We start from the raw sequence: 68933 nt of genomic DNA on the forward strand, positions 1-68933 counted from the left end.
GCCTGACTCACCTGCAAAGAGATGCTGGCAGACTCTGATCACAAAAGTGGAAGGTCTCATCTTCCTCTTAATTCTTTGTGCACATGTGTCTCTGTGTGTGTTGGGTGGGACAGTGGCATTGGCAGGTGGCTTCACAGCTGGGTGTGTCTTTTGGACAAGCTGCTTAACTTCTCTGGGCCTCATTGTCCTCATCAGAGGAGAATAAATTAGATGGCTACCAAGTTCCTTCCAGCTCTAAAACTTCATGATGCCACTGGACACTTGTCCCCACCCCACCCCTGACTTTCCCTATCCCCCAAAGACCTTAAGACTTCAGGGACTGAGAAAATTCTCCATTCATCTCAGCGAAGCACAAATCAGAGGACAGAGACCCACAGGGGGACTGAAGAAAATACTCTCCCATTACCAGCATAGACATCTTGTGGACACCAACACCATTGTTGTCTTTCATTCAAACACCCTGAGAAGAAGTTGTTTTTCTGCAAAGTATTTACTCCCCTAAAACAGCCTCCCAGACATTCTGACCCATGACAAAGGACATCAGGGTATCGATCTGTGCTGGCCCCGGTGAGCAGGGTAAATAGAGAGGCAGGCATCACATCCCTGCGCCAATCTGAGCGCAGGGAGCATGGTTCCAAGCTGCCCCTGCCCCGAGATGCCTCATGGCCAGAAATGCCTTTTCCTGGCAGGCAGCAGTGTGCTTGCAGGCACTACTGCACACCAAGGGCCTTGCTGTGTGACCTGGGTCAGCGTCACAGTAGCCAGGCCAATCTTGAGGAAACTCCCGCACCCAGGGAGCCCCAGAAAGCAAGAGGCAGCTGAAGCCGTACATACAGTACTCACCGAGCGTATGAGAGGTTCTTCTCCCAGTGACTGAGGGCTGCTGTGTCTTTGGCATAAGTACCAGAGCAATATAAAACCCCAGAGGCGGATCTTCTTTAAACAGAGTCCCTAAAAAGGCCAGCTGACGGTGTGTTAGCAGTATTACCATATAAGGTGGTTTTTTCAATAAATCGGCCTTGGGGGGTGGGGAAAGGGGGGTGGGCAGAGTGAATTATCATTTGAAAAATGTATGCAAAAGGACTCGAGTGGCAACAACCCCAGTGCTAGTGGATTTGTTCCTTTTAAGCTTCACTTGCATAAACAGAACTCACACCAGGCCTTATAAGCTGCCCAGAGTGAGGCCAGATGCGGCTCTGCTCCTGGAGAGAGAACCATACCAAGAATGGCAGTGGGCCTTCTCTGTCCACACCTCCCTTCTCAGGCCCTGCTGCCTGCTGCCCCTGGGTCTGCCTGGGACACCCATGCAGTGTCCCCAAAGTGGGTGCAATTATGCCTTATCTGGCACAACCTTGGGACAGCTAAAAGCCGAAGGGAAATGCCATCTTTAGCTGGGAAAAAAAAGTCCCCTCTGACCTACTCATCTGCTGCCCCTCTGCATGAGCTCGTAACCCCTGGGCCGAGTCACCTGGGGGTCCCAGGACACCTTAAGCTTCCTCTGGAACTTGGCTCTTTCCTGTCTCCTTTCCTTAGTGGATTCCCTCTACCACTCCCTAAATATTGAGAACTACAGACTAAGTAAGGGACCTGCTTCAGGGCTGAGACACACCTAACAAGACTCACAAGCCTACAGAATTTTCCCCAGTCCTGGGTTCTCGCTCTTTTTGTAATTTGTGTACCCCCTTAGGGTGGCTGTGTCCTTGCCCACAGTGTCAGCTACCAGTTGTGTGGTAATCACTTTCAGCTCCACATTCCCACAGTCCCAATACCTCACGCCCAAGCCAGACTAAAATGATCAATTGCCTATTGGAAGCCTACAGAATTTTCCCCAGTCCTGGGTTCTCGCTCTTTTTGTAATTTGTGTACCCCCTTAGGGTGGCTGTGTCCTTGCCCACAGTGTCAGCTACCAGTTGTGTGGTAATCACTTTCAGCTCCACATTCCCACAGTCCCAATACCTCACGCCCAAGCCAGACTAAAATGATCAATTGCCTATTGGACATCCCCATTCAGATGACTCTCTGGCTCTTCAAACTCAAGCTGTCCGAAATTGAACCCTTCTCCTCTACCCTCAAATCTGCTGCGCCTCCTGTGTTCCCTACCACTGAGTTCTTCCCCTCAGTCCCTCTAGAACTTTCTAATCAGTCTAGAACCCTTTCTCTCCCTCATTCTCCCACAGCCACCTGGGCACCCTGCCTGTGTTCCAGCCCTTGGAAATGTGTCTCAGCTCTGTGTCCGCCCTTCCATCCCTGCAGCCCTTTCCTGCTTCAGGCACCGGTCCTGTCTGGTCTGGAGTGGGGCACAGCTTCCTGACTGGCCTTTCTGACTATGCTCCGTCTTCAGACACGGCATTCCCAAAATGTGGAGGAAATGCAGCATCAGCATGACATGAGAATATGTTTGAAATACAGATTCTGAGTCTTCACCCAGCCCTGTTGAATCAGAAACTCTGGGGTGGGGCTCAACCATCAGTGTTTTACAGACCTCCCCCAACCCAGGTGCCCAGGATACCCACCCTTCCACAGAAGAAGCATGTATTAAATACCTGCTGTGTGCAGGGAGCTCTAGATGGTTTGGGCGGCCTGGTGCGATGGCTTGATGCAGGTCTGGCTTCCCCACTGAGAATCGAGGCAGGGAGGTGTGAATAAGGAGTGTCTTCTGCAGAGGAAAGATTAGTGAAGGCTTTACATGATAGTCTGTGGTGAACCCCTGTGGAGACACTGTTGCCATCATGAGGTACCACTGGCCTGAGTACTTAGTGCCTTAAGTCTAAATTCCAGGCCCTATGGAAAGCTTTCCTGAGTCTTTCAAGTTCCTAGGAAAGCCCTCACTCGGAATCTTGGAGGGAAGAGGGCTCCCTTTCTGGAGCCATGTTGCATAGAAGGCAGTGGGTGAGGTGTGAGCTGTCCCTGCAGGGACAGAGTGCTCAACAATAAGTGCCAGGGTCATGTGCTCCCCTCTAAGTTTCCCTGGGTGGGAATAAGGACAGGGTGCCAGTCTCCCTTGCCCTGATCAGGGATCTAGAGGGGGCATCATTTCCCTTTGCAGTGCAAGGCCTGGCTCAGCTTCCTTCTACCTATCTGGCACTGTGGCCAGCGTACAGATGGGGACACCCTGCCCTGTGGACGTTCACACCTTAGTTGCCACAGTCAGCTGATAAACAATAAAGAGCCTATAATAAAAGGGAATTGGTTGTCATCCAGAGTCCAAAGGCCAGAGGCCAGAAAGTGGGGCTGGCTGAATAAACTGAAGCTCTTAGGAAATGCTTGGGGAGGCTGAAGTCTGCCTAGACATCGATAGAGAGGAGGTGGGTACAACACCTCTGAGGAGGCTACAACAGGTGCCAGAGGTGCTCGATTTTTTTTACAGTATGAAGAATCCTGCCCTTTACATTTCCTTCTTTTATGTTTCTGGTTTCAAAAATTCAATGCAAACAACTCAAAGAACACAAAAACGTGTATTTTAGGAAACAAATGTCCCCTATATTTCCATACAGACCTGAGTCAGAGATGGCCACAGTTAACAATAGGATGTGTATTCTCTCAAAAAAATTTTCCAGATTTTTCCTAACACTTTTATATTATTTTACAAAAATGGGATTATATGTATGTTTATACATACGTTATACGTATTTTTGTACAACTGTTCTGAAACTTGCCATGTTTTCTTAATAATACTCTCGGATGTCTTTCCAAATCAGTTCATATAATTCTTTTAAAATCTAGCACAGTTTTCCATAGTAGTGATAAGTCATAAATTATTTAATCAATATCCTACTGATGGGCTCTTGAGTCACTTTCAAGTTTTTACTTATGCAAACATTGCTGCAATTAATAAAACTTCATATGTATGCCTTTGTGCACGTGTGTGAATATTTTTATATGATAAATGTCTTTAAGTGAAATTGTTTGATCAAGCAAGAATATGTGAAATATTGATGGAAACTGCCAAAAAGATTACCCCAGTTCACACACATGCCACTGTGTATGAGCCCACCTGCTGCTTCACATTCTTTTGGACACTTGGTATCAATGTTATTTTTTTCTCAATTATGTTTATTATATTCAGACACATGTTGACTTCCAGTCAAAACAGTGGAGGAGACAGTCCCCAGTGGCATTCCCTCCTACAAATCAACCAATCTACAACTATAAAAAAGCAACGACAGCCAGGCTGGGGCCACTAGAGCTCAAGGGAAGAGGAGGAGAGACCTATGGAGTGCATGAAGATGGGAGAAGCCACAATGAGAGAAAGAAAGAATTGTTCTGACTGTTTCAAATCCTGGCTGTTTCCAGGCTAGAGCTGCTGAGCACATGGAGCAGAAGCTGGCGAAAAGCCACAGCTTTTTGATGACTTTTGGATGAAGTTGCTTGGAGGTGGCAGGGGAGAAGAGGGCCTTGGTGGCCCCCAGGCCAGCAATATCACTAATAGGGTTCCCATGGACCCACATAGGACCAAGGGCCACAACAACTGAAAAAAAGGAGCCACTCAGAGGCCAATGAGTCATTGCAAGGGACCAGAGCATGGCTCGTCCCATGGGAAGTGTTTGGAGCATGCGCGGTGGGGGAGATGGGCCCCCTGGGAGAACACTGGGGCACAGCAAGGACAGCTGATCTGCCCCCCAATCAGCACAGGACCACTCAGAGGAGACTGGTCAGGGATATAGAATTGCATGGGGTGCAGTTTGATGAAAAAACTCGGGCCCAGACCAGAATTTCACTAGAACCTGAAGTACCTATAAAGTCAGCAATTAAAACCTGAGCTGCACAAAAAGGCTTCCCCAGGGAATCAGCAGAAAAGCAGCAATTTAGCTCAACCACAGAGCTCAAGTACTGGACCCCACAGGAAGTTCCCCCACTTTAGAAGTAAGCAAAGGACAGCAAATTAGTTCCAGTGCAGAGTTTAAGTGGTGGTAACAGCAAATAATCCAATACAGAACTGAAAGAAAAAAAGTACCCACAACCAGAGACAAAGTTTGATATTAACTAGTAAAGGTCTCATTTCACCAAAGAACACCTATAACACCTAGAAGGACTGGAAGTCCCCTAGGATACTGTAGTGGATTGAGTTATGTCCCCCCAAAACTCAGTGAAGCTTGAATTGTGTCCCCCAAGTTTTATGTATTAGAAACTTAGCCCCCACTGTGACTGTTAACAGGGCGGGAAATCCTATTATGGTAATTGTAAGGTGCAGCCTTGAGGAGGTGATTGGATTGTAGGACTGTGCAGTAGTGAATGGATTGAAAATGGTGGTCAGGGGTGTGGTTCTGAGGGCTTTAAAAGAAGAGGAGAGTCTGTCTTTCTCGATCTGTGCTCTCTGCTCTCTCTGCTTCCACCATCTTGCAATCTTAGACCCCTGGGTCACTGTTGCCACCACCAGATGGACTTTGAACTTCCCTCAGAAGCCTTAGAAACTGTAAGCAATAAATTTCGTTTTTCTTTATAAATCACCCCGTCTCAGGTATTCTGTTATAGCAACACAAAAAGGACAAATACAGATACCAAAACAAAAAGGGGGAGGGCCGGGGGGGCCTCAGTCATGCCCCTGACATGCGCAACCAGTTCTGAGGGTGGGGGCCAAGGGCCTTGGCAACATCCCCCTGACAAGCACAACCACCCCAGCAATGACGACTGAGCTGCTGCAGGAAGCGCCCAGTCCTCTCCCAAGCCAGGGCGGTGGGGGGCCTTGTGCCTTGTCACACCCCCAACATGAGCAACCAGCCCAGTGATGACCACCGAGCTGCCCTGGGTTCTCCTGTCCTGGGGCAGTGGGGGGCTGAAGGCCTCAGCCACGCCCCCCCCCTCTCCATTCTTTCCTCCCCCTATTCCCTGGCAATCACTCTTTTACTTTGTCTCCATAAATCTGACAACTCTGGGTTCCTCATACAAGTATAAATGGAATCAATACAGTATTTGTCTTTTTGTGACTGGCTTATTTCATGTAGCATAATGTCCTCAAGGTTTATCCATGTTGTACCTTGAGTCAGAGTTTCCTTCCTCTTTAAGGCTGAATAATATTTCATTGTATGTATATACCACATTCTGTTTATCCATTCATCTGCTGAGGGACACTTGGGTTACTTCTACCTCTTGGCTACTGTGAATAATGCTGCTGTGAACATGGGTGTACAAACAGCTCTTTGAGACTCTGCTTGCACTTCTTTTGGGTATATGCCCAGATGTGAAATTGCTGGGTCATATGGTAATTCTATTTTTGATTTTGTGAAGAACCGCCATACTGTTTACCATAGAGGTTGAACCATTTTATGTTTCTACCAACAGTGCACAAGGGTTCTAATTTCTCCACATCTTTGCCAACACTTGTTATCTTTTTTTTTCATAGTAGTCATCCTAATGGGTGTGAGGTGGTATCTCATTGTGTATGCATGTGATTTAATTAAAGAGACTTTATTTTTTAGAGTAGTTTTAGGTTCACAGAAACATTAAGCAGAAAGTATAGAGAGTTTCCATATACCTCTAACCCCCACACATAATCAGCTTCCCCCACTGTAAACATCCTACACCAGACAGGTATATTTGTTACAATCAATGAACCCACACTGATTTTAATTAAAGAGACTTTATTTTTTAGAGTAGTTTTAGGTTCACAGAAACATTAAACAGAAAGTATAGAGAGTTTCCATATACCTCTAACCCCCACACATAATCAGCTTTCCCCACTGTAAACATCCTACACCAGACAGGTATATTTGTTACAATCAATGAACCCACACTGACACATCATCATCACCCAAAACACATACGGTTCCTTCTTTTGGTGTTGTATAATCTATGGATTTTTGACAAATTCATAATTACACTCATCCATCCTTATAGTTTCATACAGGATAGTTTCACTGCCCTAGAACTCCTCTGGGCTCTGCCTGTTCATCCCCTTTCCTCTCCCCGCCCTGGCAACCACTGATCTTTTTGCTATCTCCGTAGTTTTGCCTTTTCCAGAATGTCATATAATTGGAATTGTACAGTATGTAGACTTTTCAGGTTGGCTTCTTTTACTCAGTCATAGGCATTTAAGTTTCCTCCATGTCTTTTTATGGGTTTGATAGCTCATTTCTTTTTAGTGCTGTATAATATCCCATTGTCTGGATGTACTACATTTTAGATATCCATTCACCCACTGAAGGACATCTTAGTTGCTTCCAAGTTTTGGCAATTATGAATAAAGCTGTTCTAAACCTCCTTATGCAGATCTCTGTGTAAACATAAGTTCACAGCTCATTTGGGTAAATACTAAGGAGTGCAATTGTTGGATCTATTAATTGAGGGATAACATACATACTGTAAATTTTAACTTCTCGATGAGTCTTTTTTAAAAAATAAATTTTATTGTGTACATTTGAAGTTTACAATGATGTTATGGGAAACATATAGACAGTAAAATGATTACTATAGTGAAGCAGATTAACATATATATCTTCTTACATAGTTACTTTTTTCCTATGAAAAGAGCAACTAAAATGTGCTTACTTAGCAAAAATCCCTAATATGATACAATTTTATTAACTATAGACCTCATGTTGTACATTACATTTCTAGGCTTGGTCATCCTACATATTTGCTACTTTGTATCTTTTGACCTATACCTCCCGATCCCCTCACCCACTCTTTCAACTACTACCTAAATCAGGTTTCCATGTAACATCTCCCAGTCAAAAATCTGCCCAAGGTAAGTCCTACTCTGATAAAGTTTTAACTTTTGACATAACAATATCTGTCTTATTTTTCATGATATCTATCTTTGGACCTTGTTTAGGGAAACATTTTCCAACTCATAAATATTCATTCACTACATTTTATTCTATCACTTTCATTATTTATCATATTGAAATCTTTAAACCAGGTAAAATTTATTTTAATGTAAACTATGAGATAGGGATCAAATTCCCGTGTCTCATCTGTTCCCCCAAGGGCTACTTTCCAACATCATTTATTAATTATCCAACACCATTTATTAAGTAGTCAACACCATTTGCTTGCATTTATTGACTAGTCAACACTATCTCCATGATTTGAAATATTCCCTCTTTCTTTTATTTTTAAGTTTATTTATTTATTTATTTTATTTTTTTACATTCTATGATGTTGTGGAGCAGTTGGGGGGGAGGGGTAGAAGGGAAGGGGGAAGGAAGTAGGGTGGGAGAAGGAGGAAGGGGGGGTGGGGTTGAGGCCTTGGCACCCCCCTCATTCCTGCAGGGGAGGCCAGAAGGCTTCCTGCAGTGGTTTGGTCATAGCTGGGCTCGGTGCAGATGTCAGGGGCGTGTGGCTGAAGCCCTTGCCCCCCACCACCCCAGCTCGGGAGCCCAGGGCACTTCCTGCTGCTGCTCAGTGGTCACCACTGGGCTGGTTGTGGGTGTCAGGGGATGAGGCTGAGGCCCTCAGCCCCCTAACCATCCTGGCTCAGGAGAGCCCAGGGCACTTCCTGCTGTGGCTTGGTGGTTGTCACTGGGCTGGTTGTGGGTGTTGGGGGGCTGTGGTTGAGGCCTGAGGCCCCACAGTGCCCCAGCTAGGGAGAGCCCAGGGAGCTACCTGTGGCAGCTTGGTGGTCATCATGGGCTGGTTGCAAGTGTCAGGGGGCATGGTTGGGGCTCCCAGGCCTCCCCACTCCCTGACTTGGGAGCCCAGGAGATTTCTGGTACTTCTAAGTTTTATATCTGTTCTTTGGTGATGTGAGACCTTTATTAGTCAGTATCAAATTTTGTCTCTGGTCTGTGGTTATTTAGTTTTTTCTTTCAGTTCTGTGTTAGATTGTTCACTGTTCCCAGCACTTAAAATCTGCACTGGAACTAATTTGTTTCCCTTTGCTTGCTTCTAAAATGGAGGAACTTCCTGTAGAGACCAACACTTGAGCTCTGTGGTTGAGTTAAATTGTCATTTTGCTGCTGATTTCCTGGGGAAGGCTTTTTGTGCAGCTCAGATTTTAATTGTTGACCTTGTATGTACTTCCAGCTCTCATGAGGTCCAGTACACCTGGGTTGTGTGGAAACACTGGTCTGGGCCTGAGTCTTTTCAGTGAACCCCCAGCAGTTCTGTATTCCTGACCAGTCTGCACTGAGTGGTCCTGTGCTGATTGGGGGCAGATTGGCTGTCCTTGCTGTGCCCCAGTGTTCACTCAGTGAGCCTGTCTCCCCCACTGCCTGCACTCCAAACACTTCCCAAGGGGTGGGCCATGGACAGGTCCCTTGCAATGACTCACCAGCCTCTAAGTGGCTACTCTTTTCAGTCATTGTGGCTTCTTGCTCCTATGTGGGTCCACAGGAACCCTGTAAGTAGTCTTTCTGGTCTGGGGGCCACCAAGGCCCTCTTCTCCCCTGCCACCTCCATGCAACTTTATCTAAAGGGCACAGCTGCAGCTTTTGCCAGCTCCTGCTCTGTGTGCTCAGCAGCTCCAGCCTTGAAGTGGCTGGGGCTCGAAACAGTCAGAGAGGTTCTTTCTTTCTCTCATCATGGCTTCTCCCATCTTCATGCACTCCGTAGGTCTCTCCTCCTCTTCTGCTGAGCTCTAGTGGCCCCAGCTTGGCTGTCATTGCTTTTTTATAGTTGTAAATTGGTTGATTTGTGGGACAGAGTGATGCTAGGGACCATCTATTCCACTATCCTGACTGGGAGCTCCTATGCTCTCTATCTGTACTTGGCTCTTTCCCTTTATTTTTCTGTTTATTTTTGCACCCTTATCTCATCATTTTAAATATCACTTAAGGTTTTAATATTTGATGAAGCAAATTGTGCAACTTCACTCTCTTTCGATCATTTCTTGGTTCTTATTACTCATTTGTTCTTGCAGAAAAACTTGAAAATCAATTTGTAAAATTCTCTTTTTTCCATCCCCTGAAAAAGTTCAGATTCTAATTGGAATTACATTGAATTTATATATTCACTTAGAAAATGTTGGGCTGAGCCCGTGGCGCACTCGGGAGAGTGCAGTGCTGGGAGCGCAGCAGCGCTCCCGCCGTGGGTTTGGATCTTATATAGGGATGGCTGGTGCGCTCACTGGCTGAGCGCAGTGCGGCTGGTCTCAAAAAGGACAAAAAAAGAAAAAGAAAATGTTGAAATCTGAGGCTGGGGCTTCCAGTTATAAGAGATACACCTTAGGGCCGATCCCATGGCTCACTCCGGAGAGTGCGGTGCTGGGAACGCCGAGGCCACGGGTTTGGATCCTATATAGGGATGGCCAGTGCGCTCACTGGCTGAGCGCGATGAGGGCAACACCAAGCCAAGGGTTGTGATCCCCTTACCGGTCATAAAAAAGGACAAAAAAAAAAAAAAAAAAAAAAAAGAGACACACCTTAAATGGAAGGATAAAGTAAAAATTGAAAGTAAGAAGTACTAATCACAAGAAAGTTATATCAACATCAGAAAAAGTAGATTTTAAGGCAAGAAGCAGTCCTAAAGACAAAGAGAGACATAACATAAAAGGGTCAGTCCACCAGAGGATATAACAATTCCACATTTGTATGCACCTAATAACATAGCTTATATATATGCTATATATACAAGCATCCTTCAAAAAAGTTCATGGAAAAATGGAATTAGAAGATCAAATAAATCATTCCATGAACTTTTTGAAGTACCTTCGTGTGTATATATACATGTGTGTATATGTGTATATGTATACAGAGAGAGCATGCACAAAAATTGACTAAACAGAAAAGAGAAACAGATAAATTTGCAATCATATCAGGATATCTTAACACAACTTTCTCAGTAAAGTTCCTTGATAGAACAAGAGAGAAAAAAATCAGGAAGGGTGTAGAAGATTTGAACAGGATTAAATCTTATCTATGTAACAAGATGTTGAGTCAACAATCTTTTGTTTCCCTGAAATTGTCACTAGGGCCCCCAACTGCAAACCACAGGCTCAAAGAGATGGCTGGCAATGGAGCCTAACCCCTCCCCCCAGGACTTACCAAGAGGCAGCTTAACTGGCCTTAGGAGGAGCAGCAGCCTGCCCGCCCTTTACCTCTCAGTCTATGGAGAACTCTGGAGAGAGGAGAGAGATTGAGTTTGCCAAGTCAGAGTCCTCAGCCTTGTGGGGAGAACAGTGTTCTGGTAAGAGGGATTCTCTCCTTTCTCTGCAGGGAGGAGAGGGCTGCACTCCCAGCCAAGTAAGGGGGGAGTCCAAGAGGACAATTGGGAAGGTCCACTGTGCCCACACTGCTTCTCATTCTCTGTGCATCTGCTTAGGCAGTAGCTGTCCTGATCTGCCCTAAGTCCACCTGAGGGGGTGGGCGGAGAAGGGAGAATGAGAGCATCTGAACTAGACCAGATTCCCCATATCAGGGAACTGTACGACTAGGGGGTGGGGGTGGGCGTGGTTTGCACAAGACCCTCAGAAAACCCCACACGTGACCACTATTAGAAAGCCAATATTTGGACCGTCAGTGCTAAATGGAGAAGTGACAACCAAAAGTTCAAAGTGTCAACTTTGAACCCTGCCAGTCAGCAAAGTAAAAAGACACATGTCTTTTTCCCACCATCCCTCTGGGATGACCCCAAGCCTGGAGGAACTAGAAACAGACTACAACCCACTCCAGTTACAGGTGTCCCAAGGCTTGGGCTGGCCTGGGAGGTGCCCCAAGATCCGGGCTCCTGTAACCCTGCTCCTTCCCTTATTATCAAGCAGTTCCCTCACCCCGACTCCCATACTCATTCTTCTTGACAGGCAAGCATTTGGGGGCATTTCCCCACATTCCTATCCTCATCCCTCCTCATCAGGAGAAGCTGGGGGTGGGGTGATGGGGGAAGGGAGAGTGGAGGGCTTTAACAGTACGGATACTAGTCTCCCCTCTGGATGGTTCTTTTAAAGTCAAGCTCTTTACCTGACATCCAGGCCTGCCTAACCAAAAAGGTAGCTTTTAAATGAAATCAGGACCCTTCCCATCATTTTGTGATTAGGGACTGTGGTTTTCCTGGGAAAGGTTTCAACCCACAGGGACTCAGCCGAACCTGTGCTTTTAGGACCCTTTGCCCACCTCTTTAGGCAAGACAGGGATGTTCTCCTGGAAGACTAGATTCTCCAAAGGAAGATTTGTAGCAAACTGCTGGACTTAGGCCTTATTGTTACTATTATTGTTATTATCAATAGCTGCCATTTATTAAGTCATGTCTACGTACTACAAATCATCCTAAGCCCTGTGTATGCATTGTCTCATTTAATCCTGGTATTGTTTATATTTTAAAAAGTGAGGACTTTGAGGCCAAGGAGGTTGAATAACTTATTGAAGTCACACATCCAGTAAGTGAAGAAGCCAGGAATCCATCCCAGGCCAGCCTAGTTCCAGAGCCTGTCCTTGTGACCTCAGCATTAGGCTTCCCCTAGTGCTGAGGGGAAAAATAAAACTTACAACTTGGTGTTAGCTGAGAACGGTTGGAGTCATTACTTTCAGTGTTCCGACAGTGAGGTTCTCACACAAAAACATAGTGCAAATAATTTAGAATCAGTTTTAATTTCAAAACGTTCCCACAAATGCAGGTTCTACTTTTCTTACATTTGATTAAAGAAGAGTTCTTGGGTAGCCAAAATAACCTTTCACAAGTCAAATGAAGGAGCTGTGAAAAACCAAAATAGGAAGGGGCCACTCAGGACCTCATAAAAGTTGAAGTTTATAACACATTTTTCACTGTCTTAAAAATACTTTACTTCAGTAACACCTTGTGGTGAGAACTGAATCTGGCTGATCGATCTGGCAACAAGGGTAGAATCCCGAAGAGTTTTTTGAGTTACCCTGGAAAAAGAGTTGGTGTGGGGCCAAACTCTGAATAACACCTAGGAAGTTCACATCCTCCGGCTCTCACGAAGCAAGGCCAACTGCCCCAAGTTTCACAAATATGAGGCCAGTCTCTGACTAGAGGCCAGTTATGGCCCTTTACTACCCAGGAAATTTTAAAACGTGAGCCAAGTCAAGTACCTGCAAAGGACCTTTTGCCTCTGGAATTGTTTTTGCTCCTCCTGAATTGTGGGCTCTACTCTTCAGTTTTATTTGTTGTGCTTATTATTTATTTTTTTACTCTATGGACTTAGCTCTGTTTGGCTAGACACAGAGTCCAGTTTATCTTGCCTTCAGGGCCACCTGTGCCTCCCCTGACTCAAATGAAAGGTCTATTTGTGTATTGGTTTTTCTACCCAAATTCTATGCCAGTTCCTTGACAGATTGTGAAAATGGGGATTCTCAGATCAGCATTTGACATAGGAACAGATGGGCTTTAAACAACAATTTTACCACAGGTCACTGCCATAATTTTTGCTTATGGTGGCAAGAATAGTATCAAATCATTTGCAACTTTTATTGACCTTTTCCCCTCAGTTCTGGGTCATGGGAAAATTGATTGGGCACTGCTGTCCTGCTTCATGGGTCAGAATGGTGGGAACAGCTTTCCTGAGGGCTGATCCAGGCTGAGTTTTGACACCACGTACTTTTCCACTCATTAAAATAAATATCTGACATTGTCTTTGGATGAGCTGGTTGCATAGCCCCTTCCTATTAAAAAAAAAAAAAGGAAAAGGAGATATTCTTTTTGCTCTAATGATATGGCTTTATTTTCTTGGACAAGGAATGGTCCATATATACAGCAGAGCATACTATCTAATTATGAACAGAAAGAAGAGCTAAACCTCTAATGTTAAAGTTATTACTGAGGTAGGTATTCATTCTCAAGCTATTCCCAAGCACATAAACAAGGAGATAACCACATTGTCCAAAGTTTGATTCCCTGGATTTGCTTATACAGAAACTCTTTGTGGTTACTGCAAGTTCCTTTTCTGCTGTAAAGTGGGAATCAGTGTGGTAAGTGGGCCATCGGCTCTATTACTGCATCTTGGTGAGCTGTGTGAAAACAAAAATGAGTTGAAATTTGAGAGCCAATAAAGAATGGCAGCTGTACCCCAGGCACTGGCCAAAGATTACAATTTCAAGTTTGCTGTCACGAAATATTTATTAAAGTGTCACCAAAGGGAAACTTGGAATTATTTAAAATCCATGCAGTCCATCTCAGTCCCAGATATGACCAAATGCATCCCTAGGTTAAACCAAATTAGCAGATAACTAGGTGCCTCAGCTGGGCGACACTGTCCCTGCTCCACCTCCACCCCGCACCTGCTGAAGTTCCAATAGAATTACTTTTACTGTATATTGTGCTTTAGTGAGATGCCATCATTTATGTGGAAAACAGAACCCCTCTACTTTATGTTTGAGTTTATTGTGCAAATTATTTATGATGTCATACATAATATAGCCCATCAATGATGGAAATGTAAGTTGTCATGGTTTACATTTCTTGCTTTGTTACTGAATCTACTTTGTTGCATACTTGATTTCTATATTCCTTTTCCATCACATTCAATTTATTTTCTCTTTGTAATATTTTACATATCTTAGGACTCTGAAATCCTTTCTACAAGGTAACTAGAGCCTACCTATATCAAGTCCTATGGAAGTTGGCACTTAGTAGGCATATAGTAAATACTGGTTGAATGAATTAAAAGTGAAGTGTAAATAAATAAAAATGAAAACATCCACTTCTCCCTCACTTGGGTTTCCTCAACACTTATGGGCAAAGTTTGTGCCTATCATCCTGTGTGCACTCATCAGTCCTGAAGAAATTGCTCTTGTGCTGCATCGTGAGAGTGTGGCTGCTTTATCTTACTCTATTATCCGCTCCTTGAGGACAGAGAGCATAGCATCTACTTCTTGTGTACTTTGAACAGTGCTCTGCACACAGTAGGTGCTCAATAAGTGCAAATTAAATGAATGACCCATGGCCTGGATATGTGTGACCCATCTTTTTGGGAGTGAGAGGGTCACCACCACTCCATAGTCCAGCTTATGTTATCTAAAGACAATAGCATTTGGTGTTCCCATTTATTTTACTAGTTCACTCACTTTGGGTCATAGTTCCCCCAGTGGTGATGTTGGCCCTAGATTTTTGTCCCACGCACCTGTCATGACATCTGTTGCCTTCGCCTGCCCAACATCTATTTCCTTTCTACTACTAATCTTGGGTCATAGTTCCCCCAGTGGTGATGTTGGCCCTAGATTTTTGTCCCATGCACCTGTCATGACATCTGTTGCCTTCGCCTGCCCAACATCTATTTCCTTTCTACTACTAATGCCACTGTGATTTTTCTCTGGAAATGAATGCTCCGTCACTTTCAATGCATATGACTCACATGGGGTGTAAGCACATGGTCCAGGCTTGGCCAGTCAGAGCATTTCATCCCCCTGACCACAGTGATTGGTCCGAGGATGAAGTCATGCTCAAACCCATGACCTAACAACTCAATTCCTGGACTTGTGTTGGAACTTTTGGACCTAGAAGTTCTTTTCCTGCTGAATTTGCTGAGGAAATAGGCTATAAAACTATAGCTGTCAAAGACACCCTATTGGAAAAACCTGATTATATAAACAATCATTAAGCATATAAGAGGCAAGAGATGAATACAAAATGAGTCTTGATCACAATGGATACTGGGATCAGCTGTGTCTGAACACCAGTTTGAATTGAATTTTCTGTCAGTGCAATTAAAAGAATTTGAACTAACACATGATTCTGTTATTATGTGGTCTCTTCCTGGGCCAGCTGAAGTCTCAAGGGTCATAATCAGAGGTCTTGTGGTTACAGAGCAACACTGGGACTGGGAACAAAAATATCTGCATGAACCGATCTTGAGTCTACCATATTTCAATTAAGAATTTAAAACTCCTAAGTCATGGGAAAGGTGTAGAATACTAGGCTGGGCGAGAGAAGTTCTGGACACAGGTGTTTAAGTCTGGTGAGCAGGAGTTAAGAGCTGTGCAAGGCAGCAAAGATGGCATGGGCCCTACTTTGATGGAACTTTGCTTTGGTACAATGCCATGAACTTTTTTGAGGTAAAGTGAGGTGAAGAGAGGAGACAGCTGGGGGTAGGGAAGCTAACCACAGGGAATGATAGAGGAATATCTAAGAATAGGCTTACTTCCTCTAGTCTAGGTGATGTTTCCACTTCTGTCACCCACCAATAACCCATTATGACTTGTCAAACACAAGTAACATCCTACATTCTCATTTGGGCCAGAAAAAAGACAGAAAATAACCCTGGGCTATTGTGGGAGTTCTTTTTGGAGGAGAGTGAGGTTGGGGAAAGTACTCCTTCCCAAGGAACCAATCACAGAAGTGATCTGCTAAGCCCAGATGGCTACCCAGGACTTCTTCAGGCCAGAAGACCAGCAATTCTCTCTTCTTTCAGTCAGTTCTTGCTTGGCTGTCCACCAACTAGGTTTTGTCCAAAGAGCTCTGCTAGCTCTTGCAGGCAGGGTTTATGTTGATCGGGTTCCAGCGGTGAGGTCACCCTCATGGAAGGTTTCCATATATGACAAGCCTCTGCTGCTGTGCCCAAGAGCTTTCCCAAGGCCCTTTTGCTGATGCTGTCCAAGAACACAGTCTTGGCTAGATTCCCACATTGATGGGAAAATGGAGTTTTGGTTTCTGAAAATAGGAGGTATTGTCCTTTTTGTCCAATTAGAAAAGCAATACATGTTCTCTGTGGTACATTTAGAAAATTCACAGGCTAGAGGGGGAAAAAAACAGTCATCTACAGATGATGAATATGAATATTTTGATATATTTCTTTGTCATAATTTCTCTGAATACATGTATCTATGTATATTTTAGGAAGGCAGTATTTACTGCAGCATGGTTAAGAGTGTGGGTTTGAAATTCTGACACAACTCATTTGGAGTTCTGTGGCCTTGGGCAACTTCAACTCTTTGTCTTTTTTCAACAACAAAGTTTGCTAATTCTTAATCTAGTCTTCATCTGGTACCACATTATCCTAACAGGTTTATAATAAGAGTTATCTGGTAACAAAATTTACCCCAACGTTCTTCTTCTTTAAATTTTTTAAATGGTTATTTCACATATTCGAGATTGATTTTAGAATAATCTTTTCAAGTTAAAAAAATGAGATTTTAAAAGTAGACTCACATTAAATTTATGGATTAAAGAAGATTAATATCTTTAATGCATTAAGTCTTTCCCTCATGGAATATAGTGTGTCTGTCTTTCCATTTTTTTCTTCATGTCCCTCTGCAAATATTATTAGTTTTCTTCATATAAAGCTTGCACATTTCCTGTTAACTTTGTTCCAAGGTATTTTACATTTTTAGTTGCTAGGGTGAATGAGATTTTTTTCCCCAATCACAACTGACTATTACCTGTACTAGACAGCTATTTTCAATGTTTTTTAGATATATCTTTTAGTGGAGAATGTTACAGCTATCTCTTATTAGGTCTAATAGTTTTTCAAAACTGATTATCTTCAGATTTCTAGGTAGTTAGGCAATTTGCAGCCAAAACTTGTGTCTCCTTTCCAATAGTACACTCTTTATCCTGCTTCACTGCATTGGCTAGATTATCTTTTCAGGACATCGTTCAATAATAGTAGTTAGAATGGGTCTATCTTGTCCCTGACGTTATTTGCTTATTAAAAATGATGCTGGGTATTGTATCAGAAGATATATTTTATCATATTAATGAAGCTTCTTTCTTTCCTAATTTATTAGGGGAGTTTTAAAAATGTTGATTTTCATCTCAGCGTACTTTTTTATGAGAAACTCTTGTTTCTGTTTGTTTCCTTTGACCTACTTCTGTGATGTACTGTATGAGATTAGTGGACTTCTTTTAATGAGGTCATCATTACCTTCTAGAGTCTAAATCACCAAATGTACCTTGGGCTCTGGTGTCACATGGACTTCAGCTGCTACCCTGGCCCATCACTTACTAGCTGGGGAATCATGGCAAGTTCTAAATGAGGATGCACAATAAATGCTGACAGTTATGACACATTATTCCTTTACTATATTGATGAATCTATTAGTGCTTTATTTAGGATTTTTGCATCTATATTAATGAGATTGGTGTGAAATATGTGTGTGTACATGTTTAGGTTGTATTCACAAAAATGAATTACGTTGATTTTCTTATTTTCCTATGCTCTACAAAAGTTAAAACAGCATGAGATATTTTCATACCTATGTTCATAGTAGCATTACTCACAATAGCCAAGAGTTGGAGTAACCCAAGTGTCCACTGATGGATGAATGAATAAACAAAATGTGGTGTATACATACAATGGAATATTATTCAGCCTTACAAAGGAAGGAAATCCTGTCACATGTTACAATACAGGTGAAACCTGAGGGCATTACACTAAGTGAAATAAGCTTGTCACAAAAAGACAAATATTTGTATATGATTCCACTTTTATGATATATCTAAAGAAGTCAAATATATAGAGACACAAAGTAGAATGGTGGTTACCAGAAGCTGGGAGGACGAGGAAATGGGAGTTGCTGTTCAACATATGTAGAATTTCAGTTTTAGATAAAAATTCTAGAGATGTGTTTCACAACAATGTGAATATAGTTAACACTACTGAACTGTACACTTAAAAATGGTTATGTTGATAAAGTTTGTTATGTATTTTTTACCACAATAAAAAAATGGCATGAGAATTATATCTTTTCCTTAAAAATTTGAAAGAACTCATTCATAAAAGCATGCAGAGATAATACTTACACATTTTTTTCCATTTCTCCATTGATTATTCGTCTTTGAAGTCCTCCACTGCTTAAGATAATTTTGGTTTCATTCACAATTTTTTTTTTAACCAGAAAGTCATCTATTTAATTAAGTAGCAACTTTATTAGCCTAGTTATTCATAGGACTTTCTTATATCATGCATTTGTTGTATCCCCTTACTCATTTCTAATTTTGTATTCATTTTTCTTTTTCCTCTTTGGCTACTTTATTGCTTTTCCAAAGAATGACATTATGAATTTATCTACCTATACTTCTATTTTTAAATTCATTACTTTCTTTCTTTCTTTTTTTTTTTTTTTGTCTTTTGTCTTTTTTCCGTGTCCGGCAACGGATCGCAACCCTCAGTGTTGCCCCCGTACCGGACCGGGGACCGGCAACGGGATTGCAACCCTCGGTGTTGCCCCCGCGCCTCGCTCAGCCAGTGAGCAGGAAACGGTCCGCATGTGGGATCCGAACCCTCGGGCGGGAGCGCCGCCGCGCTTCCCAAGCGGCGCACTATCCAGTGCACCACCGGGCCGGCCCTAAATTCATTACTTTCTGCTTTAACATTTATTTCTTTCCTTCTGGCTTTCCTAGTGTATTTTGTTATTCTTTTTTCTTATTTGAGTCCAATGCTTAATTCCTATCTTTTGATTTTTTTTTCTTATTAAGTAATTGAAGCATTTCAAGTTCATTACTTTCTGCTTTAACATTTATTTCTTTCCTTCTGGCTTTCCTAGTGTATTTTGTTATTCTTTTTTCTTATTTGAATCCAATGCTTAATTCCTATCTTTTGATTTTTTTTTCTTATTAAGTAATTGAAGCATTTCAAGTTCTAAATTTCCTTCTCTGTACAAATTGTAAAAATTCCAGAAGATTTAATTAGTAATGTTGAATTATCACTCATCTCTACATAAAAGAGGAATGGCAATATCTACGGTTTTTATTTTCTCACTTGATTTCCTTCTTTCACCTTCTTTGATTAGCTTGTTAATTTTTAAATCGCACAATTTTAAAAACCATTATTCAAAATGTCACATTTATTGCTCTGTTCCCCCTAAAAGCAAAGCCTTACCATTTGTTAGCTGGATGACTTTGAACAAGTCTGTGCATTTATTCATATTTACTACATATGAATAAATACCTTACTACAGGCACAATTCTGGGAGCTGAGAATGCAAAGGTGAACAAGACAAAGTTGCTGTTCTCAAGGAGTATACCTTAGACACATAAGCTAGAAATAAACAAAAGCATGATTTTAGCTGGTGACATTGCTACACAGACAGTAAAGAAGGCTTTAGATAGGGTTGACAGGAAAGACCTCTGCTAACTGCCAGATCCCATGGACTCCTTTTGGGATTTAGCCCAGAAAACCTCTTCTGAGCCATCTGGCACCACTAACCTCCCTTTCTTGAAACTATTGCCTTCCTTGGTTTCTGTGACAAGATAGTGGTGTCATTATCTTATGGTTTCCTCCTACCTCTTTCCCTTCTTTGCAGGCACTTCTTCCTTTGACCACCTATTAAATGAGCCTGATGGGCAGAACAACCATCTGTCCTGGCAGCTAGAAGAGAGCTCAACTGCAGCACAGGCCCAAGATAGGATGTTGAGTCAAGGAGTCAAGATGGTTTTCTACAAGGTGGGGGTAGAGCTTCTCCAGGCTGGGGCACAGGTCCACCTGGCTTCCTAACACGATTCAATACCAAGGACACTATTTCAAGGAACAGATAAGCAATAAGGAAGTGCTATACTGACTGTAAAGCACTTAACACATTACATAAAGCAAACATTGTCCCTACCCCAATAGAATTTACATGATAGTTCAGAGGCATGACTCACATAAAAAGACAAGAACACACTGTAAAGCAGCAAAAAACCACACACCAAATTGTGGGGAACAGGCTATCATTGTCATTGGAGTTCAAGGAAGAAAGCCCTCAGAGTGAATTTATCAGTGAGAAGACACTTGAGGAGGTGGAACTTGAACCAAGTCCTAAGAGTAACCTGTTTGATCACCAAAGGAGGACACAAGAGCCCATGGTTATAGAGGGCCACAGGCCTGGATCCCAGATTTAACAGGCTCAGTGAATGATGCTAGACACACCCTCTAAGTTTAAAGCCCTGCTCTAACTTCAAGTAAACTAAGTTTAACTAAAAATTTAATCCTGGATTAAGGAGTGAAGACTTCAGTGAAGAGGGTCAAAGTTCTCTTCCTCTTCTTTTATCTCAAGAGGTAGTTGGAACAACAGAAGGGGGAGGTTCAAACAAGAGTGGGTGGAGCCAAGGGAAAAAAGCCAGGATGTAGTTTCTTTAGGCCCTGGCTCTGCTCTAGGTCTTAGGGAAAAATGAGTAGAAATTTGGAATGGTTCTTATGGTTCTTGAGGTCCTCAGTTTTCCAGCTCAGAACATCAGGACAGACCAGAGAGAGATTTGGAGCTGAAGCCCAGCTAGTGAGAAAGAATGTGAATCTGACTGAAGAGTCTTCTAGCTGGAAGTTGGATGGGGCAGAGGTCTAATAGGTGGAAGCAACGGCACCTCAACTTTAACAATTTGAGAGATACAAATAAAAAATCCCTTAAATCTTTCTAGCATCTTTCAACTTTTATAAGCCTCATTGGCATGTGGATGTTATTCTGTCTTCATCTGAGGTAGAGCCTAGAAGCAAAGTCTAAAATGTTCAATATGGCACTTCCTCTAGAGAAGATAATGTTCTAGTGGTCCTGATCCAAACGAGCCTTCTCAGTGCCCCGAGCAAAGCTCCCTATCAAAAGAAATGAGCCTTGACTTAGAAGTTCCACTCTGGCCTCATATGCTTGAAAGATCCTTGGGCAACTGGTTTCCAATCCAAAGTGGGATTAAAACACTGAGATATGAGGGGGTGGGAGGCACAATGCCAACAGATGACTTAAACTATTTTCTAGGGAGCAACATGTGGTCTGGCCTAAAATCATGTCCTCAAAATCCATTTCAAACAGACCAAAGTTGCAGGATTCACTGGACTTTGCTCATTAGAGTTTGCTACCAGAAGTTTCCATTCCTCTCAACCCCCAAATGAAAAATTTCTCCTTCCACTGGAATAACTGAGACCCAGAAGAGGCAATCAACAGTCAAAGGGAATAGGCACTTAGGATTTTAAATTCTGTGTTCCCCAAATGAAAGCTGAAACTCTTGCTTAAACAAGAAATATGCACCATGACACTGACCCCACTAGGGAATGTTTCTCCCATGCCGCCTTTTAAGGTATCTGGTACCCAGGAAAACATTATAAAGGCTTAAGGGTTTCTTCTTCCTCTTTGGCCCATTTAACAAGTATGTAAAAGTGATCAATTTGCAAAAACCCAACCCTGTCCTGACCCCAGGCAAAGCAGCTCCTCCAGAGTCTCTCTGCACCTAGCCTGTGGTACTTTGGAGGGTCTGTCCTTCTGAGGACAACTGGGATGCAACCAGACATTACCTCCCCTTCAGCCCAGACCACTAAGCATGGTACTCATGTGGCTTGGGGGAGCAGAAAAGCCTCCTGGCCTTTGAGGCTCAGGAGCCCAGGAGTCAGTCTCTTTTGCCGAGTAGTTGTTACCTTTTCAATATAAGCTTCTTTCCTCAGTTTTCATGGTCTGAATCCCTTTTATTCACAATATTCTTTTCCTCCTTTCCCTATAATGCTGGTTCCTCTTCTCTCCCACCAGCCTACCGAGTCTTCCTGTTTTCTTGTAGGCTGGCTTGATACTGCCTATCCCATGGAGGAAGGGTGGAGAGACACAGCCCTGTGCAGGGTGTCTCTGAGGTGGCTAGGCTGTAGCAGGTGCAAGCAGGGTGTCTATAGACTGATTTCCTGCAGCCACCTACCCACTAAGATAACTTGTGCACAGGGGCAGAGGCAAGAAATGGTGATCAGTCACTGATCAATGTGGTTGCAATGTATGATATATTCAGTTCACTTTGGTTCAACAAACATTTGCTGAATGCTATGATGTACAGAGACTGATGAGAGCTCATAATTATTAGATATAAAATGGCTGGTGCAGTGGTTTTCAACTCTGGCTGAGAGAATTTTCTGGCTGAAAACTTGAGAATCCTACCAGCTTAAAAGACAAAATCAAAAACAAAACAAAACAAGGGCCGGCCCGTAGCTCACTCGGGAGAGTGCGGTGCTGATAACACCAAGGCCCCCAGTTCGGATCCCACATAGGGATGGCCGGTTTGCTCACTGGCTGAGCGTGGTGCTGACAACACCAAGTCAAGGGTTAAGATCCCCTTACCGGTCATCTTTTAAAAAAACAAAACAAAACAAAACAAAACAAAAGCAATGTCTGGAGCCCCACCCCAGAGATCCAGATTTAATTGGTGTAGGGTGGGGCCTGGGTATTAGTATTTTTTTAAAACCTCCCTGGGTATTTGAATGTGTAGCCACGGGTGAGAACTTTACGTGTCCATAGGTGGAAAGTTCTGAATAAAGGCTGTATTAGTCAGGGTTCTCAAAAGAGACAGAATCAATAGGATATGTTATAAATATATGAGAGGGGATTTATTAAGGGAATTAGTTCACATAATTGTGAAGAGAAGTCCCACAATAGGCCATCTGCAAACTGGATGCTGGTAGCATGGCTCAGTCCAAGTCCAAAGGCCTCAAAACCAGGGATGTAGATGGTGTCCTTGGTGTAAGTCCTGGAACCCAAAAGCTGAAGAGTCTTGAGCTCTGATGTCCACGGACAGGAGAGAAGAGTATATCCCAGATCCAGTAGTTAGAGATAGAGATTCACCTTTTTTCTGTTTTTTGTTCTCTCTGGGCCCCCAATGGATTGGATGGTTCTCACCCATATTGAGGGCGGATCTTTCCCACCCAGTCCACTCAGACTCTCATACTAATCTCTGCTGGAAACACCGTCATGGGCACACCTAAAAAGATAGCTTTGCCAGGTCTCTTGGCATTCCTTAATCTAATCAAGTTGACGCTTAGAATGAACATTCGCAAAAGCTAAATCTAGATTTTAGGTGATGGAAAGCTATTGCAGGTTTCTGAGCAAGAGAAGAAACATGAGGATGGCTGTAAGGTGGGAAGTATCTCCTCAGAGTAGTGTGCAGAATGGAGTGAAGAAACAGTGAAAACAAAGAGACCTGGTAAAAACCTATTGCAATAGTCCAGGTAAAAGGTAATAAAGACCTAAACTAAGTGGTAGCCTGGAGAATGGAAAGGAGACACATTTCTGGGAAAAGTAAAGAACTGGGCAATTTTACAACTGTTTAGGGAAAGGTGGAAAAGCCAGGCTGCCTCTGGGCCACAGTGAAGAAAGGAGGAAGTGACTGGGCCATAGCAGGGAAAGGAGGCACCCTTCCCCTTGCCAACCACTTGGCCTCCTATTCTGATCTATACCAAAAACTGCAAGAAGAAATAATTTCTGCTATATAGGAAGTTTGAAAACCCAAGAGAAGAAAAAGAATATAGAAGCTTGGCTCTTTCAGGGGTAAGGTTCAAGGACCACTAACCTAAGCATTAAAGACTGAACATATTCAGGACGCAATATTTTAAAATGAAGCAAAACTTTATACATTCACAGATTTTTCCCCCACAGAATTTTGATATAGAAAGAAATCATTCTTCTCCTATCCAAGGTATTTATTCTTACCCTAAACTGAGGTGTCACCAATAAAACCATTATTTCTAGGCTATCTTAGAATAATACTAGGCTAAGTTCATACAAAGAAAAATGCAGTATCAACTGCAGCTTCAAACACCTTCCTAGGTATTGCCTATGTCAGAAAAGAATAGCCAACACAATGAAATTGGTAGGGAGGGGTGGCTAGGGAATGTAATCATTTATTTGGAGTGTAACATGGTACTCCAAACAAAGGCTCGATTATCCTCAGCTGAAAGCTTGTAGGACAAAGTGAGGAAGTGAACAGGATGACCCACTTGAGACAGTGCCAAAAGAACAGAGGTGACTTCACACCCCTGAAAACAGCAACAGGTAGAGAAAAAACATTGGATAATTAAAAGTGAACTGGGACACACCTTCAGTGTCGGAACATCTCAAATTCCATTTCCCCCTCACCTTTCCCAAAACAACCAGACCTTTCACTTAACCTGTTTTTACAATGCTTCATCAAACGAATCACTCTAGAGCACAAAAAATAAGTCAACTGTTATTTTATTGCAGAGGAAAAATATCCTGAAATATTTGTTAAATAACAATAATTCCTGACAAAATTATTCTTCAGGTCATGTAAGTCTCACCATATGGTCAGATGCAGTGAACTGTCCCTCACCCTTGAAATAAGCTCCATTAATATTGCCATAACCACAGGAAAACCCGAAAGATTTTCTAAATGGCTTCCAAATTTCTACATAGATGCCCTTATTTAGTCCAAAGGTAAATAATAAACAAGTTGGCAGGAAATTAGAATAGTTGAGAGGAAAAAATGTTAACAATTGGTGAATCTAGAATGAAGGGTATATGGGAGTTCATTATACCATTCTTTCAACTTAATTTTTGAGTTACAGTTGCTTTAGTGTGATCATGCTCTTTTCCAGCTTGCCTAAAAAATGTATTCAATTATTTCTTTTCAAACCAGACACAGAGTATCAGCTCTTCTCCAGATGATGCCCCTTTTCTATTCTGTTTAAGAAACCTTCCAAAGCTTTCTGGGAAGCTTAAATTAAGGGGCTACAGTACACTGATATAGTTTTATAGTTCTTGCAAGGTGTTCAAATCAAATTTTCATCGAAGGTCTGTGATGGTCACTGCTCTGTCCACAACAGTCACATGGCTGCAGCTCTGCAATAGGGAAAAAGAAAGAAAGGTAAAATCCTAGAAAATTCTCAAGTCATTTTTTAAAATCCCTTTTTATTTTTATTTTATTTTATTTATTTATTTATTTTTCCTTTTTGTCTTTTTCCGTGTCCGGCAACGGATCGCAACCCTCAGTGTCGCCCCCGTACCGGACCGGGACCGGCAACGGGATCGCAGCCCTCGGTGCTGCTCCCGCGCCTCGCCCAGCCAGTGAGCGGGAACAGGTCTGCATGTGGGATCCGAACCATCGGCGGGAGCGCTGCCGCGCTTCCCAAGCGGCGCACTATAGCAGTGCACCACCGGGCTGGCCCAAGGAATTTTATTTTTTAAAAGATGACCGGTAAAGGGATCTTAACCCTTGACTTGGTGTTGTCAACACCACGCTCACCCAGTGAGCTAACTGGCCATCTGTATATTGGATCTGAACCCGTGGCCTTGGTGTTATCAGCACCATACTCTCCTGAGTGAGCCACGGGCCAGCCCCTGAAGCCCCTTTTTTAAAAATATTCATTCTAGGCCAGTGGTTCTCATTCTGGAAGCCACACTGCTACTTAAGTGGCAGTTATGGGGTCTGGGAATCATTACTTCCACCTATCCCTACTTGAAGACTGAATCAATGTCTGCCCATATATTTTCATTTATTTTTCAAATGTATGTATATTCTAGAATCATTCTTTTGTTTGTTTGGTTTTGGTTTTTGGTGCCAAAATCCAGGAATGAATAGAGTCATTCTTAAAATATACATTTATTTAAAAGAATTACTGAATTCATTGCAATTTCTTGGGTCATGATGCCAACCTGATAATAAATTATACCCACTATCACATGCAGGAATGCTCACTTTTGGCACACAAAAGAGGTCTTTATAACTGGGAGTCTGGGCATTGGTGTCCCAGACTTTTTTTCTGATTGTGTAGTTTCTGTTTCACATCTTGGTACGTAAATATTTATTAGAATCCAAGGCAGACCACTTTATATTTGAACAGATCTGCCTGAAAGTTCTTCCTCATACTCAGCTGAATACTGTCATTCCATGAGGTCTTAGTTGTAATGCTGGCAGTGATATGAAATATACCCAGCACCTTTTTTATACATCACTTCTTTAACACTTAAAGTCAGTTCTCAGATCCGTCCTGGGGTTTCTCTTCTAAACATCCCCAGTTCCTTTTATGTGACAAGGTTCTGAGTCCCTTTCCCATATTGATCACTTTTCTCTGAACCCAAAAAGAAATAATAATACTCCACTACCAGCATGGAATAGAGACTATCTACGTTAGATTTGAGGAGTGAATTAAAACATACTGATCTTATTATCAACTAATAATTCATAGATCATAACTCAGGAAAAAAACAACTTCCTAGGAAGTTCATAAAATCCCCATTAACTATGCAAAATTCCAGAATCAAATATACAAGGGTACTTCGAAAAGTTCATGGAAAAATGGAATTAAAAGATAACATGAATCTTCCCATGAATTTTTTGAAGTACCCTTGTATTTAATTTACCTATCTTAAGTGGACTTTTTCCTTTGCATTCAAACCTCTTATTGAAGTACAGGCTTAGCAACTGACACTGATGCAGAAAAAACTAACATTTAATAAGCCAGCAACTACATTAGGTACTTTCTGCACATCACTACATTTAATCATCTCCATAATCCTATAAAGTAGGTGTTATTATGATTATTCTCATTTTACACATGTGAAAGTTGAGGCCCAGGAAGGGTAAATCATCTAATCAAAGACATACCATCATTAAGTGGCAGAGCTAACATTCAAATCTGTTCCCATCCCACACTGCTTCCCATGTATGTTCTCATTATGGAGATCTGGAAAGATAAGTGACAAGGCCGGTCCTCTATATGAGTCAGAAAGGATGAGGCACCTCATCAGCTTTGATTGTCCTCCCTGCTTGAAGCACAATTCCTTCTACATAAACACATACACAGAACAGAGGTGGGTCCTTGCTGTGTGGATGAAATCCTTTCTGGCGACAGGAAGAAATCTCTTCTAGTCCATGGTCAGTTAGTTTAAAGAATCCAGTTCTGAAGTAAGAAAAGGCAGACTCAGAGTCAAGCAAAGGTGTCCCCCTATCCCTACACATGCACACACAAGCATGCACCCTCACACAGCTGGGCAGAGGGCATTTTGAGACAGCTTCCGTAGGATGCTGGCTCATAGGTCTCTTCTCCGGTGAATGAATCATAGTTAGAGAATGATTCATCATTGCCACCACACTGGTTTTGCTGGGAGAATTTGTAGTAAATAACAGGATTTGGAATGAAAAAGAAGTAACGCTTTGAGACAATCTGTTTGATTTTGAAATTCTCTAATCTAACAGCGTACTCTTGAAATTCCTATTGCTTTGAGTCAGACACTTCAAATCCCTTGCAGATGTTCTTAGAAAAGCAACTAAGTCCTTGCTCAAACATCTTTTTAAACAAGCATAGTAGGTTTATCAGGATACAGGGCTTAAAAGAATGCCTTTTATAATAGCCAATTAATACTACAATCTAAAATAGTACAATTATATTTTAAAAAGAGCAAGTTCTCAAGAATAGAGAACTTTTCCTCTGAGGCCTTCTTCCCTACTACCTTCTTGTAACACCCAGAACCATGTTCTGTGTACTCACTCCTGGAACTTGGGGGAGCAAACAATGGCTACTGATTCTGGCAACATCATTTGGTAGGAGCAGTGAGTGTGCAGGTCAACACTGGAGAGAAAGGCGGTCTGCGTGGGATGAGTCTGAAAAGAGGGGAAAAAAAGAGAACTCTCAGTGAGGATGTACAGCCACGCCCGGTCCGTGAAGGAAGGTAGAGCCAAATAATTCTCAAAAACTGGCCACAATTTCCTTTTCAAGCACAAAGCCATGTAACCATGAGAGGTACACCTGAAGTTCATATTAAGTAAGGATGTTCCTCTCCAGCATTGTAAACAAGTACAGTTTAACATAAATATGTGAAGAGACTCAATATTTCAAGTTCAAGAGATTTATTGTACAACATGGTGACTACAGTTCATAACAATATTTATATACTTGAAAATTGCTGAGAGTAGATTTTAAGTGTTCTCATCAACAAAGAATAAGTATGTGAAGTAATGCATATATTAGTTTGATTTAGCCATTCCACAATGTGTACATATTTTAAGACATCGTGTTACGCAACATACATATACGATTTTTATTTGTCAAAAAAAGAGAAAAAAATGTATGTATCTATTATAAAGTCCTAGAAAACAACGAATAAAATGAATAAAAGACTTCAAGGAAATAGGGGGAATAAGCAATTTTTGGAACTTGAAAGAGTTGTCCGTGGTGAGGAATACAAAGAGAGAGGGGAAGGGGATGAAAGTGATTAAGAAAATAAAATAATTTAGATGGATTCAGCCCCAGTAGAACAAAAGCTAAATAGTTAGGGATTTTGTTTTACACACTGTGGGGAAATGTCACAGTGGATGGGAGATTCACACTTCAGTTTCTGGGTAGCTGAATGTATGAGATGCCCTAACACACACTGTGCAGAACCATGATTCTGGGATTCCGTAGAGGGTCTGACTGACTGGGTGATTTCCATCTAACAGAAAGCAATGCAGTGTTAAGCCCAGGCAACTGCATACCATCCTACCTCACAGTTATAGACTACATGCAAAATAACCCACCATATTTCATTTAATTCACTCATATGACTTCTCAGAGAGAGAGGGCCAGGTGGCAAGGCTGTATTGAGTAAGAGTAAACTGAGGACAATGAGGCTTGAAACTTCCTGACTTCCCATGTCTGAAAACAGTGGAAGAGGTTAGGCAGCCTGGGAGGGTATGCAGACAAAAAGAGGGGAGCAAATGGAAGGGGGAAAACCTTTCTCTCTGGCCCTCATAAGGGGAACTCTGATACTGCTGGTTCCCGAGGGTAGGCCTGATGTGTTCTGGAATTCCTGGTCGGATGGAAAGCTGTAGGCTGCAGAGCTTTGAGGGTAGAGGGGTATCAAGGCAGTGGGCAAATGGGAAACCATTAACTAGCGGGGTGTGGAGAGGGCCTGAAGACAGAACTCAAACCTTCCATCTGGGGCATCATGGGGGAAAGATACTGATCTCAGTGCTGAAACTCAAAGACCTCTGCAGAGGGGGCCATGGGCTGCATTCCAAGGTCAGAATAGACAAGAGAGAAGAATTTGACATTGTGTCATATTCCAATTAAACTAGTTGTGACCTCTAGAAGGAAAATCAAGCTCTAGGTTCCAGGTGTCCAGAAAAGGTTTCCCTGGGGTTGATGTGTGCAGGCCAGGAGAACAGCGTGGTGGGCCTTGAGAGGTGGGGGGACGGGCATGGTCATCAGCATCGGGGACAATGTTGCATGGAAACTGGCTAAGACACCTAGGTCAGAACCGCACTGGGGGCTTAGGCATGGAACTGAAGACTAGACTTTCATTCAGGGCATGCAGGAGTCAGGGCTGTGGAGACATATGAGGACCCTGGTGTCATCCAGGGTGTGGAAACTGACGTCAGGGGCACCTAAATGTGCAAGACCTGCCTTGGAGGCCCAGCAGGCAAGGAGATGGGTGAGGAGCTGTACCTCAGACTCTGGGGGTACAGAGACAGGACAGGAGCCCTCTCTTGTGGCAACTGCTGGCAAGAAGACTGATGTTGCAGGAGTTGGGGGTGTGGAGACAGGGAGAGCACACCAGTGTCTCAGCCTGTGCAATGGAGACACCTGCGTCCCAGGTGTCCCAGGTGAGAAGATAAGTGAGCGTACCTGCCTCTCTTGGGCAGGCCTGGAGACAAGAGGGGAGACCAGTGCCGTGGGCACTGGGGGAATGGCGATGGTTGAGGCTACCTGCCATGCAGAGATCACAGGCATAGTGGGAACAGAGGCAGGCAGAGACATCTGCATCTCAGGCTTGGAGACAGGAGAGGAGATTGTTTGCTGATGTTTACTGCTCTGGCTCTCCTGCTCTTGAACCAAATTGGAAGAATTTAAGGACTTTGAGGTTGGGTCCACCCTAGGATCCATAGAATCAAAGGTGTTAGTGGGGTGATCATGACGGGCATCTATGGACGAGGTAGGTGGGTGTCCTCAACAATTGTGGCATTACAGTGGCCCTAGGAACTTCCTCTGGAAATTTTTCCTTTTTATCTTCTCTAAGAAGTGTGAGTATCTCTGGATGATTCAGGCTTTGGTTGTTCAAGAGACTCATAATTTCTAGTTGACTGTCAAGACTTATCTGACTCTCTGTACATCATGGAGAGTCACCCATTCTGGAACAGATGATACATGCTGCCCAATACTGCAACATGGTAGAAGCCAAGGACTTAATAAACCACAATGAGATGAATGATTCTTCTTCTCAACAGAGGTGTTAAAAGGTCAAGTATAAGTCTGGGGCTCTACACGCAAATGCTGTCCTGTGGTTACAGCATCATCTAAGGAAGATATGGGAGGCAGGGGGCTACTCCAATTTTAGTGGATGGTTACATCATACAAAAGAGCCTTTCTTGTTTAGAAGTAGAAGATGATGTTGAAATTTGACAGTAATCAGTTAAAACACTATCTAAATGTGCATTCAGTTTATTTCATTTGTTTCCAATTACTTTACATATTATTAAGCACATTTTTTTGCATACAAAACAGACAACTATATAATGACTTATGTTCATCTTAGAGGTGGTGTGATCTTAGGCCACAAAAATGGAAAAAGAAAGATCCGATATGACTCAAAAGACCTCCCACCAATCTCACTGACAGAAAAGCACAGAAAAGAAACAAATGCAATTAACTAGTGTTTTCAAACCTGCTATGCAAAAAACATGTCTCCTGAGGAGCTTGTCAAAAGAACAGACTCTTGTGCCCCACCCTTGGAATTATTCATCCTCAGAGGGAACTTTTTTTTAAAGCTCACTAAATGATTCTTACATGCAACCTCATCTGAGAAGCACCATTCCACTGAATGCCGTGACAAGCTCACTATGGAAGAGGTCTTCAGGGCAGGAACATGTTAGCTGAGTGCTGGCAGCAAATCCACACCCAGATCCTCATTGGGCATGTGACAACTTTAATGACCACAAGGAAAAATCAGTTTCTTTTTTTTTTTTTAAAGATGACCAGTAAGGGGATCTTAACCCTTGACTTGGTGTTGTCAGCACAACGCTCAACCAGCCATCCCTATATAGGGATCCCTTTTTTTTTTCCTGTGACTGGTAAGGGGAGCGTAACTCTTGGCATGGTGTCGCCCGCACCACGCTCAGCCAGTGAGTGCACCAGCCATCCCTGTATAGGATCCGAACCCGTGGCCTCAGTGCTCCTAGCGCCGCACTCTCCCGAGTGAGCCATGGGCCGGCCCTAGGAAAAAATCAGTTTCTACATGATGACAACATAATCCTTTAGACTATTAGAGAGCAATGGCCTGTGCCAGCACCTTTCATCCCATAGTTAGAGCCTAGGATTCTAACTGACAGCCAACTAGGCCTGCAATCTAAAGTTGGGTGGCTAGAAAAATAAAAAGACACACAGCAGGGGCTCAGTTAAATAATTGTTAAATGGAACCAAAAAGCTTTGCCTTGATTCCCTGCTCCCGTATAAACTACTGTGTCTTCTCTCCCTCCTTCCTTTCACAGTCAAGTTTCTTGAATGAATAGTTTTGCTCACTATGTCCACTCTTCTGGGGATAGAAGAAGGCACTTTCATGAAGAGAAAACAATATGCCAAAGGAGCAGAACTGAGTGAGGAGAATGAATGCTGAGGGCAGCCTGGGTGCCCAGATGGGAGCAGGAGGGCCACCTGAGAGAGCAATGAGGGCTAGGACAAGGCTGAGACGAGGTGAGTTCCTGGAACACTGGGTTGGGGGTTTGACAGTAGTTGGTGATCAATACATGACCACGCAAAGTTTTTGAATAGAGACGCTCATTTAGGTGCAGAAGGAAGAACTGACCTTTTGCATTCTCCTCTCAGATTTTTTGCTCAGATTTTAACATCTGAGCAAACCTTATGGTCTGCTTTTTGTTTGTTATTAATCCAAAATTAGGAAGGAATGGTGCAGAAATATCATGAGAGGAAAGAAAGCTGAACTATTATCAATTCAGGCTGTAAATATGATCCTAGATGGGCCTTCATTGATATTTAGGAATCCCTTTATTCTTTTGTGGCTAAGTTCTACCTGAAGTCTAAACAGTAACTATTCCAAACTTTCCCCATCTCTTCCAGTTTCTAAATCCACCTTTTTCTCCCTCCTGCTTGACAGCAGACCTATACTCCAATCTTACTGAAATCAAGATTGTCTAAAATGAGTTCTCCCAACCCCTCTAAACATCATTTTAAAAATCTGTCTGTATCTTCCATCTCTCTTTCTTTGATCCTGTCTTGGAGGAATGGGCGTTTTTCCGCCCCCATGAAGATAAGCCTGCTTTTGCACTTTTGATTTACTACTTTCCTACAGCCACATTATCTTATTTCTCTTGCCCTTTTACATCTCCTCCACTGGCTAATTGTGCATAAAAACACATTCAGACAACAATACGCACAATGTGGATAAACTTTCAAAATGTTAAGCAAAAGAAGCTAGATACAAAAGATACATATTGTATAATTCCATTTACAAAAATGGTGAAAACCAGGCAAAACTAAATTATAACATTTAGGAATACACATTTAGGTTGATAAATCTGTAAGGACAGCAAGGAAAGGATGACCAGAAAAGTCAGGAGAGGGGTTACCTTTACCAGGGAGGAAGTACGACTGGGGTGGGATTGTGCTTCTGGCAGTATTTGATTTCCTGATCTAGCTAGTGTGTGCACATAGATGTTTTGCTTAATGATTCATTAAAGTGTTCATTTCATTAATGTATGAGAGGTCTTCAAAAAGTTCATGGAAAGATGTGCATTATCTTTTAATTCCATTTTTCCACGAATTTTTTGGAGTACCCTTTTACTTATATATGGGTTATATTTCAAAATATAAAGCTTTTGAAAAAACAAAATCAAAACAAAACACACGTTCAAGTCTTCTCACATCAAGTAAACATCTTTCAACACAGCTACTCCTCAAGCCACCATCCTGTCTCTCTCCTTTCTTCCACAGTGAAGCTTCTTGGAATGGTAGCATACTCTTAACTATCGTCACCACGTCAATCCCCATGACTTCCTAAACCCTTACAATCTACTCCCACCACTGCCTAAAACCCACTAAATTGAGGTCCTCAATGACCTCACCAAATCCAACAGGCTAATCCAAGTCTTCTCCATTCTGGGGCTCTCTGCAGCATGTGACATGGTTAATACCCTGCAATTCCTTTTTAAAACATTCCTCCTTCTGTGGCTTCTGTGCTGTAACACTACCCTTGCCTTTCTCATTTGTCTCTTTGCTTCCTTACTGCCTACTTTCTGTGCTCCCCTAGGTCACCTGTCCCTCAAGTTGCCAGTGAATCTCTTCTTGCTCTTGACACTCCCCCCAACTTCCAAGGCTTCCAAGGTCAGCTCTATGCAGAGAACTCCTAGATCTCTCTCTCCTGCTTTGACCTTGCTCCCAAGTTCTAGCCTCACATTTCTAACTGCCTGATAACTACCTCCAACATTTGATGTCTCATCAGTACCTTAAATTCAACATGCTCAGAACTGAATCCCACCTACAAAGCAAGTCCTCCTCCTGGATCCTGTCTCTGCTTATGAGATGATCACTGCCACCTCCCTGAGCCAGGCTTGAAATCTCTGAGTCAGCATGGACTCTTACTCATCATCCTTTGTTACTCATTCCCTAAATCCTTTGAAATCCTATATTTATCCACTCCCTCCCCAAAACACTACCATCACCCCAGCCCTCATTATTATCAGATTTTGGTAAGTTCTTCACTTACTAAAAAGCAGAACTATTCTGCCTGTCCGCTCAAGACCCTGCAGAACATGGCTCCAACGTATCATGTTTACAACATATCTTCCACCATTTCCTGGTATGAATCATAAATCCCAGCACTCTGGACCCTCAATGCTCCAGGAACACAGACTGCTTATTCCTGAAGCTGTCCCCTCCATAAGGAACTCTCCCTTGGCCCATCTTATCAAAATTCTGTAAATCATACCAGGTATGATCCCTCCTTCCTCTGAATTTCACAGTGCCCTGTTGGTACCTCTTGAGGCCCTTAGCATATCCTGCCTCACATGAAGAGTTATTAAATGTCTATTTGTTTAATCTCCACTATGAGACTAAAATTATACCTTACTCAAATTTGTATACTTTGGCAAACAGGGAACAAGTTTTCTATTCCCCATCTACTGCAATGGGAGAATACACAGTAGCAAGCAAATCAGTCAATATTTATGTAACTGAACCAAAGAAAGGACAGAAGGCACATGGGACTGCCTCCCAGGCCAGTATTTCCCAAATTCTGACATAAAAGTATGTGTCATCTTCCCAAATCCAGTAATACACCGACTTATTTGTACCTCTGTCACACAACATGAAAAGCAGCTTGGTCTGTGAGAGTGAGAGGTTGAAAAGAAATAAAAAAATTAAGAAATAATCTTTAGGGAAGGAATTATATATTACCTGAACATTACCAGAAGACTACACAAGATATGTAGACACTTAAAAACCAGGTATATTGGTGGCCCTTCTTTATTGGTACATAAAGTTACATGCTGATTTAAGAAAGACCGAATGCAAGCATCTGAATTAACTTCCTTGGCTCACTTAAAAAATTTTGATTTATGTACCTTTTAGGAACAACATTTGTATAAAGCAGACACAGTCTCTATGGTCAATATCCACATATATTCCAGCATACCATAACCATTCACACTCACAGGGAAACTGGAACTTTAGGGAAACTTTAGTCTATTTTTACTAAAAAAAAAAAAAAAAAAGTTAAAAAATTAAAAAGTCCTAAGTAGTTCTCAGAAATCAATACTGGAGGGGCCGGCCCGTGGCTCCCTCGGCAGAGTGCGGTGCTGATAACACCAAGGCCCCGGGTTCGGATCCCATATAGGGATGGCCGGTTCGCTCACTGGCTGAGCGTGGCGCCGACAACACCAAGTCAAGGGTTAAGATCCCCTTGCCGGTCATCTTTTAAAAAAAAAAAAAAAAAAAAAGTTAAAAAATTAAAAAGTCCTAAGTAGTTCTCAGAAATCAATACTGGAGGGGCCGGCCCGTGGCTCCCTCGGCAGAGTGCGGTGCTGATAACACCAAGGCCCCGGGTTCGGATCCCATATAGGGATGGCCGGTTCGCTCACTGGCTGAGCGTGGCGCCGACAACACCAAGTCAAGGGTTAAGATCCCCTTGCCGGTCATCTTTTAAAAAAAAAAAAAAAAAAAAAAAAAAGAAATCAATACTGGAGTACAAGCAGTCAAGTATGCTAAGGACTATATCCAAAGGAGGGAAAAGCAATAGATAATTTGGATATAATTTACTTCGTTCAAAGAATGAAATAAGCAGTGTATTTATAACACCATGAGAGAAGAGGCTAATCCTCGGAGGGCTCAGAATTGCTTACATGGATCCAGCCCAGTGTGATGAGACCCTGCTGATCCTGTATGAGGAAAAGTTCTTCTTCGTTCTCTGTGTTGCAATAATCAGACCCAGCGCTTTGCTTGGGGATGAGAACATGGGTAACGGTAAATTCATTCCTCATCTGCCAAAGGAGAAAACAGCTTGTCACAATTCCCTGGCACTCATGCAGCCCCACTCTGTCATAACAGTGGAAAGTCGTTTAACATCTACACAGGGGAAGGCCCTTTCCACCCCAGCATGAGTCTCTCTCGAGCTCCCCAAGTCCCTTACGGCAGTGGTTCACCACCTTAGCTGCTCATGCACATTGCATGAGTGCCTGTAACACAACAGATGCTGCAACCAACCTCAGAACTTTGTGTTCAGCCTCAGCAATTACCAGCACCCTGTGGGAATTTCCTGCTGCTGCCAAATGGTTCTACTCAGGGTTCTTGAGAAGCTCTGGGTAGGGTACCATTTCTCTTCCTCTACTCATGTCTAGTTTCCCTTTCACTGTTCCATTAAGTCCTTCTCATTCTGTAAGGCTTAGGTTAACTCTATTCTACTTCATTCATTTATTCATTCAGCAGTTAGCAATGGGTTCTTTAAGTACCTCCATTTGGTGATCTTTCTTTCCTCAAAATTCCTAGTGCTCATATTGTACATTCTATTCCACATGCTATTTTTCTTTTGGTGTATGTCTCCCATATCTCCAAAGTGATTGGGCACTTTTTTTTTAAGGTAATATTTGCCTTATATATTATATGCTGAGGTCCTACCATAACATAGGTGTTCAAAAAATGATATATAGGTGATGACTGGATCTTCCTACCAAGTATAGATTAGGTATTTCTTACTACTAGCATTAAAATAATCAGTTCAATTCAGGGGACTCTGAAAATCAATCAAATAATTCCGTTGGGTCACCAAATTCAAAGTGACACTACACGCTATATTATGCAGTCCATTGTTCCTTCAGTGGTGCAGAGTAACTGATATCTTTTCTGAGAGTCACAGGAGGCCAAGGGGTAAGAAACAGTCTCAGCTCAGGAAAGAGTTTTTTTTTTTTTTACCAGTTTTCCACAGAGAATTCCACAGGTCTCTACTCCCCGGGCAGTGTTGGCACTGGCTAACTGGAGAAACTGTGGGCACAGCCTCCCAGGCACTACCACATGGCGCAATCCATCGATTGTAGGAACTGTAGTAGAGAAAGGGAAGAAGTCTGAGATCATGGGGCTGAGCCTTCCCCAAGCAGACCTCACAGCTGGTAGACCTGAGAGAGCAATGCTAAATCAATGGGATCCCCCCACGTTCAGGCAGAGTGGGGATCTCATCCTAATGGCACCAAAAAAGGGTTGTAAAGTATCTTCTCCAATTTCTGGCCACAGATATCGGGAGCAAATTACATCGAGAAAAGAGTAAGATTTAAATTTTTACTTACGAAAAAATTCCTGAGATATTTGGGAATTCTTTGTTAGAATCTAATACAAAGGATTAAAAAATTACAATAACCTAATAATAATAACCTCCCTGCTATGGTTTGAATGTGTTCTTTTTGAAGTTTTTCCAAATACCCCTTCAATCAGATTGATTCTGTTCTCCTTAAAACTCCCAGAGCTCTTTTTTTTTTTTTTAATATCAAGTTTGTGTTTACCTTCAAGTTCATGTGTGAAAACTTAATCCCCAGTGAAACAGTGTTGAGAATTGGAACTTTTAAGAGGTGAAGCCCTCACGAATGGATTGATGCTGTTATCACAGGAATGGGTTAGTTATCATGGGAGTAGGTTCCTGATAAAAGGATGAGTCCCCCCCTCCTCCCATGTTTTTTTTGCCCTTCTGCAATGGGTCATACAAGCAAGAAGGGTATCGTCAGATGCAGCCCCTCAATCATGAATTTCCCAGCTTTTAGAAATGTGAGCCAAATAAATTTCTGTTCACTATAAATTACCCAGTCTCAGGTATTCTGTTATAGCAATGCAAAATAGGCTAAAATACTCCCCATTCAACTGAACTTTTATTTTTATCTCAAATCTCTCTTTTACTTCAGATAAGAATATCAGAGAGTATGACTTTTAAAGAAATATACAGGATATATTCTTGATAATGGAAAATAATTTGGGTATTTACTTCTGAATTTAGTATTTCAGAAGAAAGTTAAAATACCAAAACAACAAAATAACAAAAATCATAGTCTGGCTTCCCCAAAAAGGCATAAACAAAGTGGCTCATAAAACCTGCTTCAGGAGCCAAGAATGGACCCCGTTCTGGAACATCACGGAGGAACCCTGAGACAGTCAGCAATAAGGTTAGGAAGCACCTTTCACAGCCATATTTTCAGATTGGGGGTAAAAAACGTGAAGAAAGGTGTTCTGCTTCTGCATATTCAACAGCAAGATCTGGACTGCTGGAGAGGTAACAAAGTCAGACCAGGAGACACACAGTCACCCAAAGTCTGACGACAGCACCTTATGAATTAAGGTTTGGCACAGTCCTTTCCTTTCAATTCAATAATCACTTACCAAGTACATACCAAAGAGAACTGTGCTCAGCTCACAGGGAACACAAATATGAATGAGACTCAAGCCCTAACCTGCAAGATGTTAAAATCTAGTTATTGACAAAAGACTACACTATCAGGTGAGTGATTTAAATTGCATTAGAGATAACAAAAAACTCTGGGAGTTTTAAGGAGAACGGGAATCAATCTGATTGAAGGGGTATTTGGAAAAACTTCAAGAAAAGCAGGGAAGGCAGAAATAGAGAAAAGAGATTCCAGGTAGAAGGCAAATGTTAACAAACCTCTTTGGGTAAGATAGTCCAGGGAATGTTCTGGGAACATGATAGTCCAATTTCACCAGAGCAAAGGATATGTGCGAAGGAACAGGAGTGGGAGATAAGCCTGCCAAGTAAATGCGGAAAAGCTCTAAAGGCCAGGTTCAGAGTCCAGCCCTCCTTATCCATTCTTACATTGTACTTTTAAATAGATCTTCTGCAAAGCTGACTTCTTTAAATGACTACTTAAAAGTCGATTCCTACCCCCCAAAATTTATTCTAATGATCAAGGTATACTCATCATTTTGCCTCTATTGTTATTTTCTCAGATTGCCAATTGTTGTTTAGAGGAGGAAAGATTCTCTGTAGTTTTTATGGCTAGACTGAGTCATGACCGACTATACAATGTTTATCTTGATTAAGCTCCTTAAATATTACGAATGCTTTCAGGGCAAGCACAATTTAGTAGCCTTTTTTTATTTTTTAAAAGTCAGTTGTTGAATTGCTCAGTGGTACAATAAACTTCAAACTTATGTTTACGAAAGGCAAACTGTGGTCTCTAACTCACTGAGCATTTCTAATCTCTGTATAACCCTTAAAATTTGAGGGTCTGACTTTGAAGGATAGTATTAGCTCTCCAGAAAACCAACTTGGCCCCAGATAAATTATGCTTTAAGCAAAGGCCACTTTTATCACATAGATGGTGTGATAGGACACAGTATGGCAATACTTATCAGATGGGTTGCTGTAACCACAACCTAGTAAGTAGGATTGTAGAGGTGCTCTCAGGCTGAACCCCCAGAAGACTACTCTGTTTTGGCTACGCTGGAGATAGGAGAGGACAAATGGACTCACTACTTTCTGAGTTGCTCAGTGCTCCAGGTTTCAAGGACCTGTCCACCACAGGTGGCTTAGCTGGCCTTACTGTTGTGTTACAGTCTGAAGGCTGTGTGGACGAGACAGGTGAGGTGGGGAACACATCTAAGGAGGGCTTCTCCAAGTCAGGCACCAGCGGGCCACTTAGGCCAGGATCCACCTTCCCAAACTCCTGTACAATTTTCAGTCGCTCTTTTTCGAGCTCCTGATTCCGGATCATCTCCTCAAAGGCATGGAACTGTTCCTGTTCCAATTGCTGCTGCTTCTGTTGTACTACCCTCTGTCTTTCCTTTTCCAGCTCTTGCTGGATGGCCATGTTCCGGGCAAACTCCTCAGCTTCCTTCTTCTACAAAGAAAGAAAAGGATTTAGGCTAGCACTTCACACCTCAGGTGACTTCACACCTCAGGAGCACAAGGCTCCTCAGTAGGAAGATTTCCAAAATGTACTTCTGCTTTGGCCTGATTTCCCAACACAGAATTCAGGCTTCCCTTGGTACCTCTATATCCATGGAATATAGCCACCACTGATTTCTATCTAGCCACTTTATACCTATCTTCAGGAACAGCTTGAGTCCCAATCATTTTGGCACCCTCCCCCAATGACTTTACCTTATGCGTTTTCTTCTTTATTGAAATCTTTTTTTTTGGTGGCTGGCTGGTATGGAGATCTGAACCCTTGACCTTGGTATTATAACACCACTCTCTAATAAACTGAACTAACCTTAGGCCAGCCTTAAGATCTTGAGGTAATTTACTGTCTGTATATTCTGTATCCCAAGTAAGGTTATAAAATAGAACCAAATCCAAACTTGTACCTGCTATGTTGGGGATCTCTACTGAATTTTAACCCAAAATGAAGCCTCCATAATTTCTCTGATGATCAGTTCAAGACAGAGTGATATTTTAAACTAATAAGAAGTATCAAGTAATTACTAAACTCTTTCATTAAAGCATTAATATGCCTTATAGATGTTCCCACTTCTGCTGATTTGCAACAACAACAGAGTCCAGAATAGAGCCCAGCAGATAGCTGCACAATAAAATGTAAGGGCTTGCAGTAAGCATTCACATCTGACACAAGACCACCTGCAGTGCCCTAGGAGTTTCTCTACATGCTTTAATGGACTCTTTCTAATGGGAATCATTTGAAAATAGCTGGAAAAATCAATTATTATAAATAGTTTCAGGTATAACAAAATATGAATCAACCCCCCAAATTCTCTGATCTAAAAACCCGTGTTTAGGTGAGAATTTTCATTGTTCTTGATACAGAGCAATGAATTTTCTCACTCTAGGTACAGCAGACAGGAATAGATTTTCTCTCAAGTCACAATCTTGGACAAGTAGGCTAAATCTGTGTTAGAATAGTCAGGCTAACCACTGGTGTTCTACTGTTTGGAGTTTCTGGCCTTCACCCCCAAAAAGTGAAATATCACATTAAAATCGCAGGATCTGTTGAAATATCATATTATAATCCCAGGGCATGGCCTAAGAAACCAAAATAATTTCCTTTCTTTTTCCTTGCTGTTATATACTGACCTTTTCTTCATTATATTCTCTATATTCTTTGGTATATCGTTTTAACAGCTCTGCCTTCAGCTCTTCTGCTTTGGGAAATGCAATCTCCTTTAATTTCTGAGATACAAAACAGAAAACTAAGAATTAGAATGACACCAGCTAATTAAGTAGAGGAGTAAAAAGAAGACTTAAGTCAAGTTGGCAATGGCAACAATGTTTCCAAAAATGATTTTAAATGCCCCTTACGGTACTCTACCTGCCACTCATAACTATTCTGGTGAAATGGCCTTATCTCCTATTGCAGGACTTGATGCTCAGATGCAAAAACTACTATTTTATCTTGAAGTAATTCTGTGCTGCTTTGAAACGTTTAGATGGGCAAAAATGAAAGTGAAGACCCACCTTTACTGTGTCTTTCTTTTCAGGAATGACAGCTGATTTGTAATCTCGATGCTTTGGTAGTTTCTCAATAAAAAGCCTAAGGGAACAGATCAGAATGATTATGATGCAAAGAAAATGTCCAAATATCCATAAGACCCTGAAGCAATACAACTCCCTTCTTTTGCAGCCACTGCATGAAGAGTTCCCAGAGGTGCGAGAGAGGGAGAACAGGCACACCCAGACAGGCCATGTTCCCTACCCACCTTATCACTGTACAGAACCACAGAGTTTTCCCCCTTTCTCCCAAACCAGGCATGTGGCAGCAAGGCACCAGACTCCTACAACAAAAAGGATGGCCAAAACAGAGCCTATCTTTTTTTTTTTTTTTCCTTTTTTGTCTTTTTTCGTGACCGGCAACGGATCGCAACCCTCAGTGTCGCGCCCATACCGGACCGGGACCGGCAACGGGATCGCAACCCTCGGTGTTGCCCCCGCACCTTGCTCAGCCAGCGAGCGGCAGGTCTGTATGTGGGATCCAAACCCTCGGCAGGAGCGCCACCGCACTTCCCAAGCGGTGCACTGTAGCAGTGCGCCACCGGGCCGGCCCTAAAACAGAGCCTATCTTGTGGCCAAAAATGTACATCCAAGGAAAGAAAGCCTTTTCTTGTTGCAACATGACAGGCTTTCGAAGGAAAGGTCTCTGTCACAAAACGTTCTTCAGAGAACAGTCTGGCACCCATGGGCAGGAGGCTAAGAGAAAACCGTGTTCCATTACTACTCCTAGCCCTTATGTGATCTTTAACTTAGGCTTTTTTTCTTTGAGATTCATGTCCCTTCAAAGAAGAATGTTCCCTTGCATCATACAAAGCATGGAACTCAGTGAATGGGTTATACACATGTAATATATTACATTTATAGTTTGCATTATAATCTTTGATGAAAAGTGCTTAGACAAAAATAACATGCTAGATTTTCTCTTTCAATTCTTACCCTTGGCTATATATCTCAGTAGAGAAAATAAACTGAATTAATTCACAGACCTCTAACATTTATAGCATCTACTTAGGGACAGTGAAAACAAATAGAAGTTCAGTAATTTGTCACAGCAAGAAAGTGGCAGACTCAGAATTTTAACACTAGCAGGCTGGCTCCAGAGTCCACTCTTTTAACTACTACACCACACTGCTTCTACATGGCTCCTGGAATGTCTGGAACTGCTGGAGGGGTTCTGAATAAAATGCCTTTTTACAGAATTAAGTTGTAATACATTGAAACTGAGATCCAAAACAAATAAATTGAGAGTATCTTGCCCATAGCCCTAAAATACTGTAGTTGGGATAAATTACTCTTTTCTACTTTCTGCACATGGCTAGAAGAAAACGGAGGAGGAAGCCTCGATAAGGGAAAAAGATCTCCACCAATACAACCCCTCTAAAAATAAGCCCTCCTCCTTCAGTTCTATATTAGCCACATGAAAATTTCATTTCAATCCAACTTGACACGGCTCCTCAGGCCAGGATGAATTCTAACATCAAAGTGGTTCTAAAAATCTTCCCTTTTACTTCATGAAAAAGATATAAAATAGTTCCTTGAAATCTATATTTAATACAAGTACAGATTCATTTGTTCAAACCATAAAGTCCTGTCAAGATAAATGACATAGTTTTTGTATTCTAGAAACTTATAATTCAGTAGATCTCTCACCTTGGCCTCAAAGACCAAGGTACATATTTACTACTTCCAGCAGGCTGAAGGTGCTTTGTATTGAGGCCAGAATCAGCCAAGAAAGCACTATGTCACATAAACACCATGCTTTATGTTCACTTATGCTCTCATTACAGAACTAGACTGCAAACTTCCTGAAGCCAGAGATTTCTGTGTTGCATGCTTCTTTGAATACTCCTCTAAAGCCAACAAGGTGCCCTGGATAAAGAGGCACTCAATAAATAACTGATGAATGAAATGGTCTTATAACTTTTGGATGAGTTGAGTGAAAAAAATAAAGTGTAAAAACATGTATATAGTATGCTACTTTATGTGTAAGAAATGGAACATTATATACGTATATATGTATATGCATTTATATTTATTTATTTATTTATTTTGTTTGTGAGTATATAAAGAAACACAAAAAGGATACACACAAACTAATAAAAGTAGAAGGCAGGGGAAATAGAGTGGATGAGGTAAGAGAAGGAATGAAACTTTTTACCGTATACATTTTTATACCATTTTGACTTTGAACTATGTAATGGAATCCAGTTTATAAGTAAAGATAAAATTCCCAGACTTGTACATGAATACTTTCCCTTGTTTCAGCAACTGTAGTCAATTTTCTGAATGGGGACATAAGGGCAGAAAGGTGTCTTGAAAACAGACAATGGGCAACATAATCCATGACTCGTAGTGGAGGTAACAGAGCTTAGCGGTTAGGGCAGGCCCTGGAGCTACTCTGCCTGGGCTGATAATCCTGGCTTTGCTGCTTACTAGCTGTGTGCCTTGGGCAAGTCACTTAATCTCACCATCCCTCAGTTTCTTTATACAGTTGACCCCTGAATAATGTGGGGGTTATAATAATCCAAATTTATACGTAGATTTTTCAACTGCTCTCCCCTCTACCCCAGCACAGTCGAAAATCCATGTATAAATTTGACTCCCCAAAAACTTAACTAATAGCCTACTATTGACCAGAAGCCTTCCTGATAACATAAACAGTTGATTAACACATATTTTGTACGTTATTATGTATGTATTTATACTGTATTCTTTCAATAAAGTAAGCCAGAGAAAAGAAAATGTTAAAAAAAAAAAACCATAAGGAAGAGAAAATACATTTACAGTATTTATTAGAAAAAAAAATCAGCAATAAGTGGACCTATGCAGTTCAAACCTGTGTTGTTCAAAGGTCAAATGTATATAAACATTATATAGATGGGGACAAACTAGTACTTCCGGATAGGGTTGCTGTGACACTTAAAGAGATGATAAAAATAAAGTGATAAGCACAGTGCCTAGCATATAGCCAACATCTGCTATGTGCTTATATGATTGTTTTTACTAATTAACAAGCAAACAAAAAATGTGAGGAAGAATAAGACATGAATATGCTCACATCAACGCTAGAAACTTTTCAGGCATAGAATAGCAGTGGCCCAGATGTATATTGTTCGCTGGGGTTATATCTGGTTGCAGCCTAAGGAGAGGAAATGTACCAAAGCAAACAAAGATGCACTGGCAAAAACACAAGCAAAACAACCTAACAGAACAATGGGAAAAAAAGAGATAGCAGAAAAGTAAACACAAAAGGTGAATAAATATATGAAATAGTGCTCAACTTCACTCATAATGAAAGAAATTCAAATTAAGATGAGATACCATTTTCACCCAGCAGACTGGCAAAGCTTAAAGGTTGATTATACCTGATTTAGGCAAAGGTATAGGGAGACGGCCGTCCTCATACCCTGTTAGTAGGGTTGTAAATTGACATAACCTTTTTTCTAAGGGGAGGGAAAAGATGATAGACAATTATTCAAAATTTAAAATGTATATATCCTTTAAACTCACAATTCCACCTCTAGGATAAATTATAAGATATAAAATAATACAAAGACATACATATAATCGGTTAGAGCATGGTGTTATAACACTAAGGTCAAGGATTTGGATCCTCTTACCAGATAGCTGTCTCCCCTGCCCAAAAGAGGATACACATATAAGACTTTTCAATATAGCATTGCTTATAAAAGTAGGAAAAACTGAAAAAAAAAAACAAAACCCTAAATGTTCATCAGTAGATTATTTAATAAATTATGGTGTACTCAAATGTGAAAACAAGCTAATCATTCATTCATTCATTCAACAAGTATTTATTGAGCATCTACTATGGTGTCAGGCATTATTATGAAGGTTGGGGACATAGCAGTGAACAAGACAGTCAAAAATTCCTCTCCACTATACAGTGTACATCAATCACAGTGGGGGAACAGATAACAAAACAGAAAGTATGTTAGATTATCAGTGCTAGGAAAGACATTAACAGGGAAGGGAGAAAGAAAGTGATAGGGAAGGGGTAGAAATTTTAGATAGAACAGCTAAGGAAGTCATCACTTAAAAAGGTGGCATTTGAGTAAGGACTGAAAGAAAGAAAGTGAGTCCTGAAGAGGTCCAGGCAGAAGGAATAATCCTGAGGCAGAATATGGTTCAGTATGTCTTGATATGGAAAGATATCACTGTTAAGAAAGCAAGTTGCAGAACAGAATACATCACATGATCCCATTCATGCTTTAAGGAAAAAGAATACACAACTGAGTCCCTGTGTGCTTGCTTGCATGTGTGAAAACATTGTACACACACAAAACATAACGGTGGTTGCCTCCGGTAGATGGGACTTTTCTTTTCATATTTCCCTTGTAGCTTTTGAAAAAAAAAATTTTAATCATGAACAAGTGTTAATTTTGTATGAAAACAACTAATTCAAAAAGTCAATATTGACAAAATAAAATTAAATTTTAAAAAAAAGTCAAGCAGAAATTCTTTAACATAGATGTATTAAATCCCCTCATCTCATTTCTTCCAATCTTAAAATTTAATCAGCAAAGTAAGCATGATCACAGATGAAGCCTTCTTCAGTCTACAAACCCCAACACCAGGAAACACTTTTGATGCAGGTGACAGTTCATTTTCAGAAAGAGGGTTTGTGTTATGGGAGGCTCACATAGCACACAGGAATTGCCTGAATACTCTGTAACTGTTCTGTGCAGTCTCGTCGATGACCATAAAAAGCTGTGAAAGAATCCACTGCCTGGTTTATTGTCTGTGCTCATCATGAAAATATGTACTGATTTAATATGCTGAAGATCTTTCTTCTATACTGGGGTCTGCAAAAGGCAAAGCATTCCTACAGTAGGGAAACCACTGAGGGGAGAAATATGCTTGAGATCATTAAGATGCTTGAACTGCTCCAGGAGAAAGAACAAACATGCCTTTTAAAATCCTGAATTAAAGTATCCACAAAAGGTCTAGAACAATGATACTCATAAAGGGGGAGGTAGATGCCTACCCTGCTTTCCTCTTTCCTCAGTTGTAGTAACTGGCAAAGTGAGCTGCTATTATTGATAGGAATATATCAAGTAAAATACAGTAGAAAAACAGACAGAATCACTGAGCTAGAATGTCTTTGCAATTGCTGTACTTGTCAGTTCACAGAATCAGAATAAGAGTCTTGAAGCTATCTGCAAGAAAAATGAAGGTAGCTATGTTTATTGATTCAGGTCAAGAAAACTCAACAAAATTTCAAATTAAACCCCAAATCCAACAAATCAAGTAAATGAGTTGCTAAATTCCCCCACAACATCCCCCACTTCTCCTCCAGGACTAGTTCATTATACTAAATGGTCCTATTAGTAGAACCTTACACAGAGACAGACTCCCCATATCAGTCCTGCTGTTCACACTGATATTCATGTCACTCAAAGTAATACCAAGTCACATTAAAAACATCAATTTCTTAAGCATCTATGTATTCTTAATCCTATCCCCACTTGCCTTCTTAGGAGTTTGTCACAGTTAAACTCCTTTTCTTCTGGATCATCAGCCTCTCCTCTTCCACAGGATCCCATCAGCAAAAACATGCTCTATAATATCCTGTCTTGAAATACATATACAACATTCATACATTCCTTGTCCCACTGCAACTACTTCCCCATTTTTCTGTTTTCCTTTCTATCTAAACTTCTCCAAAGAGTTGTCTACACCAGGGGTTGGCAAATTACAGTTAGTGGGCCAAATCTGGCTAGCCAGCTGTCTTTGTAAATAAAGTTTTATTGGAACTGGCCACACCCATTCATTTATATATTATCTATGGCTGCCTTCACACCACAAAGTAGAGGTTGTGACAGATGAAAATGGCCCATAAAACCAATAATTTTACTATCTGGCCCTTCACAGCTAAAGTTTGCCAACTTATGATCTATATTCACTGCCTCTACTTTCTTATGTTCCATTCACCTTTCCAACCACTCCAATCTAATGTCTCTTTAAGATCACTGACTGACATCTTACCAAACCCTAAGACCACTCTTCTATCTTCGCCCATCTGACACAGTCGGCTTCTCTCCTTCAAACACTGACCTCTCTTGACTGCCATGACACTACTCTTTCCTGGATTTCCTCCTGCCTCTTGAACCTTCCTTCAAAGTCTCCTGTTGGTTCCCCCTTCACTAACCAACCTCAGGCTCAGTCCTAGACTCCTTCTCTTCTCATTCTGTAGTCTCAGTATCAAGAATTCTTGATCCTTTTATGTGTCATGGATCCTTCTGGCATCTGGTGAAGCCTATGGACCCCCTTCTCAGAATAATTTTTTTTTAAGGTATAAAGTATAAAGGATTACAAAAGAAACCAATTTTACTGAAATATAGTTTTCAAGATATAAAAGAAAATTGATATGTGTTTCTTTATTAATGTGCTCTTTATTAATATATTTATTAATTCATGAAATAACAGAATCTAATTGTGGGCCTAATAATTCTATACTTTAATTCTGAAGTAGTTATAAGTGCAGATGCTATTTTGAGATGTCAGCAATAACTGTAATGTGATATGAAAATATCTTAATTTCTATTGGTGACAAAATTACAAATATTATTAATATCACTGATGTTTGAGGCACACATTCAAAATTGAAGGAAATGTTAACATTTCAGTCAATGTTTAGTATAGACAAGAAAAGTTTTTCCCATCCAAGTTCATGGACTCCCTGAATTCTATCCATGAATCCCTGTGAGGTTCCTGAACCCCAGATTAGGAACCTCTGCAATAGAAAGTCTCAGCCACCGCCACACCTTCAGAACCATCTGTATGCTGAGGACCCCTTCTTTTGTATTTCCAGCCCAGATCTCTCCTCTGAGTTCAGACTGGTACATTCAACCTCTTAGCTAACGTCTCTACTTAGATATCTCAAAGGCATCTCAAACTTAACATATCAGAAAAAAACCAAACCTGAACTCTTGAATTTCCCCTCTACCCAACCCCTTTTTGACACCACTTTCCAAATCTCAGTAAATGGACTACCATACCCTAAGTTGCTCATGGCAACCAAGGTTAACCTCCATACCATCTCTTTTCCCAAACTATCACTGAGTCTTTTGGACTCTGCCTCCAAAATACCAAATCCATCTGCCTCTTTTCATGCTGCCACACTACTTCAAGCCACAGTCTCTCCTAAATTGCTGCAAGAGCTTCCTAACTAGTCTCCCTGCCTTCTCTTTATATTCCCTCTACCTTTCATCAAACAACAACCAAAATTTATATTTTAAAAATATAAGTAAATTTAGGTCACAACCTAACTTAAAACTTTTCAGTGGCTTTCTGTTGCTTGCAAGATAAAATGTAAGTTCCTTCTCCCTCCTCAGGCTATACTCCAAACACAATGATCTTTCAATCCTCAGAACACTCTAAGATCTTTTCTACCTAAGAGCTTCTGAACACACAGTTACCTTGCTTTAAATGCTCTGCCCCATGCTCTTGGAATGACCAATTCTATCGTATCCTTCACGTCTCAGCTTAAATCTTACCTTCTCAGACCTCACCCTGATTCTTTATTTAATTAGATACCCGTAGTTATTCTCTGTTGCCTTCATAGCATTTTCCATATCTTATAACTTATATATTTATTTGCTTATCTGTTTGTTGTCTTCACCCATACCTAGAAAGGAACACCAATAAGGACAGGGGTGGTTTTACTTACCACTGTGTATCCAGACCTAGTGCAGTGCCAAGTAGATAGTAGGTATACTCAATACATATTTGCTGAATGAATAAGGTCCTTGCCCTGAAAGCACTTTCTATGTGGGGCAAGAGGACCCAGAAGGCTCTTCAGAAAATACCATAATTCTACTGAACTTTCTCAATTAGTGATTCTCCAAAGGAACTGCACCCCTGGGTTTCATTCTCAGAGAACAATCTACAACATTACTAGAAATGTAAAAGAATACTATTTCTACCAGCAGTAAATAAAAAGGAGAGTAGTCAAAGAATCTTCTCAGGAAAATAAATTCTGTGCCTAGGAATAAAAAACTCATAACAGTAAAGGGAAGCAGAAATGTAATTATAATTCTATGAAACATTGAGGCCACATGACAGGGCATGATGGCATTAATGGACTACCAGATCTTTGAGGAAACAGGTATTAAATCAAATTAAGTTTGGCCTAAAGCTGCCTCCATACATAGCGAACAGTAATCTAACTTAACATGTAAACGAATTGTAATTGTAACCTAACGTAAGAATATACTCTTGTAACAAGCAGCTGAGTCTCAGCCAATCATAGCAGCCAAACCTCCAACCAACCAGAGGCAGAAGACTGCCAAAATGTGACCAAGTAAGGCAAATACTGAACTGCAAGCCAATCAGGCTGTTTCAGTATCAATAAATAAATCAGGCCATTTCCTTTTCTCTGGCTATGAATATGGCCTGCATGTGCTGTGGGGCAGGGCATTCTGAACCACTTTCGGTTCTGAGTGCTACCTGGTTCATGAATCTTTTTCTGCTCAAATAAACTTTGTTAAACTTAACTTGTCTAAGTTTTTTTTCCTTTTAACAGAGTGGCATCAGAAGAGAGGCCTGAAGCAGAAGTTCCAGCAATCCCCAGGAGCACCAAGTGACCAAGCAAGGTACCCTCCAGGGCACACTATGCCCACTGATCTCTCACAGCAACTGGAGGTTGTGGGTGAGTCTCTCTTGGATTTGTGTTTTAAGCTCTCCGAGTTTATTTGAGCAATTTTTCTTTTCTTTTTTCCCCTACCTCATTGGACTGGGTCCAGGATCAAATTGGATTTGATAATTTAACTGGACTGGATCCAGTTAAGAGGACTCAGGTAGGTACTTTTTTGATAATGGGTGTGTCTGAGTCCGGTACTATACCTTCTAGGACTCCAGCTAACTTTACGTATAAGAATTATGGACCCAGAATTTGTGCAGTCTTGCAAAAAATGAGTTAACCTTACTAGAAACAACTTAGAATTAAAATGGCCACAATGGAGAAGTTTTAAACAAAATTGTTTTCTTACGGGGCACACTGGAAATGAAAGAATCAAAAACCTCACTTAAACAATGTAATGCAATTTTTAGCTGGTACATAGAGGTATATCAAAGATCAAACGAATCAAAATTTGCCTTGCTAAAAGATTCTTTACAAAAGGCAGATGAAAAGCTCAAGCAACAAACTGAGGATATGATGAAAGAGGACTGTACCCTAACTGAACTAACCCCGACTGCTCTTTCTCTCTATCCTTCTTTACCTCAATATCCTGAGTCCACTAACCTTCTTGCTCAATTTCCTTCCCACTTTGAGAATAATGAGAAAGGGGAAGTTAAACAAATGCTTTACAAAGTGAGACCCTCTAATCAACCAGGTCTGCCTGCCATAACCACTTTTACTCCATTGTCAAAGGTTTAGCTTAGAGTTGTTGTAGAAGACTTCCCTAATCCAAGAGAAAATCCTCAAAAATTTACTGAGGAATTTAGAATCCTAGGAGCTAATGATGCAGGACTCCCTGGATTTATTCACATTATATTAGAACATAGTGAAGCTTGAAAATGGAAGGGAGCAGCAGAATGGAGTGAACCTTGCCAACCTCAATGGGATATCAATATATTCTTACCAGAAGGAGATAGGAGAATTGCTGAAAACCTTTTAAACTTAGTCCCTAAGGTTTTCCACAAAAAAAGTGATTGGTCAATCATATGATCTTGCAGGCAAAAGAAAGATAAACCAGTTTCAGATTGTAGAACTTGTTTAGAAATACTATTTGTGGGCCGGCCTGGTGGCGCACTGGATAAGTGCGCCGCTTGGGAAGCGCGGCGGCGCTCCCGCCCGAGGGTTCGGATCCCACATACAGACCGGTTCCCGCTCACTGGCTGAGCGAGGCGCGGGAGCAGCACCGAGGGTTGTGATCCCGTTGCCGGTCCCCGGTCCGATACGGGGGCAACACTGAGGGTTGCGATCCGTTGCCGGACACGGAAAAAGATAAAAGACAAAAAAAAAAAAAAAAGAAATACTATTTGTGAAACATTCTGGGCTCAAAATACTACAAGGGGTATTTCCTGCAGAGACTGCTCTATTTATAAATGGGCTTTGTTTCAAATTTAGCAATTTAAATAAGAAACATAAACTGGATGGAAAGTTAAAGATATGGTCACTTTAGGACTTCCAAATTATATGGAATTCTTTACCTTGTTTATTCATAAATGTATCAATCAAACCTTAGGAGTTCTTACCCAAGAACATGGGGAAGACTATAAGCCCACTGCATGTGATAGCCTGCAATTTGACCCAGTAACTAAGGCATATCCTAATTGTTTATAAACCAGTGGCAGCAGACAGTTTAGTAGAGGTTTCATCTGAGCTGGATTTAAGGAATGAACTTTTTTTTGCAAATTCAAAAAAATTTCAATTTTTTGAAAGTTCAGTCAAACTCAGTATTTTTCAGAAAGCAGACTAATATCTTATAAAATTCTTATCAAGCAAGATATATGATTATAACCCAAAATGAGTTAATAGGAAAGGGCACTCTTTTCCAATTTAAGTTAGTTCAACTTGCAGAGCTTTTTGCTCTCCCCTAACATGTCATATAGCTAAAGACAAGTTAGTAAATATTTACACAGATAGCAAATATGCTTTTGGAGGAGTTCACGATTTTGGCATGTTATGGAAACAAAGGATTTCTATTAGTGGAACCCCTTTAAAAAATGGACTCCAAGTAGATGAATTCCTTTCTGTTAAACTGTTGCCATTACAAATGCCATTTTTAGGACTGTAAAACTGAACCTGAGTATGCCCTGGCAGATTTTCATGCTAAGTTAACTAGCGCTGAAGTGGTTAGGATGTGCAATTTGAATGAACTTCATAAGATTGATCCAAGTCACTTCCCCTATGGTAATAAACAGTTCAATGAACCTCATTTGGAGAAACAAAATTGGTATCTGAAAGGACATAAATTCAGTATTAAGCATGAACTTAAGGAGGGCCTGGATGGCTGTATGATCCTCCCTGAGTCCTTGAAGTTTCCACTGCTGAAAGCTTTGCACCCCACAACTCATCATGGAACAGGCAAGATGTCCAAATTATGCAAAAAATATTGGTGGGGTGACTGTTCTAAAATTGCTGAGATATCAAACCCATAATTCTGGTAAGACAATAAAAACCTCAGGGGATACATTTTTGGCACCTGCTAGATCATTTAAATACTTACAAATGGATTTCATTCAACTTCTACCTTCAATGAATGTTTTCTGGTTGTACAGAAACTTTCTCATGCAGGAAGGCCAATGCTATCACAGTAGCTAAAAGGTTATTTAAAAATGTGTTTCTCCTGTGGTACCTCCCTGGAAAAATCTTCAGTGATAGAGGAACCCATTTTATTGGGCAAATTTTAAAGCAATTGAAAAAGGTGCTTACCCAGTGACATTTCCATCATCCCTATCACCCTAAGTCTTCTGGAAAAGTTAAAAGGACAAATGGCATTTTAAAAACTGAAATTCGCAATTAATTGAATCAATTGGATTGTCTTGGCCAAAGGTATTACCATTAGCTTCTATGGCAATCAGATCCAATCCCACTGGGAAACACAGATTGACCCCTTATGAAATAGTTACTGAAAGACCTATGCCCTTAATAATAGAACCTCATTTATCTCCCACTCTCCTAAACTCTGATATGACTAAATATTGTAAGGCTTTAATATATTATACCACTGTATATTTTTTGCCAGGTTAAAGAAGCTTTTAACTTCTTTAACGATCCACCAACTGAGGACAATCAAATCCTCCACAATCTAGATCTTAGAGATTGGGTATTCTGTAAACAACACAGAAAGACTGCCCCTGAACCTCACTGGAAGGGACCAACCACACTAAATACTTCTCATCACCCACACTGCAGTAAAATTTCAGGGCCTCGAACTTTGGGCCATATCTCACAACTCCAAAGGGCCCCTCCAGACTTCTGGAACTGTACAGCTGTTGGAGATTTTAAGGTAAAGCTGACCAAAGAAGTTTTTCCCCAGAGGCAGACAGCATCTTAGTGTGGACAGCTTTCCCAAAATCGTGGATCAAGAGTTCTCTGCCATCATGAAAACCTTATCTTTTTTCCTCTCTTTTCTATTTCTTGCCATCCTGATCCCTTCCCTTTCCTTACAAGAAAATTCATGGGACCATAATATGTGGATGGCTTTGGCAAAGGCTTAGGCTCTAGCAAGAAACTAGAGAAGTTGCTGGATTTGTGGGCTAATGCCAAAAAAATCAGGAAACGATTCCATTAATGCCAATGCCTCTTCATGTTCCCAATGAGAGTCACCCTGGAACCCCAAAGGAAAAGTGGAAAGCTAGTCTTGTTACTTTAAACATCACTACTATTTGCTTTTCTACACTCACTGGAAACGATACCCTGACCTTTCCAATTAATAACCTAATTGCTACCAAATATAAAAAACCTGTCTGGGTGATGCCAGCACCAGATTTAAGACTCGGAAACTATCTATGGGTATAAGCAATTGCTTATATAATGTCACCGGATTAAATCCAGTAGGGTCCCTTTCTACTAGATGTGGTTACGTACCCTTACAGCATGCTATAAAAGGACCACATAAGAGTAAGTTTCCCACTGGACCTTGTTCAGGAGCTATTCAGTATAACTGGGCCCTGCTCAAATCCCACTAGATGGCCCCCCTTTTCAGCTCCTGAGGGCCTATGTGGGTCTATGGAGAATTTGCTTACTCTTTCTGCTTCCTCACTAGTACAGATCTTGCTTTTTGGCCTGGCTCTCTCCTGTGTTCCAAATAGCTTTCCACGGAAGTTCCCATGATATTTCCCATAATCAGAGGTCAAAGTGGTCAATAACTGAAATTAGTATGACCTTGAAATAGATGAAGATGAATTAGTTACCACCGAGGATGGTTTCCAGTAAGGTTCCTGGGGGCTCACTCTTTCTAAAAAAATTTTTTTGGTGGCTGGCCAGTACCAGGATTGAACCCTGGACCATGGTGTTATCAGCACCACGCTCTAACCAACGGAGTTAACCTGCCAGCCCTCTGGGGACTCACTCTTAGCAGTAATGAGGTGCCAGGTGTATGGAATTTAAAGCTAATTTGTAAGCTGCGAATTTTGGATTTTGTAGCCAATAAGGCCTCCCAGGGATTCAGAAAGGTACATTCTACCCTCCAACAGACGTTCATGTCCAATAAAAACACTTAACAGAACATTATGCTGCTTTAGATCTCCTCTTTGCCTCAAGTCGGGAGATTATGTATGGCACTGAATAAAACTGAATACTGCATTTACCTTTCCCCTGATTTTAATACTACAGAGACCTTAATTAAAAAGGTAGTTGATACTGTGGTTTCTCTAGACACCACTACTTAATATATTAAGGAAATTCCTCAGGGGAACAGCTGGTGGCTGGTTTGCAGGCATCTTGAAGAGTGTATGGCAAGCTTGGCTGTTCCAGGGTTTCCTAATTTTTATGTTTCTTTTCGTGGGTTTTCAGATCACTATGTCTTATCAGGCTAACTACAATATCAAATACTTCTTTAAATCAGGCCACTTTATAGCAAACTATGGTTCTTGAATGCCATCATATCCTGAATAAAGACTATAACCAATGGAACTCAAATACTGTTGAACTAACTTTATTGCCTGAACTCTGAAATTGTTTGGTTTTGATTGGTTCAGTTCATGGAGACTTCTGTTAAATGTTTTTTGGTATTTTCCTTCTGATAGCCATCATGATGGCCTCACTGACATGTTTCATTCACTCATAAGTCTTAAATACTCATATGTAGCCATCCTTTGTACATCAAATGGTCTCAATACAATTGGTGTAAGAAAAACATAAAGAAAACGTAAGAGTCATCTAACTAATTTGATGTTGTGATTTGCGAATTCTGTACTGAGATCAAACAAATCCACTATCATGGTAACAGAGGGTGGTGTCATTGTCCATGGTTTTGGTTTTTTTCAAAATTGAGAGGTTGATCAAAAGGTGGTAATTGTTAAATTGAATTAACTTGGCCTAAAGTGAACAGTTATCTAACTTAATATGTAAACAAACTCTAAGCTGATATAAGAGTATACTCTTGTAACAAGTACCTGAGTCTCAATCAATTGTAGCAGCTAAACTTGCAGCCAATCAGAGGAGGAAGGCTGCCAAAACAAGACCAAATAAGGCAAATACTGAACTGTAGCCAATAAGGCTATTTCTGTATGTCACTTCCTTTTCTTTGGCTATAAATACGGCCTGCACATGCTGTGAGGCACAGCATTATGAACTGCTTTTCGTCCTGGTGCTACCGGTTCCTAAACATTTTTCTGCACAATTAACCTTTGTTAAATTTAACTCATGTAAGGTTTTTTCCTTTTTACACAGGCAATACCTCTAAACTCAAAAAAAAAAAAAAAAAAAAAAAAAAGCAGTCCCTTTTCTCCACTGTGAAATTACACTATAAATCCTAGGCAGTCCACTTTTCCACATACTTTCCTTTAGAGCACTGGTTCTCAACTAAGGGAACCAGAGAACACTAGGTAGTGTTTGGAGACATTTTTGATTGTCACAACTGCAGGGAGGGGGTGCTACTGGCATCTAATGGGTAGAAACCAGGGATGCTGTTTTACATCCTACAATGCACAGGATAGTCCCACAGCAAACAATTATTCGGTCCAAAAGGTCAATAGTGCCAAAGTTGAGAAACCCTGCTTTAGAGGAGTATGTGATTAAAAAAAACCTTAATGATATATATATATATCATCTCTGGGAGGACATATAAGAAACTAATAAGAGTGATTATCTCTGGGGAGCGGAATTGAGGGTGGCAGGGGGAAAGGAGTGGATAGGGAGACTTACTTTTTGACAATATATACTGTTATGTGCCTTCTGAATTCTGCACCATATGTATATGTTACCTATTCAAAAACCAATAATAAAAAATAACCAAAAAATAGTCACTGTGGCTCATGACTATTATCTCAAAAGACAACCTTCAACTAAATGGAGAACAGAAAGAACAGGACCTATATTGTACAATGAATATGAATTAGGAGTTAGAAAACCTGAGTTTTATCATTCCAAACTGTGGAACATGTGCATATACTAAACCCTGAGCTTGTTTCCTCATATGTAGAATGGGAAGATGATGTGCCCTACTCAATGCACACAGAACTACAAAGATCAAATGAAATTATGCATGTGAAATACCCAATGAACTGTTAAGAGCCATACAAATACATTTTAATTGCTGGCCAGTTAGCTCAGTTGGTTACAGCATGGTGCTGATAGCACCGAGGTCCGGGGTTCAATTCCTGTACTGGCTAGCTGTCAACAGAAAAATAACAAAAACAAAAATAAGTACATTGTAATTATTTTTTAAAAGGTCCTGGTATTATGAAATAAAGACTAGAAATGATAAATTAGATCTTTAACATGATTCCTGTCATAAATTACATATTTATGATGCCTCCTCTAAGATGATAAGCAACTCAAGAGAAAGGTCTTATTATGATGAGCCACACAAACTGTAGGCATTCAATAATCACTTGATCTGCATGATTATAATATGTTAAGAAGAAGAAAAATTTTTTCCTATACCACTCAATTTGCTACAGAATAAGTAGAGGTGAGGAACTTAGGCTCTAATGGGCCCCAACAATAACCCTATGATTGGCTGCCTTAATAGAGGACAGTAAAAGCAGTCATCAATACATAACATGTCTAGTTTAACCACCAACTCTTTCGTCTAACAGCTGGGCCATGTGGGCATAGGCTAAAGAAATAAGAATCTTACTCACGAAATTATTGAGTCATGAGAATAACACCTTCAGTACTCATGTCTTTGAATGGCAAGAACAGCTGATATGTAGGAACGGCCAACAAAAATGATTAATGCTGATGACATTGTAAAGTTCTCTAGTTTTAGCAATTCTGAGCAGAATAATAAACGCACAGGCAGAATAAGTAAGGCATCAGTCACCAGAAAAGAAAAAGGAAATTGTAGGTATCTTACGTGATATACTTGTTATAGAGGATGAAGGCATGTTCTATGTTGCCTTCCTCAGAGTAAATGGAGGCCATTCGGATAATTTCAACTCCAGAGCGGAAGTACCGACGAGGTGGGATGTCTTCATTCACCTCCACTGCACTACCCAGCTGGGAGAGAGCCCTCACCCGGTCTTCGGGTGGGAGGCTCACATCTCCATGCTCAGACATCAGGACCAAGGTGTTCTGAGACAGAAAAGAGAAAACAGATGGCATCAACTCTATGGCCCCCATTATCCCAGCACAGTCTAGCACTCAGTGTGTTTATCTCACAAACCTCTACCTTAAGAAGAAAATAAGAGAAAAATGCCATATGTTGTGGCTCATAACAAATATGGTCTCTTTCCTACAAGAAGGCTGAGACCTTTAAGGAAGCCCAACAAGAAGAAAATAAGAGAAAAATGCCATATGTTGTGGTGGCTCATAACAAATATGGTCTCTTTCCTACAAGAAGGCTGAGACCTTTAAGGAAGCCCAAAACATGATGACGAGAGGATTGGCAGACTCAAAACCCCACAATCCCTGTGCCATAATTAGGTGGTACAAGGAGTATAACAACAATGGGCCACACGGGGTTCAGTTCTACCCTTCAAGTTAATCATCCCCCGTCATTAGGTGGCCCTGACGCAGCACCACAAGAATAGGAACAGTGACACATATTTTTTCCATTATTTCTCCTTCCAGCTACCCACTTCCACCCACCCCAGTACCTGTCAGAGTGCATTCAGTGAATTTGCATAAGGATTGTTAGCTGACTTCACATTTGAACATTTAAATTTAATCTGCGAGTAACTCACATTTTCTGTGTATACTTTTTCATATTTCATAAAGGTCAGTTAGGGGAACTGGTCTGGAAATGAATGTTGACAGTCATAACTCTGTTCACTAAACGAATATTCCAGTCAGTCTGCAACATCATTCATCATCATGGCAAAGAACTAAGATCTTGAAAACAACAATTTACTTATCTTCAAAGACTAAGCGTAATTTGAACAACAAAAGGCCACAAAGGTTAACTTGGAATGCAAAAAACCCAAAAACCCAAAACCAAAAGACCCCACAAAAAACCAACTAACCAACCTGAGAGTTTTCTCTCCCTGGGTCCAAACTACAGTAATTGTACAATCTTTGTAGATATTGTTGCTGTTAGGATCAGATTCAAAATTCCAATCAGATATCATCCCTCTCCATCGCTTCCAAAAGGAATCTGGGTATCTGATATACACTGAATTACAGATACCCTAAGCAGCATGCTCTAGAATATACAGGCTATAATAGAATTCATCTTGCACTTCAAGGCCCTGTGTCAACTGGCCCCACCTTGTCTTTTCCACCTTATAGTTTACTCCTCCCCAACAGAGATCTTTTTCTTCGGTCAGGATTCCAATCTGCCCAGGAACCCTCACATTTCAGTTTCATTAGTGTAGCCACTGTTCGTTTTTTTTGTTTTGTTTTTTTCTGTTTTCTACTCCGACCCTTCCTTCAGAGAGTCTTCTTTCAGCCAATTCTATCTTTAGGTCTCTTCAATATCCAGGTCACACTAAGCTTCCTTCCTAAAACACCCTCACTAATAGCACAAAAGCTGTGGGGACTACTAGGGATGCACAGGCGTTCCATCTCCCACGAAGCCTCTTCAGGGACGCAGAAAGCCAAGAGCAAATTTAAAACCTCCCCAAGTTTTCTAATTTCTCACTAATAGCACAAAAGCTGTGGGGACTACTAGGGATGCACAGGCGTTCCATCTCCCACCAAGCCTCTTCAGGGACGCAGAAAGCCAAGAGCAAATTTAAAACCTCCCCAAGTTTTCTAATTAGTAAACCCAGTCCAGAAGAAGAGCCCACGAAATCTAACTGAAACAGAGGATGCTTATTGCATCTCAGTACCTCTCGGGAGAGGTACTCGTAGGTTCGGAACAGAACCCCCTCCCGAGGCCAGCAAGCGGCTCCGGGCACCACCGGGTTGAGCAATTCCAAAGGGGAGACGCGGCATATGCAAATGGAGGTGGCGTAAAGGATTGACAGGGAAATGCAAGCAGGAGCCGAAAGGAAGTGGCAAGAATGAGCGGAGGGGACGTACACAGAGGAGAGGGGGTTATCAACAACTGCTCGCGGTGCCCTTCTTGAAGGCACTCAAGCCCAAATTGCCAATCCCGGGCAAAATCATCCAACGTTTTCGCGTCTTTCACATGCATTAGGCCGGGCAGCGCAGGGCCTGGTTGATCCGGGGCCCGCCCGCAGGGGACGGGAGCCGTCAGGAGCCTCGCGCGTGGCAGGCCGGGCAGAGGACGCGGGGAGGAGGAGGCTGCATGCCCCACACTCACGGCGGCCGCTCCCCTCCAGAGTCCGACCACACTGAGAGCCCCTGCCCCACCACATTCCAGGGACCCTTCCCCACCTTTCCCCGCGGATGACACTCGGAGCTTCCGGAAACGTCACATCCGACGCCCGCCCCGCCCACTCCCGCTTGTTTGTCAAATTACTCCTCGGAATCTAGGACCGACGGGGAGGGGGTGGGGCTAGAATCGTCACCTGAGGAAAATCCTACCAATGAGGGGAGCGCTCTCCGGCCGCCCTCTGGGTGAAGGAAAATGTACGGGGGCGAAGGCGGAGTCAAGTGTGTAGTTAAAGGAACCAATGACCTAGCTAACTTTTGTTTTTATTTTGATTTGGGGTAGGGGTTTCCTGCTAGATAGCTCCTATATCACATTCGCATAAATCCCGCATTCAAAGATGGAATGTTGATCCGAATACAACTACAGATTTGGCTAACTTAAGGAGGATTTATAAACCGGGGGACAGGAAAACTTTTGAATTTATTTTTCAGCTTGTGTTACTTTCTATAAATAATTGGTAACCTGAGATATTAGCAAATACCCTTTATTGCTTAGAAAAAACATAAGACTGGCTTTTAAAAATGTCAGAACACCTGTCAAATTTATTGAAAATGAGTGTTTAATCTCTAAAGGTCTCTGTACAAAAGCAATGGGGACACAAAGACCTGTATGACACAGTTCCTGCCCCTGAGGCCAGGACAAGGTGGTTCTATACACTGAATACAAACATAGTGGTACATTTTGCATGGAGGTGTGTGTATGTGTGGATATATACACACCCTCTTTCCAAAAAGGTCCTGCAAGCCTGCTAGTCACTCTGTCTCAGGAGGCCTTGTATATCATCACTCTGAAACTTTGTGCTTTGGTTTAAAAGTTTAACTCTCTGGGGACACTTTTGCAAAATTTATTTGGGAGCCTCCCCGTGAGTTTATTATGTGATGACATGACCTATCCTTTATTTATTTATGTGATGACAAGGCCTATCCTTTAAGGTCTAGCTTAAAGCCCCAGCTCAGATGTTACGTCCTTCACCAAGCCAGCGTCCAGATCTCTCATTTCTCCAGTGTTGTGTTGGGAGAAATATTAAGCATCTACTATGTGTCAGGTTCTGTTCTAGGTGTTAGTGATACAGTAGCAAACAAATCCAGCAGGTGGATACTTTTATTGTGGAAGTAGGGGAAGAAGCAGAGCCAGTGGGGTAGGGAGTAGGGCATCTGCTCCCACTGAGCACAATCTCTAAAGGAGCTCCGTTTTGTAAGGTTTAACTGAACAAGTTAACACAATTTATACACACTCTAGATGTTAAGATTATGCTGAGAAGACTTTAAGAAACTACAACTCAGACACACATGGAAGAGGGGTGTGCATAATCATAAACACAGCGATCACCACACGCAGGCTGTTCCTGATATTAGAAAGTAAATATGCTCAGTTGCTAGCAGTTCTTAAGATCAATGGCTAAGGGGATGTAGGAAGCAAGATCTAGTTCTTTTAGGGAGGAGATTTGTAAACGTTTAACAAAGTTTTTGGCATCTGGGGTGAGGGTCAGCACTCTTGGCTTTCTAAGGACCAGAAACAACACACAAGAAGCCCTTGACCAAGGAGAACATTTGACATTATTCTTGCTTAACTTGAAAAGTTGAAAACTGGACAACATTGTACATGCAACCAGGAAATTATGGCAACAAAAAAGTCTGCTAGGTTCTTGGCATAACTGAGAATATTCTACTTACCTCTGCCCCAAAGGTTGGAGGCTAAGCATTGACGGTATTGCGTCAGCAAATAGGCTTCAGCAGCTCACCTGGGAGAGAAAGACCAGGCTAAGAATTGAGATGCTCTTTCCTCTGGTGCCCACACCTGGCCATAAACACTTTTCCTGAATATTGCAGCCTCCGTCTGACCTCTCGCATACTCTAATGTCACAGCTTCCCGCACTCCTGCATGTTCATTCCTACCTGTTCGTTCCTGGACAGCGCAAGAGATTCCTAGAAGATGAAATTCTTAACTTGTAATGTAGTATTGGGGTATAGAAAATCTAGGCCCAGAGGAGCTTTCCGGGGGGAACTGAAAACAAGGAGGACTCCAGGCAGATGTCACTTCTCTACTTGTTACTCCTGTGATAAGTGCCATACCTAGAGGGGCAGTCTCATTCATTCAGGAAAGGCATCCATTCTTATCTACTACAATGCATTCTTACAACAACTAATGATCTTCTTGAAAACAAAAAGCAGATTTCATAACTTCTGGGCTTAAAACCCTCCAATGACCATGGCACTTGGAATAAAATCTGAACTCCTTACACTGGATTACAGAGTGATTTTTCCCCTGCTGCCTCTCTGACTTCATCTACTGCTCCTTGCTTACTACTCCCCAGCCACACCATCTGAACCTCTGGTGCTCCTCTCAAGACCTTTGTAAAGCTGTTTCCTCTTCCTCTTCCCGGGGCATTTTTGCCCTGATCTACACTTGGCTGGCTCCACATTGCCCGTTCATGTCTCCTCAAAGAGAACTTCTCTGACCACCCATTCTAAGTAGCTACCCAGTCACCCTCTATCACTTGGTTCTGTTTTAATTTTCTTCATTGTCCTTACTGTTGTCTGATATGGTTTGGGTTGTTTATTGTCTTTCACTCCCAACTAGAATATAATTCCCAGGAGGACAGGAGCTTTTTCTGACTCGCTCACAGCTCTATCCCCAGTACCTAGAACAGCTTGTGAACCTAGATGACACTCAGTAAATATTGTTGAATGTTCAAATGTTGTTTAGATGAATGGTGTTGCGCCGTTCCCAAGATGAATTACAGGGACCGGACTAGGAGATTATGATGATAGCTGAGATGAACAATGGAAAACAATGACCATTATGCTTTTGGGACCAAGTCTTCTCTCTAAAGCAGTTAGTGCTAGAAGCAGAAGGCTTCAAGGCTAGATGCCTTCATTAGTTGAGCAAATATTTGTTGAGTATCCGTCATGCTCATGCATATCCAATGTCAGGTGATGGATTTACAACAGTGATAAAAAAAAACTCAGTTTCTGTCATTGTAAGGTTTTCATGGATGAGGGCTTAGAGCCATCAGAAGGAAAAAAAAATCTTTAAAAGATAAGCAAGATTCTCAAGGGAATGCTAGGTGAGCTCCATGCATTGAAAAACCAAAACAGCCTATCTTGAACATTGCTGGGGAATGGGGTGCTCTGAAAGCAGAAATGGAATGTGTACTAAAGGCAAATTGCTCTCATTGTTAATATTTTGGCTGTGAACTAATTGGGAATATAAAATGACAAATAGAATTTTAAAAGTAAGTACTTGGGCAGGAAAAGATGTGGAATGAGCTGATTCAAATGAAGGGCAATGTAGCAGATGCACTGGAGTCTTTTAAGTTGGTGCATTATGAATGCATGCAAATTATGTCCCTTTTCAGTTGGAACTGGGATGATAATGAAGTTGTCCCTTGAGACGAAGGCTACAGTAAAACCAGTAACATTAAGGTGAATCTGTGGTTTGGGGCTCCACCTATAGTTCGTTTGAAAACGGGTATCTTCTGTCACCAAAGAAATGACTAGTTTGGAAAATGAGTTCTTATGCATTCTTGGAAAGATCTTTGATGTGATAGATGCTTAAATGTGCACATGAAGAATCAGCTTTATTTTAGACATGTTTTCTTCTTTTGTTACCTGCTGGTTAGTTGTGAGTTATATAATTTATTTCCTAATAATTCAAAGCCTTTGTTTTAGGTGAGCACCATTCTCAAGGTTGCAAATTTCAACAAGAGTTAAATGACATAAGAAACTTTAGGGCTATTTGAATTGGACACTTTGGGTGAGGGATTTTATCATTTTATATTTGGGTTACGTATTTCTTTTTTTTTTTTTTTTTTTCCTTTTTGTCTTTTTTCGTGTCCGGCAACGGATTGCAACCCTCAGTGTCGCGCCCGTACCGGACCGGGACCGGCAACGGGATCGCAACCCTTGGTGTTGCTCCCGCACCTCACTCAGCCAGTGAGCGGGACCTGGTCTGTACATGGGATCCGAACCCTCGGAGGGAGCGCCACCGCACTCCCAAGTGGTGCACTGTAGCAGTGCGCCACCGGGCCGGCCCGGGTTACGTATTTCTTTCCAAAAATATTGGCTTAGGAACCAGCACTACAACTTTTGATGAGGACTAAAGAATTGCATGCCACTTTATTTATACTCTTTGAAAAGCATTCATTTAGTCAGTCATTAGATAAATACCATGTGTCAGATACTGCTTAAGGCACTGGTCACATATCAGTGAACAGGGCAGCAAGAATCTTACGTTTTGGTGATGGGCGAGGGAGTGATGGATTATAAACAATTATCGTGGGTAGGGGTAGGCAGGAGGAGGAACAGTGGTGGACTAATGGGTACAAAACTATGCCGTTTACACTGACAGAATCATTGTGCAGTATATGCGTGTACTGAAACAACATACTGTACCTCATGAATATGTACAAGTAAATGTTAAAATGTTTTGAATAAAAAAAAAAGAAAAGTGGGGGGAAAAAGAACTAAATTACATAGTATATTAGAAGGTTCAAAGTGCTATGGGAGAAATAGGCCCTGGTAAATGGAATCAGACCGAGGGAAGGGAGAAGCACAGGGAAGCAACTGCAATTTCTAATAGTGCGGTTAGGGAAACCCTCATTGAAAAGATAAGACTTGAGCAAAGACTTGAAGGAGGTGAGAAGAGCATTCAGGCAGGGAATAGCAAGTGCAAAGTCTCTGAGTCAGGAGCTTGCTGGTATGTTCGGGGAATACCAAGAGGGCTCTCTATGACTGGAGTAGAGCAAGTGAAAGGGACCACAGCAGTAGATTATGTAGGGCAAGAGTCAGCAACCAGTGCAGCCTGTTTTTGTAAATAGTCTCATTGGAACATAGCCATGCCCATTTGTTTACGTATTTTCTGTGGCTATTTTCGTGCTACAACTGCAGAGTGGAGTAGTTGAGAGAGAGACAAACTGGCCCACAAAGACTAATGCATTTACTGTTTAGCTCTTTATAGAAAATATTTGCTGACTCCTGATGTAGTTAGGTAGGTAGGGCCTTATAGGCCACTGTAAGGATGTTGCTTTCACTGTGAGAGAAATGAGAAGTCATGGGAAGATTTGAGCAAAAGCATGATAGGATCTGACATGTCTTGAAAGGCTCATTATGGCTGCTGTGCTCAGAAATTTAGAGGGCAAGGGTGGAAGCAGGGGAACCAGTTAGGACTGGGGTTCAGAAGGTGCAATGAGGAGCCCCAGGGTGCCACAGCAGATTCACTGGAGTACAGCAGGGTATTTAAATTTGTAAAGGAATCATAGCAACGCTTGACATCTGTTAGCTACTGTGTGAGCTTCTAGCTAGTAGGTAGTTCACAATTTCAACATCAAGTCATGCTACATTCCTTTCAATGATGCCATATCTTTGGGAAACTGGGTTTTCAGTAGTAGCTGTGATAAAAAGCAAATACCCTGTGAAAATCAAGGTGGAACGGTAAATGAGGTTGGTAGCATCCAAATTGACTTCAAAGTTTGAGATGCTGTACAGTGCCCAACAGGCACACATATCCCATAAGCAAGAAATTGCGGTTGAGAGGGAAATAGAATTGCGTTCTTTGAATTTATATGTGTTATTTTTCAACTGGCTACTTAGTTGTTGGAGCATTGTATTAGTTTCCTGTGGCTGTTCTAACAAATCACCACAAACCTGGTGGCTTAAAAAAACCCAGAAATTTATTCTCACAATTCTAGAGGCCAGAAGTCTGAAATCAGTATCACTGGGACAAAATCAAGGTGTTGACAGGGCCACATTCCCTCTCTAAGCTCTTGGAGAGATTTTGTTCTTTGCCTCTTCTGGCTTCTGGTGGCTGCTGGCTGCATCACTGCAGTCTTTGCCTCTGTGGCCACATTGCCTTCTCCTCATCTGTCTGTATTAAATCTCTGTCTGCCTCCATTTTATTTTTATTTATTTATTTTTTTGTCTTTTTTTTTCGTGACCGGTAAGGGGATCGCAACCCTTGGTGTGGCGTCACCCGCACCGCGCTCAGCCAGTGAGCGCACCGGCCATTCCTATATAGGATCCAAACCTGTGGCGGGAGCGCTACTGCGCTCCCAGCGCCGCACTCTCCCAAGTGCGCCACGGGCTTGGCCCTGCCTCCATTTTATAAAGACACATGTGATTGCATTTACGGCTCACCCTGATAATGCAAGATAATGTCCCCATCTAAGATCTTTAATCTAATCACATCTGAAAGATCCTTTTTCCAAATAAGGTACCATTTACAGGTTCCAGGAATTACAGCCTAATCTTTTGGGGTAGCTATTATCCAGACTACTAGAGGCATAAGTCCTTATTGAATTGTTGGCCCCTAACTACTCAATGGGACTGTTGAGGGGTTTTTTGTTTTGTTTTGTTTTTGTTTTTTGTTTTTGGCCTAGGAATGATACACCAAGATCTTGGTGAATCTAGAAAGCTTGGGAACATCTGGGTTAGAAGGCTGTTGCGATAATCCAAGAAGGAAATGATGGGGTCTTGAACGAGAGCAGAAATAGGGAAAGTGGTTAGAAGAGGACAGGTTCTAGATGCAAATTGAAAATAAGGCAGATGGAATTTGCTGATGTTCTGTGTATACAGGTGAGAGGGAAAGACAGGAGTCAAATGACTTCAAAGTTTTCTGGCCCAGGTACACAGAAAGATGGCATTACCATTAACTGAGATGAAAACTGTGCGTGGACCGGGGTTTTTTTGCAGGAGGGAGGAGGGCAGATTGGAGATTCAGTTTTGCACGTGTTTAGAAATGTAGATACAAATAGAAAAAAAAGAGGAAAGGAAAAGACACATTTCTCAACAGGGTCTGCCTCCAGATTCTCCACCAGCTCAACTCATTCTACCTCTCATAATGGCGCTCCCAAGCGGCGCACTCTCCACTGCGCCAACGGGCCGGCCCAGCTTCTCTGACTTCTGAGCCAGGTATTTGTGTTTAGCTCTGTGATGAAGGATCCTGACTTCTGCAGGACAGGCAAGCCACCAAGGCCACAGGCACAGTTTCAGTCTGTCCTTGTGGTCTTCAGCTGGTGGGTTCCAGCATCTTCTTGCTCTCCCCACTTTACACCAACCTCCCCTCCCCAAATACCCCACTGACTACAAGCTCTAGCCTCAGGCCTGAGAACGAGAGCCTTACAGAGACTACTTCACCAGCTCCCACAACTGGGCAAGATCAAATCCCTGTGACAAATTCCCAGTGCTTTGCTTCTCTCCTGGTTCTGTGTCGCTGACTGAACCCTGACTCAGACATTACCCCAAATTCTCCTACTAGCTTTCGTTTTAGTATAGTTATTCAGTGCCTATTTCTGTTGCTTACAACCAAACAAATCCCAAACTGCACAAAAGATGCATCATGTGTACCCAAATATTTTGAAATTATGGGGGAAGTCCCGTGGCTCACTTGGGGGAGTGTGGTGCTGATAACACCAAGGCCAAGGGCTTGGAACCCTACATAGGTATGGCCGGTTAGGTCACTTCAGAGAGCATAGTGCTGACAACACCAGGTCAAGGGCTAAGATCCCCTTACCGGTCATCCCTTAGGATAAAAATATGAAAAAAAAAGATTGAGCAGGATTTCAGAAAGATGGAGGCAACAGTGTGGTTTTTGAGTCTCCCCAAACTCTGTCATGGAAATAGACCAAAAATCCTCAAAAACCTATGAGTAACATTTACACACAAAACTAGAGGACAAGGTTTTCCCTATGATCCCCAGAACAAGAGGGTGGGAAAAACCACCACCGATAGGCACCAGACCTACCTGGTATCAGCATCTGCGAAAGAGGGGGTGGCCAACAGGAGGCCTCCAAACTGCCAGCAGGTGTTCCTGGAAAGCACGTGGACCAATTCGAGCACAGCAGGCTGAAAGTGCAGGGCTTTTTGCCCAGACCTGATGTGAGTAAGTGTAAATCGGCCCTTGATAGAATCTGAAGGGCTGATGCAGTCGAGCCCTTCTACTGCAGCCAGGCCCCTGTTCAGGATGTGGCCCCACACAGAGGAGAAACTGCTAAGAGGAGCAACAGACACAAAGGATAAAAGTTGAGGAGGGGGACAGAGTCCAGACATCTCAGAACGCAAGCCGCCATGTCTTTGAATACTCTTTAAGTAAGAAAGAGAAGTTAGGAAGTTAGAAAAGTTATCCACAACCACACTTCCTTTTCAAAGTGCAGAAATACTAATTTCGCCTAAAAGTGAATAATAGAAAAGGATTGAGATCAAATTCAAAGGTATTCAAGAAAAAAGAATAAGGGCCAGAACAGCGTTCTCTCATACAATGCAAGTCAGAAAAGACAGGCCCCCAAAACAGGTCACAACGGTAACCGCTCTTTAAAACTAGCTAAAAAACGTCCAAAAGATGAAAAAACATGGTGGGGATAAGGGGAATTATTATTTAGTGGGTGCAGAGTTTCTCTTTGGGATGATGAAAAAGTTCTGGAGATGGAGAGTGGTAATGGTGGAACAAAATTATAAATCTACTTGTCACTGAATTGTACACTTAAAAATAGTTAAAATGGTAAATTTTACATTATATGTATTGTATCACAATAAGGAATATGAACGAATGACATAAATCAGAATTAAAAGAGCTGAGAGAACTCAGAACAGAATTAAAAATAAAAAGTTTTTTAGAACTAAAGACCAAACTAAAAGAAACATGAGTAAATGAAAAAACAAGAAATACATTAAAATGAAAAAGAAGATGATAGGAGTGATTCTAGAGAAATGGAAAATATAAAAGGCAAAAAAAGCCAGGACAATTGTGAAAAGGGTAGTGTAAATAAACATAGGCATTTAGGATAACACAGAAATGACATTTCAAACCAGTGGGACGGATTATTCAATGAATTGGGATACATACATCATGTTAAGCTACAAATAAATAAGTTCTTTGGAAGGATCCAAAAAGTAGCAAAAGTAGATGTCTCTGAGGCAGGGGGGAGCTGGGTGGTTGAGAAATGGGGAAAATGGTGAATTTCCACTGAATACCCATTTGCATCTTTCAAATGTTCTGTCGTGTCAAACTATTACCTCCCAAGTCTGAATGCCCAGGTTCAAATTTCTCCCCCAAATGCTAGCACTTAATTTTGGGCTAATCCTGGACACTATCGCTT

General features: G+C 41.6%; 2 protein-coding genes across 5 annotated transcripts in view; both read right to left on the reverse strand.

The window, feature by feature from the left end:
* The window catches only part of ACTG2 (actin, gamma 2, smooth muscle, enteric), a 20675-nt gene extending 19747 nt beyond the window's left edge, over nt 1–928 (reverse strand). Inside the window, exon 1 of the mRNA XM_008579885.1 lies at nt 844–928. The gene's annotated coding sequence lies outside the window, so the exon portion shown is untranslated. The remainder of the gene's footprint in view (nt 1–843) is intronic.
* Nucleotides 929–24695: 23767 nt separating this feature from the next.
* On the reverse strand, nt 24696–59878 carry STAMBP (STAM binding protein). Of its 4 annotated transcripts, XM_008579890.1 has the most exons (11): nt 58531–58935; nt 57419–57636; nt 41391–41466; nt 41010–41105; nt 39450–39816; nt 36896–37020; nt 35830–35967; nt 27989–28101; nt 27301–27400; nt 27106–27184; nt 24696–25340 (listed from the first exon to the last, which is right to left on the reverse strand). In XM_008579890.1, the coding sequence occupies exons 2-10, from the start codon at nt 57619–57621 to the stop codon at nt 27131–27133; spliced, it is 1272 nt and encodes a 423-aa protein (XP_008578112.1). In that variant the 5' UTR covers nt 57622–57636; nt 58531–58935; the 3' UTR covers nt 24696–25340; nt 27106–27130. The 4 variants fall into 4 exon arrangements, with proteins under 4 accessions (XP_008578112.1, XP_008578110.1, XP_008578111.1 ...); XM_008579888.1 differs by lacking the exons at nt 27106–27184; nt 58531–58935 and adding an exon at nt 59845–59878; XM_008579889.1 differs by lacking the exons at nt 27106–27184; nt 58531–58935 and adding an exon at nt 59527–59639.
* Between the last annotated feature and the right edge of the window lie 9055 nt (nt 59879–68933).

This window comes from Galeopterus variegatus, unplaced genomic scaffold (assembly GCF_000696425.1).
Source record: "Galeopterus variegatus unplaced genomic scaffold, G_variegatus-3.0.2 Scaffold1973, whole genome shotgun sequence".
NCBI classification, from domain to species: Eukaryota; Metazoa; Chordata; class Mammalia; order Dermoptera; family Cynocephalidae; genus Galeopterus; species Galeopterus variegatus.

Coding starts and splice junctions, on each gene's coding strand:
- STAMBP (XM_008579888.1), bottom strand. CDS start 57,621: ATGTCTGAGCATGGAGATGTGAGCCTCCCACCCGAAGACCGGGTGAGG. Junction 41,106..41,390: donor AAAAGAAAGACACAGTAAAG/GTGGGTCTTCAC, acceptor TTTGTATCTCAG/AAATTAAAGGAGATTGCATT. Junction 25,341..27,300: donor AGGACCCACCTCTGTTCTGT/GTATGTGTTTAT, acceptor TCCCTATTGCAG/AGCTGCAGCCATGTGACTGT.